This window comes from Crinia signifera, chromosome 9 (assembly GCF_055691185.1).
Source record: "Crinia signifera chromosome 9, ASM5569118v1, whole genome shotgun sequence".
Lineage (NCBI taxonomy): Eukaryota > Metazoa > Chordata > Amphibia > Anura > Myobatrachidae > Crinia > Crinia signifera.
In genome coordinates, this window is record NC_139225.1 from 89,322,981 (window position 1) to 89,395,069 (window position 72,089).

Genomic DNA, 72,089 nt, shown 5'->3' on the forward strand with positions numbered 1-72,089 from the left:
TCTCTTTTCATCCACGTATTGTAACACATGCATTCAGAATATTTATGCATGTATATCAGGAACATATTATCACACCTCTTACTTTTTTTTTAGGTGGGCCTTCTCCGTCGTTGAAAATGTGAGGTTGAAAAGCCGAGCAAACTACATCTCTGGGCTTGAGTGAGGTCACCTGTACTTCAAATCTTATGCTGAAGATAGAACCGCGTGAGTGCTAGTCTCAAGACAGGTAATTAATATTCTTATTAATTACTGATAATTTACAGGCTAGACATAAGTTCTAGACCTGTTGACCTCCTGATATACTGTACATGGATATTCACATAGTTTAACACATGCTCCTCTCTAATGCACAATGAGTAACACAAGCACCTCTGTACATACAAGTGCCTCTGTAATGCACAATATGTAACACAAGCCACTCTGTTCATACATGTGCCTCTGTAATGCACAATGTGTAACACAAGCGCCTCTGTTCTTGCAAGTGCCTCTGTAATGCACAGTGTGTAACACAAGCGCCTCTGTTCTTGCAGGTGGCTCTGTAATGCACAATATGTAACAAAAAAGCCTCTATACATGCACCTCTGGAATGCGCATTGATTAACACAAGCACCTCTGTACATACAAGTGCCTCTAATGCACAATGTGTAACACAAGCCACTCTGTTCATACATGTGCCTCTGTAATGCACAATGTGTAACACAAGCGTCTCTTTTCTTGCAAATGCCTCTGTAATGCACAATGTGTAACACAAGCGTCTTTGTTCTTGCAAGTGCCTCTGTAATGCACAGTGTGTAACACAAGCGCCTCTGTTCTTGCAGGTGGCTCTGTCATGCACAATATGTAACACAAACGCAACTGTACGTGCACATAACTTAACACATGCACCTCTGGAATGCACATTGATTAACACAAGCACCTCTGTACATACAAGTGCCTCTAATGCACAATGTGTAACACAAGCCACTCTGTTCAAACATGTGCCTCTGTAATGCACAATGTGTGACACAAGCGTCTCTGTTCTTGCAAATGCCTCTGTAATGCACAGTGTGTAACACAAGCGCCTCTGTTCTTGCAGGTGGCTCTTTAATGCACAATATGTAACACAAAAGCCTCTATACATGCAAATAACTTATCACATGCTCCTCTCTAATGCACAATGTGTAACAAAAGCACCTCTGTTTATACAAATACTTTTGCAATGCACAATGTATAACACAAACACTTCTTTACATACACACACTGTAACACAATTCTCTTTTCATCCATGTATTGTAACACATGCATTCAGAATATTTATGCATGTATATCAGGAACATATTATCACACCTCTTACTTTTTTTTTAGGTGGGCCTTCTCCGTCGTTGAAAATGTGAGGTTGAAAAGCCGAGCAAACTACATCTCTGGGCTTGAGTGAGGTCACCTGTACTTCAAATCTTATGCTGAAGATAGAACCGCGTGAGTGCTAGTCTCAAGACAGGTAATTAATATTCTTATTAATTACTGATAATTTACAGGCTAGACATAAGTTCTAGACCTGTGGACCTCCTGATATACTGTACATGGATATTCACATAGTTTAACACATGCTCCTCTCTAATGCACAATGAGTAACACAAGCACCTCTGTACATACAAGTGCCTCTGTAATGCACAATATGTAACACAAGCCACTCTGTTCATACATGTGCCTCTGTAATGCACAATGTGTAACACAAGCGCCTCTGTTCTTGCAAGTGCCTCTGTAATGCACAGTGTGTAACACAAGCGCCTCTGTTCTTGCAGGTGGCTCTGTAATGCACAATATGTAACAAAAAAGCCTCTATACATGCACCTCTGGAATGCGCATTGATTAACACAAGCACCTCTGTACATACAAGTGCCTCTAATGCACAATGTGTAACACAAGCCACTCTGTTCATACATGTGCCTCTGTAATGCACAATGTGTAACACAAGCGTCTCTTTTCTTGCAAATGCCTCTGTAATGCACAATGTGTAACACAAGCGTCTTTGTTCTTGCAAGTGCCTCTGTAATGCACAGTGTGTAACACAAGCGCCTCTGTTCTTGCAGGTGGCTCTGTCATGCACAATATGTAACAAAAACGCAACTGTACGTGCACATAATTTAACACATGCACCTCTGGAATGCACATTGATTAACACAAGCACCTCTGTACATACAAGTGCCTCTAATGCACAATGTGTAACACAAGCCACTCTGTTCAAACATGTGCCTCTGTAATGCACAATGTGTGACACAAGCGTCTCTGTTCTTGCAAATGCCTCTGTAATGCACAATGTGTAAAACAAGCGTCTTTGTTCTTGCAAGTGCCTCTGTAATGCACAGTGTGTAACACAAGCGCCTCTGTTCTTGCAGGTGGCTCTGTAATGCACAATATGTAACACAAAAGCCTCTATACATGCACATAACTTAACACATGCACCTCTGGAATGCGCATTGATTAACACAAGCACCTCTGTACATACAAGTGCCTCTAATGCACAATGTGTAACACAAGCCACTCTGTTCAAACATGTGCCTCTGTAATGCATAATGTGTGACACAAGTGTCTCTGTTCTTGCAAATGCCTCTGTAATGCACAATGTGTAAAACAAGCGTCTTTGTTCTTGCAAGTGCCTCTGTAAGGCACAGTGTGTAACACAAGCGCCTCTGTTCTTGCAGGTGGCTCTGTAATGCACAATATGTAACACAAAAGCCTCTATACATGCACATAACTTAACACATGCACCTCTGGAATGCGCATTGATTAACACAAGCACCTCTGTACATACAAGTGCCTCTAATGCACAATGTGTAACACAAGCCAAACTGTTCATACATGTGCCTCTGTAATGCACAATGTGTAACACAAGCGTCTCTTTTCTTGCAAATGCCTCTGTAATGCACAATGTGTAAAACAAGCGTCTTTGTTCTTGCAAGTGCCTCTGTAATGCACAGTGTGTAACACAAGCGCCTCTGTTCTTGCAGGTGGCTCTGTAATGCACAATATGTAACACAAAAGCCTCTATACATGCACATAACTTAACACATGCACCTCTGGAATGCGCATTGATTAACACAAGCACCTCTGTACATACAAGTGCCTCTTATGCACAATGTGTAACACAAGCCACTCTGTTCATACATGTGCCTCTGTAATGCACAATGTGTAACACAAGCGCCTCTGTTTTTGCAGGTGGCTCTGTAATGCACAATATGTAACACAAAAGCCTCTATACATGCACATAACTTAACACATGCACCTCTGGAATGCGCATTGATTAACACAAGCACCTCTGTACATACAAGTGCCTCTAATGCACAATGTGTAACACAAGCCACTCTGTTCAAACATGTGCCTCTGTAATGCACAATGTGTGACACAAGCGTCTTTGTTCTTGCAAGTGCCTCTGTAATGCACAGTGTGTAACACAAGCGCCTCTGTTCTTGCAGGTGGCTCTGTCATGCACAATATGTAACACAAAAGCCTCTATACATGCAAATAACTTAACACATGCACCTCTGGAATGCACATTGATTAACACAAGCACCTCTGTACATACAAGTGCCTCTTATGCACAATGTGTAACACAAGCCACTCTGTTCATACATGTGCCTCTGTAATGCACAATGTGTAACACAAACGCCTCTGTACATGCACATAACTTATCACATGCTCCTCTCTAATGCACAATGTGTAACAAAAGCACCTCTGTTTATACAAATACTTTTGCAATGCACAATGTATAACACAAACACTTCTTTACATACACACACTGTAACACAATTCTCTTTTCATCCACGTATTGTAGCACATGCATTCAGAATATTTATGCATGTATATCAGGAACATATTATCACACCTCTTTTTTTTTAGGTGGGCCTTCTCCGTCGTTGAAAATGTGAGGTTGAAAAGCCGAGCAAACTACATCTCTGGGCTTGAGTGAGGTCACCTGTACTTCAAATCTTATGCTGAAGATAGAACCGCGTGAGTGCTAGTCTCAAGACAGGTAATTAATATTCTTATTAATTACTGATAATTTACAGGCTAGACATAAGTTCTAGACCTGTTGACCTCCTGATATACTGTACATGGATATTCACATAGTTTAACACATGCTCCTCTCTAATGCACAATGAGTAACACAAGCACCTCTGTACATACAAGTGCCTCTGTAATGCACAATATGTAACACAAGCCACTCTGTTCATACATGTGCCTCTGTAATGCACAATGTGTAACACAAGCGCCTCTGTTCTTGCAAGTGCCTCTGTAATGCACAGTGTGTAACACAAGCGCCTCTGTTCTTGCAGGTGGCTCTGTAATGCACAATATGTAACACAAAAGCCTCTATACATGCACATAACTTAACAAATGCACCTCTGTAATGCACAATGAGTAACACAAGCCACTCTGTTCATACATGTGCCTCTGTAATGCACAATGTGTAACACAAGCGTCTTTGTTCTAGCAAGTGCCTCTGTAATGCACAGTGTGTAACACAAGCGCCTCTGTTCTTGCAGGTGGCTCTGTAATGCACAATATGTAACAAAAAAGCCTCTATACATGCACCTCTGGAATGCGCATTGATTAACACAAGCACCTCTGTACATACAAGTGCCTCTAATGCACAATGTGTAACACAAGCCACTCTGTTCATACATGTGCCTCTGTAATGCACAATGTGTAACACAAGCGTCTCTTTTCTTGCAAATGCCTCTGTAATGCACAATGTGTAACACAAGCGTCTTTGTTCTTGCAAGTGCCTCTGTAATGCACAGTGTGTAACACAAGCGCCTCTGTTCTTGCAGGTGGCTCTGTCATGCACAATATGTAACACAAACGCAACTGTACGTGCACATAACTTAACACATGCACCTCTGGAATGCACATTGATTAACACAAGCACCTCTGTACATACAAGTGCCTCTTATGCACAATGTGTAACACAAGCCACTCTGTTTATACATGTGCCTCTGTAATGCACAATGTGTAACACAAGCGCCTCTGTTCTTGCAAGTGCCTCTGTAATGCACAGTGTGTAACACAAGCGCCTCTGTTCTTGCAGGTGGCTCTGTAATGCACAATATGTAACACAAACGCCTCTGTACATGCACATAACTTATCACATGCTCCTCTCTAATGCACAATGTGTAACAAAAGCACCTCTGTTTATACAAATACTTTTGCAATGCACAATGTATAACACAAACACTTCTTTACATACACACACTGTAACACAATTCTCTTTTCATCCATGTATTGTAACACATGCATTCAGAATATTTATGCATGTATATCAGTAACATATTATCACACCTCTTACTTTTTTTTTAGGTGGGCCTTCTCCGTCGTTGAAAATGTGAGGTTGAAAAGCCGAGCAAACTACATCTCTGGGCTTGAGTGAGGTCACCTGTACTTCAAATCTTATGCTGAAGATAGAACCGCGTGAGTGCTAGTCTCAAGACAGGTAATTAATATTCTTATTAATTACTGATAATTTACAGGCTAGACATAAGTTCTAGACCTGTTGACCTCCTGATATACTGTACATGGATATTCACATAGTTTAACACATGCTCCTCTCTAATGCACAATGAGTAACACAAGCACCTCTGTACATACAAGTGCCTCTGTAATGCACAATATGTAACACAAGCCACTCTGTTCATACATGTGCCTCTGTAATGCACAATGTGTAACACAAGCGCCTCTGTTCTTGCAGGTGGCTCTGTAATGCACAATATGTAACACAAAAGCCTCTATACATGCACATAACTTAACACATGCACCTCTGGAATGCGCATTGATTAACACAAGCACCTCTGTACATACAAGTGCCTCTAATGCACAATGTGTAACACAAGCCACTCTGTTCAAACATGTGCCTCTGTAATGCACAATGTGTGACACAAGTGTCTCTGTTCTTGCAAATGCCTCTGTAATGCACAATGTGTAAAACAAGCGTCTTTGTTCTTGCAAGTGCCTCTGTAAGGCACAGTGTGTAACACAAGCGCCTCTGTTCTTGCAGGTGGCTCTGTAATGCACAATATGTAACACAAAAGCCTCTATACATGCACATAACTTAACACATGCACCTCTGGAATGCGCATTGATTAACACAAGCACCTCTGTACATACAAGTGCCTCTAATGCACAATGTGTAACACAAGCCAAACTGTTCATACATGTGCCTCTGTAATGCACAATGTGTAACACAAGCATCTCTTTTCTTGCAAATGCCTCTGTAATGCACAATGTGTAAAACAAGCGTCTTTGTTCTTGCAAGTGCCTCTGTAATGCACAGTGTGTAACACAAGCACCTCTGTTCTTGCAGGTGGCTCTGTAATGCACAATATGTAACACAAAAGCCTCTATACATGCACATAACTTAACACATGCACCTCTGGAATGCGCATTGATTAACACAAGCACCTCTGTACATACAAGTGCCTCTAATGCACAATGTGTAACACAAGCCACTCTGTTCAAACATGTGCCTCTGTAATGCACAATGTGTGACACAAGCGTCTCTGTTCTTGCAAATGCCTCTGTAATGCACAATGTGTAAAACAAGCGTCTCTGTTCTTGCAAGTGCCTCTGTAATGCACAGTGTGTAACACAAGCGCCTCTGTTCTTGCATGTGGCTCTGTAATGCACAATATGTAACACAAAAGCCTCTATACATGCACATAACTTAACACATGCACCTCTGGAATGCGCATTGATTAACACAAGCACCTCTGTACATACAAGTGCCTCTTATGCACAATGTGTAACACAAGCCACTCTGTTCATACATGTGCCTCTGTAATGCACAATGTGTAACACAAGCGCCTCTGTTTTTGCAGGTGGCTCTGTAATGCACAATATGTAACACAAAAGCCTCTATACATGCACATAACTTAACACATGCACCTCTGGAATGCGCATTGATTAACACAAGCACCTCTGTACATACAAGTGCCTCTAATGCACAATGTGTAACACAAGCCACTCTGTTCAAACATGTGCCTCTGTAATGCACAATGTGTGACACAAGCGTCTTTGTTCTTGCAAGTGCCTCTGTAATGCACAGTGTGTAACACAAGCGCCTCTGTTCTTGCAGGTGGCTCTGTCATGCACAATATGTAACACAAAAGCCTCTATACATGCAAATAACTTAACACATGCACCTCTGGAATGCACATTGATTAACACAAGCACCTCTGTACATACAAGTGCCTCTTATGCACAATGTGTAACACAAGCCACTCTGTTCATACATGTGCCTCTGTAATGCACAATGTGTAACACAAACGCCTCTGTACATGCACATAACTTATCACATGCTCCTCTCTAATGCACAATGTGTAACAAAAGCACCTCTGTTTATACAAATACTTTTGCAATGCACAATGTATAACACAAACACTTCTTTACATACACACACTGTAACACAATTCTCTTTTCATCCACGTATTGTAGCACATGCATTCAGAATATTTATGCATGTATATCAGGAACATATTATCACACCTCTATTTTTTTAGGTGGGCCTTCTCCGTCGTTGAAAATGTGAGGTTGAAAAGCCGAGCAAACTACATCTCTGGGCTTGAGTGAGGTCACCTGTACTTCAAATCTTATGCTGAAGATAGAACCGCGTGAGTGCTAGTCTCAAGACAGGTAATTAATATTCTTATTAATTACTGATAATTTACAGGCTAGACATAAGTTCTAGACCTGTTGACCTCCTGATATACTGTACATGGATATTCACATAGTTTAACACATGCTCCTCTCTAATGCACAATGAGTAACACAAGCACCTCTGTACATACAAGTGCCTCTGTAATGCACAATATGTAACACAAGCCACTCTGTTCATACATGTGCCTCTGTAATGCACAATGTGTAACACAAGCGCCTCTGTTCTTGCAAGTGCCTCTGTAATGCACAGTGTGTAACACAAGCGCCTCTGTTCTTGCAGGTGGCTCTGTAATGCACAATATGTAACACAAAAGCCTCTATACATGCACATAACTTAACACATGCACCTCTGTAATGCACAATGAGTAACACAAGCCACTCTGTTCATACATGTGCCTCTGTAATGCACAATGTGTAACACAAGCGTCTTTGTTCTAGCAAGTGCCTCTGTAATGCACAGTGTGTAACACAAGCGCCTCTGTTCTTGCAGGTGGCTCTGTAATGCACAATATGTAACAAAAAAGCCTCTATACATGCACCTCTGGAATGCGCATTGATTAACACAAGCACCTCTGTACATACAAGTGCCTCTAATGCACAATGTGTAACACAAGCCACTCTGTTCATACATGTGCCTCTGTAATGCACAATGTGTAACACAAGCGTCTCTTTTCTTGCAAATGCCTCTGTAATGCACAATGTGTAACACAAGCGTCTTTGTTCTTGCAAGTGCCTCTGTAATGCACAGTGTGTAACACAAGCGCCTCTGTTCTTGCAGGTGGCTCTGTCATGCACAATATGTAACACAAACGCAACTGTACGTGCACATAACTTAACACATGCACCTCTGGAATGCACATTGATTAACACAAGCACCTCTGTACATACAAGTGCCTCTAATGCACAATGTGTAACACAAGCCACTCTGTTCAAACATGTGCCTCTGTAATGCACAATGTGTGACACAAGCGTCTCTGTTCTTGCAAATGCCTCTGTAATGCACAGTGTGTAACACAAGCGCCTCTGTTCTTGCAGGTGGCTCTTTAATGCACAATATGTAACACAAAAGCCTCTATACATGCAAATAACTTAACACATGCACCTCTGGAATGCACATTGATTAACACAAGCACCTCTGTACATACAAGTGCCTCTTATGCACAATGTGTAACACAAGCCACTCTGTTCATACATGTGCCTCTGTAATGCACAATGTGTAACACAAGCGCCTCTGTTCTTGCAAGTGCCTCTGTAATGCACAGTGTGTAACACAAGCGCCTCTGTTCTTGCAGGTGGCTCTGTAATGCACAATATGTAACACAAACGCCTCTGTACATGCACATAACTTATCACATGCTCCTCTCTAATGCACAATGTGTAACAAAAGCACCTCTGTTTATACAAATACTTTTGCAATGCACAATGTATAACACAAACACTTCTTTACATACACACACTGTAACACAATTCTCTTTTCATCCATGTATTGTAACACATGCATTCAGAATATTTATGCATGTATATCAGGAACATATTATCACACCTCTTACTTTTTTTTTAGGTGGGCCTTCTCCGTCGTTGAAAATGTGAGGTTGAAAAGCCGAGCAAACTACATCTCTGGGCTTGAGTGAGGTCACCTGTACTTCAAATCTTATGCTGAAGATAGAACCGCGTGAGTGCTAGTCTCAAGACAGGTAATTAATATTCTTATTAATTACTGATAATTTACAGGCTAGACATAAGTTCTAGACCTGTTGACCTCCTGATATACTGTACATGGATATTCACATAGTTTAACACATGCTCCTCTCTAATGCACAATGAGTAACACAAGCACCTCTGTACATACAAGTGCCTCTGTAATGCACAATATGTAACACAAGCCACTCTGTTCATACATGTGCCTCTGTAATGCACAATGTGTAACACAAGCGCCTCTGTTCTTGCAAGTGCCTCTGTAATGCACAGTGTGTAACACAAGCGCCTCTGTTCTTGCAGGTGGCTCTGTAATGCACAATATGTAACAAAAAAGCCTCTATACATGCACCTCTGGAATACGCATTGATTAACACAAGCACCTCTGTACATACAAGTGCCTCTAATGCACAATGTGTAACACAAGCCACTCTGTTCATACATGTGCCTCTGTAATGCACAATGTGTAACACAAGCGTCTCTTTTCTTGCAAATGCCTCTGTAATGCACAATGTGTAACACAAGCGTCTTTGTTCTTGCAAGTGCCTCTGTAATGCACAGTGTGTAACACAAGCGCCTCTGTTCTTGCAGGTGGCTCTGTCATGCACAATATGTAACAAAAACGCAACTGTACGTGCACATAATTTAACACATGCACCTCTGGAATGCACATTGATTAACACAAGCACCTCTGTACATACAAGTGCCTCTAATGCACAATGTGTAACACAAGCCACTCTGTTCAAACATGTGCCTCTGTAATGCACAATGTGTGACACAAGCGTCTCTGTTCTTGCAAATGCCTCTGTAATGCACAATGTGTAAAACAAGCGTCTTTGTTCTTGCAAGTGCCTCTGTAATGCACAGTGTGTAACACAAGCGCCTCTGTTCTTGCAGGTGGCTCTGTAATGCACAATATGTAACACAAAAGCCTCTATACATGCACATAACTTAACACATGCACCTCTGGAATGCGCATTGATTAACACAAGCACCTCTGTACATACAAGTGCCTCTAATGCACAATGTGTAACACAAGCCACTCTGTTCAAACATGTGCCTCTGTAATGCACAATGTGTGACACAAGTGTCTCTGTTCTTGCAAATGCCTCTGTAATGCACAATGGGGGTTATTCTGGTTCACTCGCAAAGGCAAATTCCTTCTCAAATGGACAAAACCATGTGCACTGCAGGGGGGCAGATGTGACATGTGCAGAGAGAGTTATATTTGGGTGTGTTATCTTGTTTCTGTGCAGGGGAAATACTGACTGCTTTATTCTTACACTGCAATATAGATCTCACTTTGAAGTGAAACCCCACCCAAATCTAACTCTCTCTTCACAAGTTACATCTGCCCCACCTGCAGAGCACATGGTTTTGTCCATTTGAGAAGGAATTTCCCTTTGCGAGTGAACCAGAATAAGGGCCAATGTGTAAAACAAGCGTCTTTGTTCTTGCAAGTGCCTCTGTAAGGCACAGTGTGTAACACAAGCGCCTCTGTTCTTGCAGGTGGCTCTGTAATGCACAATATGTAACACAAAAGCCTCTATACATGCACATAACTTAACACATGCACCTCTGGAATGCGCATTGATTAACACAAGCACCTATGTACATACAAGTGCCTCTAATGCACAATGTGTAACACAAGCCAAACTGTTCATACATGTGCCTCTGCAATGCACAATGTGTAACACAAGCGTCTCTTTTCTTGCAAATGCCTCTGTAATGCACAATGTGTAAAACAAGCATCTTTGTTCTTGCAAGTGCCTCTGTAATGCACAGTGTGTAACACAAGCGCCTCTGTTCTTGCAGGTGGCTCTGTCATGCACAATATGTAACACAAAAGCCTCTATACATGCAAATAACTTAACACATGCACCTCTGGAATGCACATTGATTAACACAAGCAACTCTGTACATACAAGTGCCTCTAATGCACAATGTGTAACACAAGCCACTCTGTTCAAACATGTGCCTCTGTAATGCACAATGTGTGACACAAGCGTCTCTGTTCTTGCAAATGCCTCTGTAATGCACAGTGTGTAACACAAGCGCCTCTGTTCTTGCAGGTGGCTCTTTAATGCACAATATGTAACACAAAAGCCTCTATACATGCAAATAACTTAACACATGCACCTCTGGAATGCAAATTGATTAACACAAGCACCTCTGTACATACAAGTGCCTCTTATGCACAATGTGTAACACAAGCCACTCTGTTCATACATGTGCCTCTGTAATGCACAATGTGTAACACAAGCGCCTCTGTTCTTGCAAGTGCCTCTGTAATGCACAGTGTGTAACAAAAGCGCCTCTGTTCTTGCAGGTGGCTCTGTAATGCACAATATGTAACACAAACGCCTCTGTACATGCACATAACTTATCACATGCTCCTCTCTAATGCACAATGTGTAACAAAAGCACCTCTGTTTATACAAATACTTTTGCAATGCACAATGTATAACACAAACACTTTGTTACATACACACACTGTAACACAATTCTCTTTTCATCCACGTATTGTAACACATGCATTCAGAATATTTATGCATGTATATCAGGAACATATTATCACACCTCTTACTTTTTTTTTAGGTGGGCCTTCTCCGTCGTTGAAAATGTGAGGTTGAAAAGCCGAGCAAACTACATCTCTGGGCTTGAGTGAGGTCACCTGTACTTCAAATCTTATGCTGAAGATAGAACCGCGTGAGTGCTAGTCTCAAGACAGGTAATTAATATTCTTATTAATTACTGATAATTTACAGGCTAGACATAAGTTCTAGACCTGTTGACCTCCTGATATACTGTACATGGATATTCACATAGTTTAACACATGCTCCTCTCTAATGCACAATGAGTAACACAAGCACCTCTGTACATACAAGTGCCTCTGTAATGCACAATATGTAACACAAGCCACTCTGTTCATACATGTGCCTCTGTAATGCACAATGTGTAACACAAGCGCCTCTGTTCTTGCAAGTGCCTCTGTAATGCACAGTGTGTAACACAAGCGCCTCTGTTCTTGCAGGTGGCTCTGTAATGCACAATATGTAACAAAAAAGCCTCTATACATGCACCTCTGGAATGCGCATTGATTAACACAAGCACCTCTGTACATACAAGTGCCTCTAATGCACAATGTGTAACACAAGCCACTCTGTTCATACATGTGCCTCTGTAATGCACAATGTGTAACACAAGCGTCTCTTTTCTTGCAAATGCCTCTGTAATGCACAATGTGTAACACAAGCGTCTTTGTTCTTGCAAGTGCCTCTGTAATGCACAGTGTGTAACACAAGCGCCTCTGTTCTTGCAGGTGGCTCTGTCATGCACAATATGTAACACAAACGCAACTGTACGTGCACATAACTTAACACATGCACCTCTGGAATGCACATTGATTAACACAAGCACCTCTGTACATACAAGTGCCTCTAATGCACAATGTGTAACACAAGCCACTCTGTTCAAACATGTGCCTCTGTAATGCACAATGTGTGACACAAGCGTCTCTGTTCTTGCAAATGCCTCTGTAATGCACAGTGTGTAACACAAGCGCCTCTGTTCTTGCAGGTGGCTCTTTAATGCACAATATGTAACACAAAAGCCTCTATACATGCAAATAACTTATCACATGCTCCTCTCTAATGCACAATGTGTAACAAAAGCACCTCTGTTTATACAAATACTTTTGCAATGCACAATGTATAACACAAACACTTCTTTACATACACACACTGTAACACAATTCTCTTTTCATCCATGTATTGTAACACATGCATTCAGAATATTTATGCATGTATATCAGGAACATATTATCACACCTCTTACTTTTTTTTTAGGTGGGCCTTCTCCGTCGTTGAAAATGTGAGGTTGAAAAGCCGAGCAAACTACATCTCTGGGCTTGAGTGAGGTCACCTGTACTTCAAATCTTATGCTGAAGATAGAACCGCGTGAGTGCTAGTCTCAAGACAGGTAATTAATATTCTTATTAATTACTGATAATTTACAGGCTAGACATAAGTTCTAGACCTGTGGACCTCCTGATATACTGTACATGGATATTCACATAGTTTAACACATGCTCCTCTCTAATGCACAATGAGTAACACAAGCACCTCTGTACATACAAGTGCCTCTGTAATGCACAATATGTAACACAAGCCACTCTGTTCATACATGTGCCTCTGTAATGCACAATGTGTAACACAAGCGCCTCTGTTCTTGCAAGTGCCTCTGTAATGCACAGTGTGTAACACAAGCGCCTCTGTTCTTGCAGGTGGCTCTGTAATGCACAATATGTAACAAAAAAGCCTCTATACATGCACCTCTGGAATGCGCATTGATTAACACAAGCACCTCTGTACATACAAGTGCCTCTAATGCACAATGTGTAACACAAGCCACTCTGTTCATACATGTGCCTCTGTAATGCACAATGTGTAACACAAGCGTCTCTTTTCTTGCAAATGCCTCTGTAATGCACAATGTGTAACACAAGCGTCTTTGTTCTTGCAAGTGCCTCTGTAATGCACAGTGTGTAACACAAGCGCCTCTGTTCTTGCAGGTGGCTCTGTCATGCACAATATGTAACAAAAACGCAACTGTACGTGCACATAATTTAACACATGCACCTCTGGAATGCACATTGATTAACACAAGCACCTCTGTACATACAAGTGCCTCTAATGCACAATGTGTAACACAAGCCACTCTGTTCAAACATGTGCCTCTGTAATGCACAATGTGTGACACAAGCGTCTCTGTTCTTGCAAATGCCTCTGTAATGCACAATGTGTAAAACAAGCGTCTTTGTTCTTGCAAGTGCCTCTGTAATGCACAGTGTGTAACACAAGCGCCTCTGTTCTTGCAGGTGGCTCTGTAATGCACAATATGTAACACAAAAGCCTCTATACATGCACATAACTTAACACATGCACCTCTGGAATGCGCATTGATTAACACAAGCACCTTTGTACATACAAGTGCCTCTAATGCACAATGTGTAACACAAGCCACTCTGTTCAAACATGTGCCTCTGTAATGCACAATGTGTGACACAAGTGTCTCTGTTCTTGCAAATGCCTCTGTAATGCACAATGGGGGTTATTCTGGTTCACTCGCAAAGGCAAATTCCTTCTCAAATGGACAAAACCATGTGCACTGCAGGGGGGCAGATGTGACATGTGCAGAGAGAGTTATATTTGGGTGTGTTATCTTGTTTCTGTGCAGGGGAAATACTGACTGCTTTATTCTTACACTGCAATATAGATCTCACTTTGAAGTGAAACCCCACCCAAATCTAACTCTCTCTTCACAAGTTACATCTGCCCCACCTGCAGAGCACATGGTTTTGTCCATTTGAGAAGGAATTTCCCTTTGCGAGTGAACCAGAATAAGGGCCAATGTGTAAAACAAGCGTCTTTGTTCTTGCAAGTGCCTCTGTAAGGCACAGTGTGTAACACAAGCGCCTCTGTTCTTGCAGGTGGCTCTGTAATGCACAATATGTAACACAAAAGCCTCTATACATGCACATAACTTAACACATGCACCTCTGGAATGCGCATTGATTAACACAAGCACCTATGTACATACAAGTGCCTCTAATGCACAATGTGTAACACAAGCCAAACTGTTCATACATGTGCCTCTGTAATGCACAATGTGTAACACAAGCGTCTCTTTTCTTGCAAATGCCTCTGTAATGCACAATGTGTAACACAAGCATCTTTGTTCTTGCAAGTGCCTCTGTAATGCACAGTGTGTAACACAAGCGCCTCTGTTCTTGCAGGTGGCTCTGTCATGCACAATATGTAACACAAAAGCCTCTATACATGCAAATAACTTAACACATGCACCTCTGGAATGCACATTGATTAACACAAGCAACTCTGTACATACAAGTGCCTCTAATGCACAATGTGTAACACAAGCCACTCTGTTCAAACATGTGCCTCTGTAATGCACAATGTGTGACACAAGCGTCTCTGTTCTTGCAAATGCCTCTGTAATGCACAGTGTGTAACACAAGCGCCTCTGTTCTTGCAGGTGGCTCTTTAATGCACAATATGTAACACAAAAGCCTCTATACATGCAAATAACTTAACACATGCACCTCTGGAATGCAAATTGATTAACACAAGCACCTCTGTACATACAAGTGCCTCTTATGCACAATGTGTAACACAAGCCACTCTGTTCATACATGTGCCTCTGTAATGCACAATGTGTAACACAAGCGCCTCTGTTCTTGCAAGTGCCTCTGTAATGCACAGTGTGTAACAAAAGCGCCTCTGTTCTTGCAGGTGGCTCTGTAATGCACAATATGTAACACAAACGCCTCTGTACATGCACATAACTTATCACATGCTCCTCTCTAATGCACAATGTGTAACAAAAGCACCTCTGTTTATACAAATACTTTTGCAATGCACAATGTATAACACAAACACTTTGTTACATACACACACTGTAACACAATTCTCTTTTCATCCACGTATTGTAACACATGCATTCAGAATATTTATGCATGTATATCAGGAACATATTATCACACCTCTTACTTTTTTTTTAGGTGGGCCTTCTCCGTCGTTGAAAATGTGAGGTTGAAAAGCCGAGCAAACTACATCTCTGGGCTTGAGTGAGGTCACCTGTACTTCAAATCTTATGCTGAAGATAGAACCGCGTGAGTGCTAGTCTCAAGACAGGTAATTAATATTCTTATTAATTACTGATAATTTACAGGCTAGACATAAGTTCTAGACCTGTTGACCTCCTGATATACTGTACATGGATATTCACATAGTTTAACACATGCTCCTCTCTAATGCACAATGAGTAACACAAGCACCTCTGTACATACAAGTGCCTCTGTAATGCACAATATGTAACACAAGCCACTCTGTTCATACATGTGCCTCTGTAATGCACAATGTGTAACACAAGCGCCTCTGTTCTTGCAAGTGCCTCTGTAATGCACAGTGTGTAACACAAGCGCCTCTGTTCTTGCAGGTGGCTCTGTAATGCACAATATGTAACAAAAAAGCCTCTATACATGCACCTCTGGAATGCGCATTGATTAACACAAGCACCTTTGTACATACAAGTGCCTCTAATGCACAATGTGTAACACAAGCCACTCTGTTCATACATGTGCCTCTGTAATGCACAATGTGTAACACAAGCGTCTCTTTTCTTGCAAATGCCTCTGTAATGCACAATGTGTAACACAAGCGTCTTTGTTCTTGCAAGTGCCTCTGTAATGCACAGTGTGTAACACAAGCGCCTCTGTTCTTGCAGGTGGCTCTGTCATGCACAATATGTAACACAAACGCAACTGTACGTGCACATAACTTAACACATGCACCTCTGGAATGCACATTGATTAACACAAGCACCTCTGTACATACAAGTGCCTCTAATGCACAATGTGTAACACAAGCCACTCTGTTCAAACATGTGCCTCTGTAATGCACAATGTGTGACACAAGCGTCTCTGTTCTTGCAAATGCCTCTGTAATGCACAATGCGTAAAACAAGCGTCTTTGTTCTTGCAAGTGCCTCTGTAATGCACAGTGTGTAACACAAGCGCCTCTGTTCTTGCAGGTGGCTCTGTAATGCACAGTATGTAACACAAAAGCCTCTATACATGCACATAACTTAACACATGCACCTCTGGAATGCGCATTGATTAACACAAGCACCTCTGTACATACAAGTGCCTCTAATGCACAATGTGTAACACAAGCCACTCTGTTCAAACATGTGCCTCTGTAATGCACAATGTGTGACACAAGTGTCTCTGTTCTTGCAAATGCCTCTGTAATGCACAATGTGTAAAACAAGCGTCTTTGTTCTTGCAAGTGCCTCTGTAAGGCACAGTGTGTAACACAAGCGCCTCTGTTCTTGCAGGTGGCTCTGTAATGCACAATATGTAACACAAAAGCCTCTATACATGCACATAACTTAACACATGCACCTCTGGAATGTGCATTGATTAACACAAGCACCTCTGTACATACAAGTGCCTCTAATGCACAATGTGTAACACAAGCCAAACTGTTCATACATGTGCCTCTGTAATGCACAATGTGTAACACAAGCGTCTCTTTTCTTGCAAATGCCTCTGTAATGCACAATGTGTAACACAAGCATCTTTGTTCTTGCAAGTGCCTCTGTAATGCACAGTGTGTAACACAAGCGCCTCTGTTCTTGCAGGTGGCTCTGTCATGCACAATATGTAACACAAAAGCCTCTATACATGCAAATAACTTAACACATGCACCTCTGGAATGCACATTGATTAACACAAGCAACTCTGTACATACAAGTGCCTCTAATGCACAATGTGTAACACAAGCCACTCTGTTCAAACATGTGCCTCTGTAATGCACAATGTGTGACACAAGCGTCTCTGTTCTTGCAAATGCCTCTGTAATGCACAGTGTGTAACACAAGCGCCTCTGTTCTTGCAGGTGGCTCTTTAATGCACAATATGTAACACAAAAGCCTCTATACATGCAAATAACTTAACACATGCACCTCTGGAATGCAAATTGATTAACACAAGCACCTCTGTACATACAAGTGCCTCTTATGCACAATGTGTAACACAAGCCACTCTGTTCATACATGTGCCTCTGTAATGCACAATGTGTAACACAAGCGCCTCTGTTCTTGCAAGTGCCTCTGTAATGCACAGTGTGTAACAAAAGCGCCTCTGTTCTTGCAGGTGGCTCTGTAATGCACAATATGTAACACAAACGCCTCTGTACATGCACATAACTTATCACATGCTCCTCTCTAATGCACAATGTGTAACAAAAGCACCTCTGTTTATACAAATACTTTTGCAATGCACAATGTATAACACAAACACTTTGTTACATACACACACTGTAACACAATTCTCTTTTCATCCACGTATTGTAACACATGCATTCAGAATATTTATGCATGTATATCAGGAACATATTATCACACCTCTTACTTTTTTTTTAGGTGGGCCTTCTCCGTCGTTGAAAATGTGAGGTTGAAAAGCCGAGCAAACTACATCTCTGGGCTTGAGTGAGGTCACCTGTACTTCAAATCTTATGCTGAAGATAGAACCGCGTGAGTGCTAGTCTCAAGACAGGTAATTAATATTCTTATTAATTACTGATAATTTACAGGCTAGACATAAGTTCTAGACCTGTTGACCTCCTGATATACTGTACATGGATATTCACATAGTTTAACACATGCTCCTCTCTAATGCACAATGAGTAACACAAGCACCTCTGTACATACAAGTGCCTCTGTAATGCACAATATGTAACACAAGCCACTCTGTTCATACATGTGCCTCTGTAATGCACAATGTGTAACACAAGCGCCTCTGTTCTTGCAAGTGCCTCTGTAATGCACAGTGTGTAACACAAGCGCCTCTGTTCTTGCAGGTGGCTCTGTAATGCACAATATGTAACAAAAAAGCCTCTATACATGCACCTCTGGAATGCGCATTGATTAACACAAGCACCTTTGTACATACAAGTGCCTCTAATGCACAATGTGTAACACAAGCCACTCTGTTCATACATGTGCCTCTGTAATGCACAATGTGTAACACAAGCGTCTCTTTTCTTGCAAATGCCTCTGTAATGCACAATGTGTAACACAAGCGTCTTTGTTCTTGCAAGTGCCTCTGTAATGCACAGTGTGTAACACAAGCGCCTCTGTTCTTGCAGGTGGCTCTGTCATGCACAATATGTAACACAAACGCAACTGTACGTGCACATAACTTAACACATGCACCTCTGGAATGCACATTGATTAACACAAGCACCTCTGTACATACAAGTGCCTCTAATGCACAATGTGTAACACAAGCCACTCTGTTCAAACATGTGCCTCTGTAATGCACAATGTGTGACACAAGCGTCTCTGTTCTTGCAAATGCCTCTGTAATGCACAATGCGTAAAACAAGCGTCTTTGTTCTTGCAAGTGCCTCTGTAATGCACAGTGTGTAACACAAGCGCCTCTGTTCTTGCAGGTGGCTCTGTAATGCACAGTATGTAACACAAAAGCCTCTATACATGCACATAACTTAACACATGCACCTCTGGAATGCGCATTGATTAACACAAGCACCTCTGTACATACAAGTGCCTCTAATGCACAATGTGTAACACAAGCCACTCTGTTCAAACATGTGCCTCTGTAATGCACAATGTGTGACACAAGTGTCTCTGTTCTTGCAAATGCCTCTGTAATGCACAATGTGTAAAACAAGCGTCTTTGTTCTTGCAAGTGCCTCTGTAAGGCACAGTGTGTAACACAAGCGCCTCTGTTCTTGCAGGTGGCTCTGTAATGCACAATATGTAACACAAAAGCCTCTATACATGCACATAACTTAACACATGCACCTCTGGAATGTGCATTGATTAACACAAGCACCTCTGTACATACAAGTGCCTCTAATGCACAATGTGTAACACAAGCCAAACTGTTCATACATGTGCCTCTGTAATGCACAATGTGTAACACAAGCGTCTCTTTTCTTGCAAATGCCTCTGTAATGCACAATGTGTAACACAAGCGTCTTTGTTCTTGCAAGTGCCTCTGTAATGCACAGTGTGTAACACAAGCGCCTCTGTTCTTGCAGGTGGCTCTGTCATGCACAATATGTAACACAAAAGCCTCTATACATGCAAATAACTTAACACATGCACCTCTGGAATGCGCATTGATTAACACAAGCACCTCTGTACATACAAGTGCCTCTTATGCACAATGTGTAACACAAGCCACTCTGTTCATACATGTGCCTCTGTAATGCACAATGTGTAACACAAGCGCCTCTGTTCTTGCAGGTGGCTCTGTAATGCACAATATGTAACACAAACGCCTCTGTACATGCACATAACTTATCACATGCTCTTCTCTAATGCACAATGTGTAACAAAAGCACCTCTGTTTATACAAATACTTTTGCAATGCACAATGTATAACACAAACACTTTGTTACATACACACACTGTAACACAATTCTCTTTTCATCCACGTATTGTAACACATGCATTCAGAATATTTATGCATGTATATCAGGAACATATTATCACACCTCTTACTTTTTTTTTAGGTGGGCCTTCTCCGTCGTTGAAAATGTGAGGTTGAAAAGCCGAGCAAACTACATCTCTGGGCTTGAGTGAGGTCACCTGTACTTCAAATCTTATGCTGAAGATAGAACCGCGTGAGTGCTAGTCTCAAGACAGGTAATTAATATTCCAATTAATTACTGATAATTTACAGCCTAGACATAAGTTCTAGACCTGTTGACCTCCTGATATATTGTACATGGATATTCACATAGTTTAACACATGCTCCTTTCTAAGGCACAATGAGTAACACAAGCACCTCTGTACATACAAGTGCCTCTGTAATGCACAATATGTAACACAAGCCACTCTGTTCATACATGTGCCTCTGTAATGCACAATGTGTAACACAAGCGCCTCTGTTCTTGCAAGTGCCTCTGTAATGCACAGTGTGTAACACAAGCGCCTCTGTTCTTGCAGGTGGCTCTGTAATGCACAATATGTAACAAAAAAGCCTCTATACATTCACATAACTTAACACATGCACCTCTGGAATGCGCATTGATTAACACAAGCACCTCTGTACATACAAGTGCCTCTAATGCACAATGTGTAACACAAGCCACTCTGTTCATACATGTGCCTCTGTAATGCACAATGTGTAACACAAGCGTCTCTTTTCTTGCAAATGCCTCTGTAATGCACAATGTGTAACACAAGCGTCTTTGTTCCTGCAAGTGCCTCTGTAATGCACAGTGTGTAACACAAGCGCCTCTGTTCTTGCAGGTGGCTCTGTAATGCACAATATGTAACACAAAAGCCTCTATACATGCACATAACTTAACACATGCACCTCTGGAATGCGCATTGATTAACACAAGCACCTCTGTACATACAAGTGCCTCTAAATCACAATGTGTAACACAAGCCACTCTGTTCAAACATGTGCCTCTGTAATGCACAATGTGTGACACAAGCGTCTCTGTTCTTGCAAATGCCTCTGTAATGCACAATGTGTAAAACAAGCGTCTTTGTTCTTGCAAGTGCCTCTGTAATGCACAGTGTATAACACAAGCGCCTCTGTTCTTGCAGGTGGCTCTGTAATGCACAATATGTAACACAAAAGCCTCTATACATGCACATAACTTAACACATGCACCTCTGGAATGCGCATTGATTAACACAAGCACCTCTGTACATACAAGTGCCTCTAATGCACAATGTGAAACACAAGCCACTCTGTTCAAACATGTGCCTCTGTAATGCACAATGTGTGACACAAGTGTCTCTGTTCTTGCAAATGCCTCTGTAATGCACAATGTGTAAAACAAGCGTCTTTGTTCTTGCAAGTGCCTCTGTAAGGCACAGTGTGTAACACAAGCGCCTCTGTTCTTGCAGGTGGCTCTGTAATGCACAATATGTAACACAAAAGCGTCTATACATGCACATAACTTAACACATGCACCTCTGGAATGTGCATTGATTAACACAAGCACCTCTGTACATACAAGTGCCTCTAATGCACAATGTGTAACACAAGCCAAACTGTTCATACATGTGCCTCTGTAATGCACAATGTGTAACACAAGCGTCTCTTTTCTTGCAAATGCCTCTGTAATGCACAATGTGTAACACAAGCGTCTTTGTTCTTGCAAGTGCCTCTGTAATGCACAGTGTGTAACACAAGCGCCTCTGTTCTTGCAGGTGGCTCTGTCATGCACAATATGTAACACAAAAGCCTCTATACATGCAAATAACTTAACACATGCACCTCTGGAATGCACATTGATTAACACAAGCAACTCTGTACATACAAGTGCCTCTTATGCACAATGTGTAACACAAGCCACTCTGTTCATACATGTGCCTCTGTAATGCACAATGTGTAACACAAGCGCCTCTGTTCTTGCAGGTGGCTCTGTAATGCACAATATGTAACACAAACGCCTCTGTACATGCACATAACTTATCACATGCTCTTCTCTAATGCACAATGTGTAACAAAAGCACCTCTGTTTATACAAATACTTTTGCAATGCACAATGTATAACACAAACACTTTGTTACATACACACACTGTAACACAATTCTCTTTTCATCCACGTATTGTAACACATGCATTCAGAATATTTATGCATGTATATCAGGAACATATTATCACACCTCTTACTTTTTTTTTAGGTGGGCCTTCTCCGTCGTTGAAAATGTGAGGTTGAAAAGCCGAGCAACCTACATCTCTGGGCTTGAGTGAGGTCACCTGTACTTCAAATCTTATGCTGAAGATAGAACCGCGTGAGTGCTAGTCTCAAGACAGGTAATTAATATTCCAATTAATTACTGATAATTTACAGCCTAGACATAAGTTCTAGACCTGTTGACCTCCTGATATATTGTACATGGATATTCACATAGTTTAACACATGCTCCTTTCTAAGGCACAATGAGTAACACAAGCACCTCTGTACATACAAGTGCCTCTGTAATGCACAATATGTAACACAAGCCACTCTGTTCATACATGTGCCTCTGTAATGCACAATGTGTAACACAAGCGCCTCTGTTCTTGCAAGTGCCTCTGTAATGCACAGTGTGTAACACAAGCGCCTCTGTTCTTGCAGGTGGCTCTGTAATGCACAATATGTAACAAAAAAGCCTCTATACATTCACATAACTTAACACATGCACCTCTGGAATGCGCATTGATTAACACAAGCACCTCTGTACATACAAGTGCCTCTAATGCACAATGTGTAACACAAGCCACTCTGTTCATACATGTGCCTCTGTAATGCACAATGTGTAACACAAGCGTCTCTTTTCTTGCAAATGCCTCTGTAATGCACAATGTGTAACACAAGCGTCTTTGTTCCTGCAAGTGCCTCTGTAATGCACAGTGTGTAACACAAGCGCCTCTGTTCTTGCAGGTGGCTCTGTCATGCACAATATGTAACACAAACGCAACTGTACGTGCACATAACTTAACACATGCACCTCTGGAATGCACATTGATTAACACAAGCACCTCTGTACATACAAGTGCCTCTAATGCACAATGTGTAACACAAGCCACTCTGTTCAAACATGTGCCTCTGTAATGCACAATGTGTGACACAAGCGTCTCTGTTCTTGCAAATGCCTCTGTAATGCACAATGTGTAAAACAAGCGTCTTTGTTCTTGCAAGTGCCTCTGTAATGCACAGTGTGTAACACAAGCGCCTCTGTTCTTGCAGGTGGCTCTGTAATGCACAATATGTAACACAAAAGCCTCTATACATGCACATAACTTAACACATGCACCTCTGGAATGCGCATTGATTAACACAAGCACCTCTGTACATACAAGTGCCTCTAAATCACAATGTGTAACACAAGCCACTCTGTTCAAACATGTGCCTCTGTAATGCACAATGTGTGACACAAGCGTCTCTGTTCTTGCAAATGCCTCTGTAATGCACAATGTGTAAAACAAGCGTCTTTGTTCTTGCAAGTGCCTCTGTAATGCACAGTGTATAACACAAGCGCCTCTGTTCTTGCAGGTGGCTCTGTAATGCACAATATGTAACACAAAAGCCTCTATACATGCACATAACTTAACACATGCACCTCTGGAATGCGCATTGATTAACACAAGCACCTCTGTACATACAAGTGCCTCTAATGCACAATGTGAAACACAAGCCAAACTGTTCATACATGTGCCTCTGTAATGCACAATGTGTAACACAAGCGTCTCTTTTCTTGCAAATGCCTCTGTAATGCACAATGTGTAACACAAGCGTCTTTGTTCTTGCAAGTGCCTCTGTAATGCACAGTGTGTAACACAAGCCCCTCTGTTCTTGCAGGTGGCTCTGTAATGCACAATATGTAACACAAAAGCCTCTATACATGCACATAACTTAACACATGCACCTCTGGAATGCGCATTGATTAACACAAGCACCTCTGTACATACAAGTGCCTCTAATTCACAATGTGTAACACAAGCCACTCTGTTCAAACATGTGCCTCTGTAATGCACAATGGCCCTTATTCTGATCGGTGCGGCCCGATCAGAAATATGCGGTGATGTCCGTCTTGGCGAATCCCCGCCTTCCATACGGATCGCCACCTCCGTCCGTATGCGGAAATGTGGCGGTCCGCATGAATGTGGACGGGGATACGCCTCCTCCATGGTGGGAGCAGCCCCTGCATTCGATGGTCGCCGACCATCGAATGCAGGGCCGCACGCTCCACCAGGTCCCGCAACACAAGACCACACGGACACTTGTCCATGTGAAATCTTGTATGGGGGCGGGCAGCTGACATCCGGCGATGTCAGATGCCCGCCCCGTACCCACGCGTCACGGCCTCATTACCATGCATACGCCCCGCGTTTCATGCCCCGCGTTTGCATGGGAACGCCCATGAAACGCGGGGCGTATGCATAGGGTAATGAGGATAAGTAGCCCCTCACGCCCCTCTACGCCCCCTGTGCGGCGTATAAAGAATCCATGCGGCGAAATCGCCTGCACATGCGCAGAGTGACCTCTGCACATGCGCAGACGATAAACATCGGCGGGCCGTACGCAAGTGGGAATATCCGCACCGATCAGAATAAGGGCCTATGTGTGACACAAGCGCCTCTGTTCTTGCAGGTGGCTCTGTAATGCACAGTGTGTAACACAAGCGCCTCTGTTCTTGCAGGTGGCTCTGTAATGCACAATATGTAACACAAAAGCCTCTATACATGCACATAACTTAACACATGCACCTCTGGAATGCGCATTGATTAACACAAGCACCTCTGTACATACAAGTGCCTCTAATGCACAATGTGAAACACAAGCCAAACTGTTCATACATGTGCCTCTGTAATGCACAATGTGTAACACAAGCGTCTCTTTTCTTGCAAAAGCCTCTGTAATGCACAATGTGTAACACAAGCGTCTTTGTTCTTGCAAGTGCCTCTGTAATGCACAGTGTGTAACACAAGCGCCTCTGTTCTTGCAGGTGGCTCTGTCATGCACAATATGTAACACAAAAGCCTCTATACATGCAAATAACTTAACGCATGCACCTCTGGAATGCACATTGATTAACACAAGCACCTCTGTACATACAAGTGCCTCTAATGCACAATGTGTAACACAAGCCACTCTGTTCAAACATGTGCCTCTGTAATGCACAATGTGTGACACAAGCGTCTCTGTTCTTGCAAATGCCTCTGTAATGCACAGTGTGTAACACAAGCGCCTCTGTTCTTGCAGGTGGCTTTTTAATGCACAATATGTAACACAAAAGCCTCTATACATGCAAATAACTTAACACATGCACCTCTGGAATGCACATTGATTAACACAAGCACCTCTGTACATACAAGTGCCTCTTATGCACAATGTGTAACACAAGCCACTCTGTTCATACATGTGCCTCTGTAATGCACAATGTGTAACACAAGCGCCTCTGTTCTTGCAAGTGCCTCTGTAATGCACAGTGTGTAACACAAGCGCCTCTGTTCTTGCAGGTGGCTCTGTAATGCACAATATGTAACACAAACGCCTCTGTACATGCACATAACTTATCACATGCTCCTCTCTAATGCACAATGTGTAACAAAAGCACCTCTGTTTATACAAATACTTTTGCAATGCACAATGTATAACACAAACACTTCGTTACATACACACACTGTAACACAATTCTCTTTTCATCCACGTATTGTAACACATGCATTCAGAATATTTATGCATGTATATCAGGAACATATTATCACACCTCTTACTTTTTTTTTAGGTGGGCCTTCTCCGTCGTTGAAAATGTGAGGTTGAAAAGCCGAGCAAACTACATCTCTGGGCTGGAGTGAGGTCACCTGTACTTCAAATCTTATGCTGAAGATAGAACCGCGTGAGTGCTAGTCTCAAGACAGGTAATTAATATTCTTATTAATTACTGATAATTTACAGGCTAGACATAAGTTCTAGACCTGTTGACCTCCTGATATATTGTACATGGATATTCACATAGTTTAACACATGCTCCTCTCTAAGGCACAATGAGTAACACAAGCACCTCTGTACATACAAGTGCCTCTGTAATGCACAATATGTAACACAAGCCACTCTGTTCATACATGTGCCTCTGTAATGCACAATGTGTAACAAAAAAGCCTCTATACATGCACATAACTTAACACATGCACCTCTGGAATGCGCATTGATTAACACAAGCACCTCTGTACATACAAGTGCCTCTTATGCACAATGTGTAACACAAGCCACTCTGTTCATACATGTGCCTCTGTAATGCACAATGTGTAACACAAGCGTCTCTTTTCTTGCAAATGCCTCTGTAATGCACAATGTGTAACACAAGCGTCTTTGTTCAAACATGTGCCTCTGTAATGCACAATGTGTGACACAAGCGTCTCTGTTCTTGCAAATGCCTCTGTAATGCACAATGTGTAAAACAAGCGTCTTTGTTCTTGCAAGTGCCTCTGTAATGCACAGTGTGTAACACAAGCGCCTCTGTTCTTGCAGGTGGCTCTGTAATGCACAATATGTAACACAAAAGCCTCTATACATGCACATAACTTAACACATGCACCTCTGGAATGCGCATTGATTAACACAAGCACCTGTGTACATACAAGTGCCTCTAATTCACAATGTGTAACACAAGCCACTCTGTTCAAACATGTGCCTCTGTAATGCACAATGTGTGACACAAGCGTCTCTGTTCTTGCAAATGCCTCTGTAATGCACAATGTGTAAAACAAGCGTCTTTGTTCTTGCAAGTGCCTCTGTAATGCACAGTGTGTAACACAAGCGCCTCTGTTCTTGCAGGTGGCTCTGTAATGCACAATATGTAACACAAAAGCCTCTATACATGCACATAACTTAACACATGCACCTCTGGAATGCACATTGATTAACACAAGCACCTCTGTACATACAAGTGCCTCTAATGCACAATGTGTAACACAAGCCACTCTGTTCAAACATGTGCCTCTGTAATGCACAATGTGTGACACAAGCGTCTCTGTTCTTGCAAGTGCCTCTGTAATGCACAGTGTGTAACACAAGCGCCTCTGTTCTTGCAGGTGGCTCTGTAATGCACAATATGTAACACAAACGCCTCTGTACATGCACATAACTTATCACATGCTCCTCTCTAATGCACAATGTGTAACAAAAGCACCTCTGTTTATACAAATACTTTTGCAATGCACAATGTATAACACAAACACTTCTTTACATACACACACTGTAACAATTCTCTTTTCATCCATGTATTGTAACACATGCATTCAGAATATTTATGCATGTATATCAGGAACATATTATCACACCTCTTACTTTTTTTTTAGGTGGGCCTTCTCCGTCGTTGAAAATGTGAGGTTGAAAAGCCGAGCAAACTACATCTCTGGGCTTGAGTGAGGTCACCTGTACTTCAAATCTTATGCTGAAGATAGAACCGCGTGAGTGCTAGTCTCAAGACAGGTAATTAATATTCTTATTAATTACTGATAATTTACAGGCTAGACATAAGTTCTAGACCTGTTGACCTCCTGATATACTGTACATGGATATTCACATAGTTTAACACATGCTCCTCTCTAATGCACAATGAGTAACACAAGCACCTCTGTACATACAAGTGCCTCTGTAATGCACAATATGTAACACAAGCCACTCTGTTCATACATGTGCCTCTGTAATGCACAATGTGTAACACAAGCGTCTTTGTTCTAGCAAGTGCCTCTGTAATGCACAGTGTGTAATACAAGCGCCTCTGTTCTTGCAGGTGGCTCTGTAATGCACAATATGTAACAAAAAAGCCTCTATACATGCACCTCTGGAATGCGCATTGATTAACACAAGCACCTCTGTACATACAAGTGCCTCTAATGCACAATGTGTAACACAAGCCACTCTGTTCAAACATGTGCCTCTGTAATGCACAATGTGTGACACAAGTGTCTCTGTTCTTGCAAATGCCTCTGTAATGCACAATGTGTAAAACAAGCGTCTTTGTTCTTGCAAGTGCCTCTGTAAGGCACAGTGTGTAACACAAGCGCCTCTGTTCTTGCAGGTGGCTCTGTAATGCACAATATGTAACACAAAAGCCTCTATACATGCACATAACTTAACACATGCACCTCTGGAATGCACATTGATTAACACAAGCACCTCTGTACATACAAGTGCCTCTAATGCACAATGTGTAACACAAGCCACTCTGTTCAAACATGTGCCTCTGTAATGCACAATGTGTGACACAAGCGTCTCTGTTCTTGCAAATGCCTCTGTAATGCACAATGTGTAAAACAAGCGTCTTTGTTCTTGCAAGTGCCTCTGTAATGCACAGTGTGTAACACAAGCGCCTCTGTTCTTGCAGGTGGCTCTGTAATGCACAATATGTAACACAAAAGCCTCTATACAGATAGCGCCGGCCTTATGCTTGCTGGCGAATCGCCAGCAGCATGCTGCTGGCGATCCGCCAGCAACACGGCGCGCCATCTGACTGAGACGCGCGTGCGTCCCCCAAGCACGCGCGTCTCAGTATCCGGGCGGCGAGGCGGACGCAATACTGTCCGCCTCCCGCTCGAGGGGGGCTGGGGGGACCCGAGGAGGCTGTGGGGGGGTGCGGGCGCCCGGTGTGGGCACCGGGCGACCGTCGGAAGGGGACGGCAGCACCGTCGGAAGGGGACGCGCGCGCACCTTGTGCGCGCGCGTCCCCTTCCGACACACAGATGGCACGGGAGCAGGGAATGGCGATGGCGTCGCCATCGCCATCCCCTGCAAAGATGAGCCCGGCCCCATCTGTACATGCACATAACTTAGTCACAAATACAAGAGAACAATAACCGGCGCTGATTATAAACAATGACTTGTGAGTAGATTTCCTCTTTAGTCTCCACAAGTCCTACTGGAATCCCAATGGATTTCACTAGTTGGACCACACTGACCTGAGTGTGGGTCCCTATGTACACATAGCGTTTTCTTTGTCCAAAATTCCTTTAATCACCAATCCACACGTCACAAATAATTCCAACGACTGACCTGGGAAATGGTCCCTATATTCACATAAAGGTATCTTTGGACAAAGTATGTTCTTCAAATAGACTCCAGAATCAACCAGCAAAGCACATCAATGGCATAAGGAACCAAACTGACCTGTATATAGGTCCCTATGTTCACGTAGCGTGTTCTTTTAATCGCTCACTCCTTTCTTTGGACCAAATATACACGATAATCGGATTTTCTCCAAAACACGTTTTAATTTCCAAGTGGATAAAAGATATACAATAAAATGTAGTAAAAAATGGGAGCTATTCACAGGTATAGACCAAATAACACTATATTATTCCTCCTCACCCGGAATGAGTCGGAACAATCTGTGATGCCCTGATGGTAGGGTGGATATCGGCCTCTCCTGTGTCCAGCGTCCCTGTACACCAACGCGTTTCTGACGTCACCGTCCTTCCTCAGGGTGACGTCAGAAACGCGTTGGTGTACAGGGACGCTGGACACAGGAGAGGCCGATATCCACCCTACCATCAGGGCATCACAGATTGTTCCGACTCATTCCGGGTGAGGAGGAATAATATAGTGTTATTTGGTCTATACCTGTGAATAGCTCCCATTTTTTACTACATTTTATTGTATATCTTTTATCCACTTGGAAATTAAAACGTGTTTTGGAGAAAATCCGATTATCGTGTATATTTGGTCCAAAGAAAGGAGTGAGCGATTAAAAGAACACGCTACGTGAACATAGGGACCTATATACAGGTCAGTTTGGTTCCTTATGCCATTGATGTGCTTTGCTGGTTGATTCTGGAGTCTATTTGAAGAACATACTTTGTCCAAAGATACCTTTATGTGAATATAGGGACCATTTCCCAGGTCAGTCGTTGGAATTATTTGTGACGTGTGGATTGGTGATTAAAGGAATTTTGGACAAAGAAAACGCTATGTGTACATAGGGACCCACACTCAGGTCAGTGTGGTCCAACTAGTGAAATCCATTGGGATTCCAGTAGGACTTGTGGAGACTAAAGAGGAAATCTACTCACAAGTCATTGTTTATAATCAGCGCCGGTTATTGTTCTCTTGTATTTGTGACTACGTATGTTAGGGAGTGGTGCTCCTTGAACGAATAACCAGGCAGCGATTATAGGGAGCGCTGTGAGGCCGAAAAAGACCCGTTGTTCGATAATGCACATAACTTAACACATGCACCTCTGGAATGCGCATTGATTAACACAAGCACCTCTGTACATACAAGTGCCTCTAATGCACAATGTGTAACACAAGCCAAACTGTTCATACATGTGCCTCTGTAATGCAAAATGTGTAACACAAGCGTCTTTGTTCTTGCAAGTGCCTCTGTAATGCACAGTGTGTAACACAAGCGCCTCTGTTCTTGCAGGTGGCTCTGTCATGCACAATATGTAACACAAAAGCCTCTATACATGCAAATAACTTAACACATGCACCTCTGGAATGCACATTGATTAACACAAGCACCTCTGTACATACAAGTGCCTCTTATGCACAATGTGTAACACAAGCCACTCTGTTCATACATGTGCCTCTGTAATGCACAATGTGTAACACAAGCGCCTCTGTTCTTGCAAGTGCCTCTGTAATGCACAGTGTGTAACACAAGCGCCTCTGTTCTTGCAGGTGGCTCTGTAATGCACAATATGTAACACAAACGCCTCTGTACATGCACATAACTTATCACATGCTCTTCTCTAATGCACAATGTGTAACAAAAGCACCTCTGTTTATACAAATACTTTTGCAATGCACAATGTATAACACAAACACTTCGTTACATACACACACTGTAACACAATTCTCTTTTCATCCACGTATTGTAACACATGCATTCAGAATATTTATGCATGTATATCAGGAACATATTATCACACCTCTTACTTTTTTTTAGGTGGGCCTTCTCCGTCGTTGAAAATGTGAGGTTGAAAAGCCGAGCAAACTACATCTCTGGGCTTGAGTGAGGTCACCTGTACTTCAAATCTTATGCTGAAGATAGAACCGCGTGAGTGCTAGTCTCAAGACAGGTAATTAATATTCTTATTAATTACTGATAATTTACAGGCTAGACATAAGTTCTAGACCTGTTGACCTCCTGATATATTGTACATGGATATTCACATAGTTTAACACATGCTCCTCTCTAAGGCACAATGAGTAACACAAGCACCTCTGTACATACAAGTGCCTCTGTAATGCACAATATGTAACACAAGCCACTCTGTTCATACATGTGCCTCTGTAATGCACAATGTGTAACACAAGCACCTCTGTTTTTGCAAGTGCCTCTGTAATGCACAGTGTGTAACACAAGCGCCTCTGTTCTTGCATGTGGCTCTGTCATGCACAATATGTAACACAAAAGCCTCTATACATGCAAATAACTTAACACATGCACCTCTGGAATGCACATTGATTAACACAAGCACCTCTGTACATACAAGTGCCTCTTATGCACAATGTGTAACACAAGCCACTCTGTTCATACATGTGCCTCTGTAATGCATAATGTGTAACACAAGCGCCTCTGTTCTTGCAAGTGCCTCTGTAATGCACAGTGTGTAACACAAGCGCCTCTGTTCTTGCAGGTGGCTCTGTAATGCACAATATGTAACACAAACGCCTCTGTACATGCACATAACTTATCACATGCTCTTCTCTAATGCACAATGTGTAACAAAAGCACCTCTGTTTATACAAATACTTTTGCAATGCACAATGTATAACACAAACACTTCGTTACATACACACACTGTAACACAATTCTCTTTTCATCCACGTATTGTAACACATGCATTCAGAATATTTATGCATGTATATCAGGAACATATTATCACACCTCTTACTTTTTTTTAGGTGGGCCTTCTCCGTCGTTGAAAATGTGAGGTTGAAAAGCCGAGCAAACTACATCTCTGGGCTTGAGTGAGGTCACCTGTACTTCAAATCTTATGCTGAAGATAGAACCGCGTGAGTGCTAGTCTCAAGACAGGTAATTAATATTCTTATTAATTACTGATAATTTACAGGCTAGACATAAGTTCTAGACCTGTTGACCTCCTGATATATTGTACATGGATATTCACATAGTTTAACACATGCTCCTCTCTAAGGCACAATGAGTAACACAAGCACCTCTGTACATACAAGTGCCTCTGTAATGCACAATATGTAACACAAGCCACTCTGTTCATACATGTGCCTCTGTAATGCACAATGTGTAACACAAGCGCCTCTGTTCTTGCAAGTGCCTCTGTAATGCACAGTGTGTAACACAAGCGCCTCTGTTCTTGCAGGTGGCTCTGTAATGCACAATATGTAACAAAAAAGCCTCTATACATGCACATAACTTAACACATGCACCTCTGGAATGCGCATTGATTAACACAAGCACCTCTGTACATACAAGTGCCTCTAATGCACAATGTGTAACACAAGCCACTCTGTTCATACATGTGCCTCTGTAATGCACAATGTGTAACACAAGCGTCTCTTTTCTTGCAAATGCCTCTGTAATGCACAATGTGTAAAACAAGCGTCTTTGTTCTTGCAAGTGCCTCTGTAATGCACAGTGTGTAACACAAGCGCCTCTGTTCTTGCAGGTGGCTCTGTAATGCACAATATGTAACACAAAAGCCTCTATACATGCACATAACTTAACACATGCACCTCTGGAATGCGCATTGATTAACACAAGCACCTCTGTACATACAAGTGCCTCTAATTCACAATGTGTAACACAAGCCACTCTGTTCAAACATGTGCCTCTGTAATGCACAATGTGTGACACAAGCGTCTCTGTTCTTGCAAATGCCTCTGTAATGCACAATGTGTAAAACAAGCGTCTTTGTTCTTGCAAGTGCCTCTGTAATGCACAGTGTGTAACACAAGCGCCTCTGTTCTTGCAGGTGGCTCTGTAATGCACAATATGTAACACAAAAGCCTCTATACATGCACATAACTTAGTCACAAATACAAGAGAACAATAACCGGCGCTGATTATAAACAATGACTTGTGAGTAGATTTCCTCTTTAGTCTCCACAAGTCCTACTGGAATCCCAATGGATTTCACTAGTTGGACCACACTGACCTGAGTGTGGGTCCCTATGTACACATAGCGCTTTCTTTGTCCAAAATTCCTTTAATCACCAATCCACACGTCACAAATAATTCCAACGACTGACCTGGGAAATGGTCCCTATAGTCACATAAAGGTATCTTTGGACAAAGTATGTTCTTCAAATAGACTCCAGAATCAACCAGCAAAGCACATCAATGGCATAAGGAACGAAACTGACCTGTATATAGGTCCCTATGTTCACGTAGCGTGTTCTTTTAATCGCTCACTCCTTTCTTTGGACCAAATATACACGATAATCGGATTTTCTCCAAAACACGTTTTAATTTCCAAGTGGATAAAAGATATACAATAAAATGTAGTAAAAAATGGGAGCTATTCACAGGTATAGACCAAATAACACTATATTATTCCTCCTCACCCGGAATGAGTCGGAACAATCTGTGATGCCCTGATGGTAGGGTGGATATCGGCCTCTCCTGTGTCCAGCGTCCCTGTACACCAACGCGTTTCTGACGTCACCGTCCTTCCTCAGGGTGACGTCAGAAACGCGTTGGTGTACAGGGACGCTGGACACAGGAGAGGCCGATATCCACCCTACCATCAGGGCATCACAGATTGTTCCGACTCATTCCGGGTGAGGAGGAATAATATAGTGTTATTTGGTCTATACCTGTGAATAGCTCCCATTTTTTACTACATTTTATTGTATATCTTTTATCCACTTGGAAATTAAAACGTGTTTTGGAGAAAATCCGATTATCGTGTATATTTGGTCCAAAGAAAGGAGTGAGTGATTAAAAGAACACGCTACGTGAACATAGGGACCTATATACAGGTCAGTTTGGTTCCTTATGCCATTGATGTGCTTTGCTGGTTGATTCTGGAGTCTATTTGAAGAACATACTTTGTCCAAAGATACCTTTATGTGAATATAGGGACCATTTCCCAGGTCAGTCGTTGGAATTATTTGTGACGTGTGGATTGGTGATTAAAGGAATTTTGGACAAAGAAAACGCTATGTGTACATAGGGACCCACACTCAGGTCAGTGTGGTCCAACTAGTGAAATCCATTGGGATTCCAGTAGGACTTGTGGAGACTAAAGAGGAAATCTACTCACAAGTCATTGTTTATAATCAGCGCCGGTTATTGTTCTCTTGTATTTGTGACTACGTATGTTAGGGAGTGGTGCTCCTTGAACGAATAACCAGGCAGCGATTATAGGGAGCGCTGTGAGGCCGAAAAAGACCCGTTGTTCGATAATGCACATAACTTAACACATGCACCTCTGGAATGCGCATTGATTAACACAAGCACCTCTGTACATACAAGTGCCTCTAATGCACAATGTGTAACACAAGCCAAACTGTTCATACATGTGCCTCTGTAATGCACAATGTGTAACACAAGCGCCTCTGTTCTTGCAAGTGCCTCTGTAATGCACAGTGTGTAACACAAGCGCCTCTGTTCTTGCAGGTGGCTCTGTAATGCACAATATGTAACACAAACGCCTCTGTACATGCACATAACTTATCACATGCTCTTCTCTAATGCACAATGTGTAACAAAAGCACCTCTGTTTATACAAATACTTTTGCAATGCACAATGTATAACACAAACACTTCGTTACATACACACACTGTAACACAATTCTCTTTTCATCCACGTATTGTAACACATGCATTCAGAATATTTATGCATGTATATCAGGAACATATTATCACACCTCTTACTTTTTTTTAGGTGGGCCTTCTCCGTCGTTGAAAATGTGAGGTTGAAAAGCCGAGCAAACTACATCTCTGGGCTTGAGTGAGGTCACCTGTACTTCAAATCTTATGCTGAAGATAGAACCGCGTGAGTGCTAGTCTCAAGACAGGTAATTAATATTCTTATTAATTACTGATAATTTACAGGCTAGACATAAGTTCTAGACCTGTTGACCTCCTGATATATTGTACATGGATATTCACATAGTTTAACACATGCTCCTCTCTAAGGCACAATGAGTAACACAAGCACCTCTGTACATACAAGTGCCTCTGTAATGCACAATATGTAACACAAGCCACTCTGTTCATACATGTGCCTCTGTAATGCACAATGTGTAACACAAGCGCCTCTGTTCTTGCAAGTGCCTCTGTAATGCACAGTGTGTAACACAAGCGCCTCTGTTCTTGCAGGTGGCTCTGTAATGCACAATATGTAACAAAAAAGCCTCTATACATGCACATAACTTAACACATGCACCTCTGGAATGCGCATTGATTAACACAAGCACCTCTGTACATACAAGTGCCTCTAATGCACAATGTGTAACACAAGCCACTCTGTTCATACATGTGCCTCTGTAATGCACAATGTGTAACACAAGCGTCTCTTTTCTTGCAAATGCCTCTGTAATGCACAATGTGTAAAACAAGCGTCTTTGTTCTTGCAAGTGCCTCTGTAATGCACAGTGTGTAACACAAGCGCCTCTGTTCTTGCAGGTGGCTCTGTAATGCACAATATGTAACACAAAAGCCTCTATACATGCACATAACTTAACACATGCACCTCTGGAATGCGCATTGATTAACACAAGCACCTCTGTACATACAAGTGCCTCTAATTCACAATGTGTAACACAAGCCACTCTGTTCAAACATGTGCCTCTGTAATGCACAATGTGTGACACAAGCGTCTCTGTTCTTGCAAATGCCTCTGTAATGCACAATGTGTAAAACAAGCGTCTTTGTTCTTGCAAGTGCCTCTGTAATGCACAGTGTGTAACACAAGCGCCTCTGTTCTTGCAGGTGGCTCTGTAATGCACAATATGTAACACAAAAGCCTCTATACATGCACATAACTTAGTCACAAATACAAGAGAACAATAACCGGCGCTGATTATAAACAATGACTTGTGAGTAGATTTCCTCTTTAGTCTCCACAAGTCCTACTGGAATCCCAATGGATTTCACTAGTTGGACCACACTGACCTGAGTGTGGGTCCCTATGTACACATAGCGCTTTCTTTGTCCAAAATTCCTTTAATCACCAATCCACACGTCACAAATAATTCCAACGACTGACCTGGGAAATGGTCCCTATAGTCACATAAAGGTATCTTTGGACAAAGTATGTTCTTCAAATAGACTCCAGAATCAACCAGCAAAGCACATCAATGGCATAAGGAACGAAACTGACCTGTATATAGGTCCCTATGTTCACGTAGCGTGTTCTTTTAATCGCTCACTCCTTTCTTTGGACCAAATATACACGATAATCGGATTTTCTCCAAAACACGTTTTAATTTCCAAGTGGATAAAAGATATACAATAAAATGTAGTAAAAAATGGGAGCTATTCACAGGTATAGACCAAATAACACTATATTATTCCTCCTCACCCGGAATGAGTCGGAACAATCTGTGATGCCCTGATGGTAGGGTGGATATCGGCCTCTCCTGTGTCCAGCGTCCCTGTACACCAACGCGTTTCTGACGTCACCGTCCTTCCTCAGGGTGACGTCAGAAACGCGTTGGTGTACAGGGACGCTGGACACAGGAGAGGCCGATATCCACCCTACCATCAGGGCATCACAGATTGTTCCGACTCATTCCGGGTGAGGAGGAATAATATAGTGTTATTTGGTCTATACCTGTGAATAGCTCCCATTTTTTACTACATTTTATTGTATATCTTTTATCCACTTGGAAATTAAAACGTGTTTTGGAGAAAATCCGATTATCGTGTATATTTGGTCCAAAGAAAGGAGTGAGTGATTAAAAGAACACGCTACGTGAACATAGGGACCTATATACAGGTCAGTTTGGTTCCTTATGCCATTGATGTGCTTTGCTGGTTGATTCTGGAGTCTATTTGAAGAACATACTTTGTCCAAAGATACCTTTATGTGAATATAGGGACCATTTCCCAGGTCAGTCGTTGGAATTATTTGTGACGTGTGGATTGGTGATTAAAGGAATTTTGGACAAAGAAAACGCTATGTGTACATAGGGACCCACACTCAGGTCAGTGTGGTCCAACTAGTGAAATCCATTGGGATTCCAGTAGGACTTGTGGAGACTAAAGAGGAAATCTACTCACAAGTCATTGTTTATAATCAGCGCCGGTTATTGTTCTCTTGTATTTGTGACTACGTATGTTAGGGAGTGGTGCTCCTTGAACGAATAACCAGGCAGCGATTATAGGGAGCGCTGTGAGGCCGAAAAAGACCCGTTGTTCGATAATGCACATAACTTAACACATGCACCTCTGGAATGCGCATTGATTAACACAAGCACCTCTGTACATACAAGTGCCTCTAATGCACAATGTGTAACACAAGCCAAACTGTTCATACATGTGCCTCTGTAATGCACAATGTGTAACACAAGCGCCTCTGTTCTTGCAAGTGCCTCTGTAATGCACAGTGTGTAACACAAGCGCCTCTGTTCTTGCAGGTGGCTCTGTAATGCACAATATGTAACACAAACGCCTCTGTACATGCACATAACTTATCACATGCTCTTCTCTAATGCACAATGTGTAACAAAAGCACCTCTGTTTATACAAATACTTTTGCAATGCACAATGTATAACACAAACACTTCGTTACATACACACACTGTAACACAATTCTCTTTTCATCCACGTATTGTAACACATGCATTCAGAATATTTATGCATGTATATCAGGAACATATTATCACACCTCTTACTTTTTTTTAGGTGGGCCTTCTCCGTCGTTGAAAATGTGAGGTTGAAAAGCCGAGCAAACTACATCTCTGGGCTTGAGTGAGGTCACCTGTACTTCAAATCTTATGCTGAAGATAGAACCGCGTGAGTGCTAGTCTCAAGACAGGTAATTAATATTCTTATTAATTACTGATAATTTACAGGCTAGACATAAGTTCTAGACCTGTTGACCTCCTGATATATTGTACATGGATATTCACATAGTTTAACACATGCTCCTCTCTAAGGCACAATGAGTAACACAAGCACCTCTGTACATACAAGTGCCTCTGTAATGCACAATATGTAACACAAGCCACTCTGTTCATACATGTGCCTCTGTAATGCACAATGTGTAACACAAGCGCCTCTGTTCTTGCAAGTGCCTCTGTAATGCACAGTGTGTAACACAAGCGCCTCTGTTCTTGCAGGTGGCTCTGTAATGCACAATATGTAACAAAAAAGCCTCTATACATGCACATAACTTAACACATGCACCTCTGGAATGCGCATTGATTAACACAAGCACCTCTGTACATACAAGTGCCTCTAATGCACAATGTGTAACACAAGCCACTCTGTTCATACATGTGCCTCTGTAATGCACAATGTGTAACACAAGCGTCTCTTTTCTTGCAAATGCCTCTGTAATGCACAATGTGTAAAACAAGCGTCTTTGTTCTTGCAAGTGCCTCTGTAATGCACAGTGTGTAACACAAGCGCCTCTGTTCTTGCAGGTGGCTCTGTCATGCACAATATGTAACACAAACGCAACTGTACGTGCACATAACTTAACACATGCACCTCTGGAATGCACATTGATTAACACAAGCACCTCTGTACATACAAGTGCCTCTAATGCACAATGTGTAACACAAGCCACTCTGTTCAAACATGTGCCTCTGTAATGCACAATGTGTGACACAAGCGTCTCTGTTCTTGCAAATGCCTCTGTAATGCACAATGTGTAAAACAAGCGTCTTTGTTCTTGCAAGTGCCTCTGTAATGCACAGTGTGTAACACAAGCGCCTCTGTTCTTGCAGGTGGCTCTGTAATGCACAATATGTAACACAAAAGCCTCTATACATGCACATAACTTAACACATGCACCTCTGGAATGCGCATTGATTAACACAAGCACCTCTGTACATACAAGTGCCTCTAATTCACAATGTGTAACACAAGCCACTCTGTTCAAACATGTGCCTCTGTAATGCACAATGTGTGACACAAGCGTCTCTGTTCTTGCAAATGCCTCTGTAATGCACAATGTGTAAAACAAGCGTCTTTGTTCTTGCAAGTGCCTCTGTAATGCACAGTGTGTAACACAAGCGCCTCTGTTCTTGCAGGTGGCTCTGTAATGCACAATATGTAACACAAAAGCCTCTATACATGCACATAACTTAGTCACAAATACAAGAGAACAATAACCGGCGCTGATTATAAACAATGACTTGTGAGTAGATTTCCTCTTTAGTCTCCACAAGTCCTACTGGAATCCCAATGGATTTCACTAGTTGGACCACACTGACCTGAGTGTGGGTCCCTATGTACACATAGCGTTTTCTTTGTCCAAAATTCCTTTAATCACCAATCCACACGTCACAAATAATTCCAACGACTGACCTGGGAAATGGTCCCTATATTCACATAAAGGTATCTTTGGACAAAGTATGTTCTTCAAATAGACTCCAGAATCAACCAGCAAAGCACATCAATGGCATAAGGAACCAAACTGACCTGTATATAGGTCCCTATGTTCACGTAGCGTGTTCTTTTAATCGCTCACTCCTTTCTTTGGACCAAATATACACGATAATCGGATTTTCTCCAAAACACGTTTTAATTTCCAAGTGGATAAAAGATATACAATAAAATGTAGTAAAAAATGGGAGCTATTCACAGGTATAGACCAAATAACACTATATTATTCCTCCTCACCCGGAATGAGTCGGAACAATCTGTGATGCCCTGATGGTAGGGTGGATATCGGCCTCTCCTGTGTCCAGCGTCCCTGTACACCAACGCGTTTCTGACGTCACCGTCCTTCCTCAGGGTGACGTCAGAAACGCGTTGGTGTACAGGGACGCTGGACACAGGAGAGGCCGATATCCACCCTACCATCAGGGCATCACAGATTGTTCCGACTCATTCCGGGTGAGGAGGAATAATATAGTGTTATTTGGTCTATACCTGTGAATAGCTCCCATTTTTTACTACATTTTATTGTATATCTTTTATCCACTTGGAAATTAAAACGTGTTTTGGAGAAAATCCGATTATCGTGTATATTTGGTCCAAAGAAAGGAGTGAGCGATTAAAAGAACACGCTACGTGAACATAGGGACCTATATACAGGTCAGTTTGGTTCCTTATGCCATTGATGTGCTTTGCTGGTTGATTCTGGAGTCTATTTGAAGAACATACTTTGTCCAAAGATACCTTTATGTGAATATAGGGACCATTTCCCAGGTCAGTCGTTGGAATTATTTGTGACGTGTGGATTGGTGATTAAAGGAATTTTGGACAAAGAAAACGCTATGTGTACATAGGGACCCACACTCAGGTCAGTGTGGTCCAACTAGTGAAATCCATTGGGATTCCAGTAGGACTTGTGGAGACTAAAGAGGAAATCTACTCACAAGTCATTGTTTATAATCAGCGCCGGTTATTGTTCTCTTGTATTTGTGACTACGTATGTTAGGGAGTGGTGCTCCTTGAACGAATAACCAGGCAGCGATTATAGGGAGCGCTGTGAGGCCGAAAAAGACCCGTTGTTCGATAATGCACATAACTTAACACATGCACCTCTGGAATGCGCATTGATTAACACAAGCACCTCTGTACATACAAGTGCCTCTAATGCACAATGTGTAACACAAGCCAAACTGTTCATACATGTGCCTCTGTAATGCACAATGTGTAACACAAGCGTCTTTGTTCTTGCAAGTGCCTCTGTAATGCACAGTGTGTAACACAAGCGCCTCTGTTCTTGCAGGTGGCTCTGTCATGCACAATATGTAACACAAAAGCCTCTATACATGCAAATAACTTAACACATGCACCTCTGGAATGCACATTGATTAACACAAGCACCTCTGTACATACAAGTGCCTCTTATGCACAATGTGTAACACAAGCCACTCTGTTCATACATGTGCCTCTGTAATGCACAATGTGTAACACAAGCGCCTCTGTTCTTGCAAGTGCCTCTGTAATGCACAGTGTGTAACACAAGCGCCTCTGTTCTTGCAGGTGGCTCTGTAATGCACAATATGTAACACAAACGCCTCTGTACATGCACATAACTTATCACATGCTCTTCTCTAATGCACAATGTGTAACAAAAGCACCTCTGTTTATACAAATACTTTTGCAATGCACAATGTATAACACAAACACTTCGTTACATACACACACTGTAACACAATTCTCTTTTCATCCACGTATTGTAACACATGCATTCAGAATATTTATGCATGTATATCAGGAACATATTATCACACCTCTTACTTTTTTTTAGGTGGGCCTTCTCCGTCGTTGAAAATGTGAGGTTGAAAAGCCGAGCAAACTACATCTCTGGGCTTGAGTGAGGTCACCTGTACTTCAAATCTTATGCTGAAGATAGAACCGCGTGAGTGCTAGTCTCAAGACAGGTAATTAATATTCTTATTAATTACTGATAATTTACAGGCTAGACATAAGTTCTAGACCTGTTGACCTCCTGATATATTGTACATGGATATTCACATAGTTTAACACATGCTCCTCTCTAAGGCACAATGAGTAACACAAGCACCTCTGTACATACAAGTGCCTCTGTAATGCACAATATGTAACACAAGCCACTCTGTTCATACATGTGCCTCTGTAATGCACAATGTGTAACACAAGCGCCTCTGTTCTTGCAAGTGCCTCTGTAATGCACAGTGTGTAACACAAGCGCCTCTGTTCTTGCAGGTGGCTCTGTAATGCACAATATGTAACAAAAAAGCCTCTATACATGCACATAACTTAACACATGCACCTCTGGAATGCGCATTGATTAACACAAGCACCTCTGTACATACAAGTGCCTCTAATGCACAATGTGTAACACAAGCCACTCTGTTCATACATGTGCCTCTGTAATGCACAATGTGTAACACAAGCGTCTCTTTTCTTGCAAATGCCTCTGTAATGCACAATGTGTAACACAAGCGTCTTTGTTCCTGCAAGTGCCTCTGTAATGCACAGTGTGTAACACAAGCGCCTCTGTTCTTGCAGGTGGCTCTGTCATGCACAATATGTAACACAAACGCAACTGTACGTGCACATAACTTAACACATGCACCTCTGGAATGCACATTGATTAACACAAGCACCTCTGTACATACAAGTGCCTCTAATGCACAATGTGTAACACAAGCCACTCTGTTCAAACATGTGCCTCTGTAATGCACAATGTGTGACACAAGCGTCTCTGTTCTTGCAAATGCCTCTGTAATGCACAATGTGTAAAACAAGCGTCTTTGTTCTTGCAAGGGCCTCTGTAATGCACAGTGTGTAACACAAGCGCCTCTGTTCTTGCAGGTGGCTCTGTAATGCACAATATGTAACACAAAAGCCTCTATACATGCACATAACTTAACACATGCACCTCTGGAATGCGCATTGATTAACACAAGCACCTCTGTACATACAAGTGCCTCTAATTCACAATGTGTAACACAAGCCACTCTGTTCAAACATGTGCCTCTGTAATGCACAATGTGTGACACAAGCGTCTCTGTTCTTGCAAATGCCTCTGTAATGCACAATGTGTAACACAAGCGTCTTTGTTCCTGCAAGTGCCTCTGTAATGCACAGTGTGTAACACAAGCGCCTCTGTTCTTGCAGGTGGCTCTGTCATCCACAATATGTAACACAAACGCAACTGTACGTGCACATAACTTAACACATGCACCTCTGGAATGCACATTGATTAACACAAGCACCTCTGTACATACAAGTGCCTCTAATGCACAATGTGTAACACAAGCCACTCTGTTCAAACATGTGCCTCTGTAATGCACAATGTGTGACACAAGCGTCTCTGTTCTTGCAAATGCCTCTGTAATGCACAATGTGTAAAACAAGCGTCTTTGTTCTTGCAAGTGCCTCTGTAATGCACAGTGTGTAACACAAGCGCCTCTGTTCTTGCAGGTGGCTCTGTAATGCACAATATGTAACACAAAAGCCTCTATACATGCACATAACTTAGTCACAAATACAAGAGAACAATAACCGGCGCTGATTATAAACAATGACTTGTGAGTAGATTTCCTCTTTAGTCTCCACAAGTCCTACTGGAATCCCAATGGATTTCACTAGTTGGACCACACTGACCTGAGTGTGGGTCCCTATGTACACATAGCGTTTTCTTTGTCCAAAATTCCTTTAATCACCAATCCACACGTCACAAATAATTCCAACGACTGACCTGGGAAATGGTCCCTATATTCACATAAAGGTATCTTTGGACAAAGTATGTTCTTCAAATAGACTCCAGAATCAACCAGCAAAGCACATCAATGGCATAAGGAACCAAACTGACCTGTATATAGGTCCCTATGTTCACGTAGCGTGTTCTTTTAATCGCTCACTCCTTTCTTTGGACCAAATATACACGATAATCGGATTTTCTCCAAAACACGTTTTAATTTTCAAGTGGATAAAAGATATACAATAAAATGTAGTAAAAAATGGGAGCTATTCACAGGTATAGACCAAATAACACTATATTATTCCTCCTCACCCGGAATGAGTCGGAACAATCTGTGATGCCCTGATGGTAGTGTGGATATCGGCCTCTCCTGTGTCCAGCGTCCCTGTACACCAACGCGTTTCTGACGTCACCGTCCTTCCTCAGGGTGACGTCAGAAACGCGTTGGTGTACAGGGACGCTGGACACAGGAGAGGCCGATATCCACCCTACCATCAGGGCATCACAGATTGTTCCGACTCATTCCGGGTGAGGAGGAATAATATAGTGTTATTTGGTCTATACCTGTGAATAGCTCCCATTTTTTACTACATTTTATTGTATATCTTTTATCCACTTGGAAATTAAAACGTGTTTTGGAGAAAATCCGATTATCGTGTATATTTGGTCCAAAGAAAGGAGTGAGCGATTAAAAGAACACGCTACGTGAACATAGGGACCTATATACAGGTCAGTTTGGTTCCTTATGCCATTGATTTGCTTTGCTGGTTGATTCTGGAGTCTATTTGAAGAACATACTTTGTCCAAAGATACCTTTATGTGAATATAGGGACCATTTCCCAGGTCAGTCGTTGGAATAATTTGTGACGTGTGGATTGGTGATTAAAGGAATTTTGGACAAAGAAAACGCTATGTGTACATAGGGACCCACACTCAGGTCAGTGTGGTCCAACTAGTGAAATCCATTGGGATTCCAGTAGGACTTGTGGAGACTAAAGAGGAAATCTACTCACAAGTCATTGTTTATAATCAGCGCCGGTTATTGTTCTCTTGTATTTGTGACTACGTATGTTAGGGAGTGGTGCTCCTTGAACGAATAACCAGGCAGCGATTATAGGGAGCGCTGTGAGGCCGAAAAAGACCCGTTGTTCGATAATGCACATAACTTAACACATGCACCTCTGGAATGCGCATTGATTAACACAAGCACCTCTGTACATACAAGTGCCTCTTATGCACAATGTGTAACACAAGCCACTCTGTTCATACATGTGCCTCTGTAATGCACAATGTGTAACACAAGCGCCTCTGTTCTTGCAAGTGCCTCTGTAATGCACAGTGTGTAACACAAGCGCCTCTGTTCTTGCAGGTGGCTCTGTAATGCACAATATGTAACACAAACGCCTCTGTACATGCACATAACTTATCACATGCTCTTCTCTAATGCACAATGTGTAACAAAAGCACCTCTGTTTATACAAATACTTTTGCAATGCACAATGTATAACACAAACACTTCGTTACATACACACACTGTAACACAATTCTCTTTTCATCCACGTATTGTAACACATGCATTCAGAATATTTATGCATGTATATCAGGAACATATTATCACACCTCTTACTTTTTTTTAGGTGGGCCTTCTCCGTCGTTGAAAATGTGAGGTTGAAAAGCCGAGCAAACTACATCTCTGGGCTTGAGTGAGGTCACCTGTACTTCAAATCTTATGCTGAAGATAGAACCGCGTGAGTGCTAGTCTCAAGACAGGTAATTAATATTCTTATTAATTACTGATAATTTACAGGCTAGACATAAGTTCTAGACCTGTTGACCTCCTGATATATTGTACATGGATATTCACATAGTTTAACACATGCTCCTCTCTAAGGCACAATGAGTAACACAAGCACCTCTGTACATACAAGTGCCTCTGTAATGCACAATATGTAACACAAGCCACTCTGTTCATACATGTGCCTCTGTAATGCACAATGTGTAACACAAGCGCCTCTGTTCTTGCAAGTGCCTCTGTAATGCACAGTGTGTAACACAAGCGCCTCTGTTCTTGCAGGTGGCTCTGTAATGCACAATATGTAACAAAAAAGCCTCTATACATGCACATAACTTAACACATGCACCTCTGGAATGCGCATTGATTAACACAAGCACCTCTGTACATACAAGTGCCTCTAATTCACAATGTGTAACACAAGCCACTCTGTTCAAACATGTGCCTCTGTAATGCACAATGTGTGACACAAGCGTCTCTGTTCTTGCAAATGCCTCTGTAATGCACAATGTGTAAAACAAGCGTCTTTGTTCTTGCAAGTGCCTCTGTAATGCACAGTGTGTAACACAAGCGCCTCTGTTCTTGCAGGTGGCTCTGTAATGCACAATATGTAACACAAAAGCCTCTATACATGCACATAACTTAGTCACAAATACAAGAGAACAATAACCGGCGCTGATTATAAACAATGACTTGTGAGTAGATTTCCTCTTTAGTCTCCACAAGTCCTACTGGAATCCCAATGGATTTCACTAGTTGGACCACACTGACCTGAGTGTGGGTCCCTATGTACACATAGCGTTTTCTTTGTCCAAAATTCCTTTAATCACCAATCCACACGTCACAAATAATTCCAACGACTGACCTGGGAAATGGTCCCTATATTCACATAAAGGTATCTTTGGACAAAGTATGTTCTTCAAATAGACTCCAGAATCAACCAGCAAAGCACATCAATGGCATAAGGAACCAAACTGACCTGTATATAGGTCCCTATGTTCACGTAGCGTGTTCTTTTAATCGCTCACTCCTTTCTTTGGACCAAATATACACGATAATCGGATTTTCTCCAAAACACGTTTTAATTTCCAAGTGGATAAAAGATATACAATAAAATGTAGTAAAAAATGGGAGCTATTCACAGGTATAGACCAAATAACACTATATTATTCCTCCTCACCCGGAATGAGTCGGAACAATCTGTGATGCCCTGATGGTAGGGTGGATATCGGCCTCTCCTGTGTCCAGCGTCCCTGTACACCAACGCGTTTCTGACGTCACCGTCCTTCCTCAGGGTGACGTCAGAAACGCGTTGGTGTACAGGGACGCTGGACACAGGAGAGGCCGATATCCACCCTACCATCAGGGCATCACAGATTGTTCCGACTCATTCCGGGTGAGGAGGAATAATATAGTGTTATTTGGTCTATACCTGTGAATAGCTCCCATTTTTTACTACATTTTATTGTATATCTTTTATCCACTTGGAAATTAAAACGTGTTTTGGAGAAAATCCGATTATCGTGTATATTTGGTCCAAAGAAAGGAGTGAGCGATTAAAAGAACACGCTACGTGAACATAGGGACCTATATACAGGTCAGTTTGGTTCCTTATGCCTTTGATGTGCTTTGCTGGTTGATTCTGGAGTCTATTTGAAGAACATACTTTGTCCAAAGATACCTTTATGTGAATATAGGGACCATTTCCCAGGTCAGTCGTTGGAATTATTTGTGACGTGTGGATTGGTGATTAAAGGAATTTTGGACAAAGAAAACGCTATGTGTACATAGGGACCCACACTCAGGTCAGTGTGGTCAAACTAGTGAAATCCATTGGGATTCCAGTAGGACTTGTGGAGACTAAAGAGGAAATCTACTCACAAGTCATTGTTTATAATCAGCGCCGGTTATTGTTCTCTTGTATTTGTGACTACGTATGTTAGGGAGTGGTGCTCCTTGAACGAATAACCAGGCAGCGATTATAGGGAGCACTGTGAGGCCGAAAAAGACCCGTTGTTCGATAATGCACATAACTTAACACATGCACCTCTGGAATGCGCATTGATTAACACAAGCACCTCTGTACATACAAGTGCCTCTAATGCACAATGTGTAACACAAGCCAAACTGTTCATACATGTGCCTCTGTAATGCACAATGTGTAACACAAGCGTCTTTGTTCTTGCAAGTGCCTCTGTAATGCACAGTGTGTAACACAAGCGCCTCTGTTCTTGCAGGTGGCTCTGTCATGCACAATATGTAACACAAAAGCCTCTATACATGCAAATAACTTAACACATGCACCTCTGGAATGCACATTGATTAACACAAGCACCTCTGTACATACAAGTGCCTCTTATGCACAATGTGTAACACAAGCCACTCTGTTCATACATGTGCCTCTGTAATGCACAATGTGTAACACAAGCGCCTCTGTTCTTGCAAGTGCCTCTGTAATGCACAGTGTGTAACACAAGCGCCTCTGTTCTTGCAGGTGGCTCTGTAATGCACAATATGTAACACAAACGCCTCTGTACATGCACATAACTTATCACATGCTCTTCTCTAATGCACAATGTGTAACAAAAGCACCTCTGTTTATACAAATACTTTTGCAATGCACAATGTATAACACAAACACTTCGTTACATACACACACTGTAACACAATTCTCTTTTCATCCACGTATTGTAACACATGCATTCAGAATATTTATGCATGTATATCAGGAACATATTATCACACCTCTTACTTTTTTTTTAGGTGGGCCTTTTCCGTCGTTGAAAATGTGAGGTTGAAAAGCCGAGCAAACTACATCTCTGGGCTTGAGTGAGGTCACCTGTACTTCAAATCTTATGCTGAAGATAGAACCGCGTGAGTGCTAGTCTCAAGACAGGTAATTAATATTCTTATTAATTACTGATAATTTACAGGCTAGACATAAGTTCTAGACCTGTTGACCTCCTGATATATTGTACATGGATATTCACATAGTTTAACACATGCTCCTCTCTAAGGCACAATGAGTAACACAAGCACCTCTGTACATACAAGTGCCTCTGTAATGCACAATATGTAACACAAGCCACTCTGTTCATACATGTGCCTCTGTAATGCACAATGTGTAACACAAGCGCCTCTGTTCTTGCAAGTGCCTCTGTAATGCACAGTGTGTAACACAAGCGCCTCTGTTCTTGCAGGTGGCTCTGTAATGCACAATATGTAACAAAAAAGCCTCTATACATGCACATAACTTAACAAATGCACCTCTGGAATGCGCATTGATTAACACAAGCACCTCTGTACATACAAGTGCCTCTAATGCACAATGTGTAACACAAGCCACTCTGTTCATACATGTGCCTCTGTAATGCACAATGTGTAACACAAGCGTCTCTTTTCTTGCAAATGCCTCTGTAATGCACAATGTGTAAAACAAGCGTCTTTGTTCTTGCAAGTGCCTCTGTAATGCACAGTGTGTAACACAAGCGCCTCTGTTCTTGCAGGTGGCTCTGTCATGCACAATATGTAACACAAACGCAACTGTACGTGCACATAACTTAACACATGCACCTCTGGAATGCACATTGATTAACACAAGCACCTCTGTACATACAAGTGCCTCTAATGCACAATGTGTAACACAAGCCACTCTGTTCAAACATGTGCCTCTGTAATGCACAATGTGTGACACAAGCGTCTCTGTTCTTGCAAATGCCTCTGTAATGCACAATGTGTAAAACAAGCGTCTTTGTTCTTGCAAGTGCCTCTGTAATGCACAGTGTGTAACACAAGCGCCTCTGTTCTTGCAGGTGGCTCTGTAATGCACAATATGTAACACAAAAGCCTCTATACATGCACATAACTTAGTCACAAATACAAGAGAACAATAACCGGCGCTGATTATAAACAATGACTTGTGAGTAGATTTCCTCTTTAGTCTCCACAAGTCCTACTGGAATCCCAATGGATTTCACTAGTTGGACCACACTGACCTGAGTGTGGGTCCCTATGTACACATAGCGTTTTCTTTGTCCAAAATTCCTTTAATCACCAATCCACACGTCACAAATAATTCCAACGACTGACCTGGGAAATGGTCCCTATATTCACATAAAGGTATCTTTGGACAAAGTATGTTCTTCAAATAGACTCCAGAATCAACCAGCAAAGCACATCAATGGCATAAGGAACCAAACTGACCTGTATATAGGTCCCTATGTTCACGTAGCGTGTTCTTTTAATCGCTCACTCCTTTCTTTGGACCAAATATACACGATAATCGGATTTTCTCCAAAACACGTTTTAATTTCCAAGTGGATAAAAGATATACAATAAAATGTAGTAAAAAATGGGAGCTATTCACAGGTATAGACCAAATAACACTATATTATTCCTCCTCACCCGGAATGAGTCGGAACAATCTGTGATGCCCTGATGGTAGGGTGGATATCAGCCTCTCCTGTGTCCAGCGTCCCTGTACACCAACGCGTTTCTGACGTCACCGTCCTTCCTCAGGGTGACGTCAGAAACGCGTTGGTGTACAGGGACGCTGGACACAGGAGAGGCCGATATCCACCCTACCATCAGGGCATCACAGATTGTTCCGACTCATTCCGGGTGAGGAGGAATATTATAGTGTTATTTGGTCTATACCTGTGAATAGCTCCCATTTTTTACTACATTTTATTGTATATCTTTTATCCACTTGGAAATTAAAACGTGTTTTGGAGAAAATCCGATTATCGTGTATATTTGGTCCAAAGAAAGGAGTGAGCGATTAAAAGAACACGCTACGTGAACATAGGGACCTATATACAGGTCAGTTTGGTTCCTTATGCCATTGATGTGCTTTGCTGGTTGATTCTGGAGTCTATTTGAAGAACATACTTTGTCCAAAGATACCTTTATGTGAATATAGGGACCATTTCCCAGGTCAGTCGTTGGAATTATTTGTGACGTGTGGATTGGTGATTAAAGGAATTTTGGACAAAGAAAACGCTATGTGTACATAGGGACCCACACTCAGGTCAGTGTGGTCCAACTAGTGAAATCCATTGGGATTCCAGTAGGACTTGTGGAGACTAAAGAGGAAATCTACTCACAAGTCATTGTTTATAATCAGCGCCGGTTATTGTTCTCTTGTATTTGTGACTACGTATGTTAGGGAGTGGTGCTCCTTGAACGAATAACCAGGCAGCGATTATAGGGAGCGCTGTGAGGCCGAAAAAGACCCGTTGTTCGATAATGCACATAACTTAACACATGCACCTCTGGAATGCGCATTGATTAACACAAGCACCTCTGTACATACAAGTGCCTCTAATGCACAATGTGTAACACAAGCCAAACTGTTCATACATGTGCCTCTGTAATGCACAATGTGTAACACAAGCGTCTTTGTTCTTGCAAGTGCCTCTGTAATGCACAGTGTGTAACACAAGCGCCTCTGTTCTTGCAGGTGGCTCTGTCATGCACAATATGTAACACAAAAGCCTCTGTACATGCACATAACTTATCACATGCTCTTCTCTAATGCACAATGTGTAACAAAAGCACCTCTGTTTATACAAATACTTTTGCAATGCACAATGTATAACACAAACACTTCGTTACATACACACACTGTAACACAATTCTCTTTTCATCCACGTATTGTAACACATGCATTCAGAATATTTATGCATGTATATCAGGAACATATTATCACACCTCTTACTTTTTTTTAGGTGGGCCTTCTCCGTCGTTGAAAATGTGAGGTTGAAAAGCCGAGCAAACTACATCTCTGGGCTTGAGTGAGGTCACCTGTACTTCAAATCTTATGCTGAAGATAGAACCGCGTGAGTGCTAGTCTCAAGACAGGTAATTAATATTCTTATTAATTACTGATAATTTACAGGCTAGACATAAGTTCTAGACCTGTTGACCTCCTGATATATTGTACATGGATATTCACATAGTTTAACACATGCTCCTCTCTAAGGCACAATGAGTAACACAAGCACCTCTGTACATACAAGTGCCTCTGTAATGCACAATATGTAACACAAGCCACTCTGTTCATACATGTGCCTCTGTAATGCACAATGTGTAACACAAGCGCCTCTGTTCTTGCAAGTGCCTCTGTAATGCACAGTGTGTAACACAAGCGCCTCTGTTCTTGCAGGTGGCTCTGTAATGCACAATATGTAACAAAAAAGCCTCTATACATGCACATAACTTAACACATGCACCTCTGGAATGCGCATTGATTAACACAAGCACCTCTGTACATACAAGTGCCTCTAATGCACAATGTGTAACACAAGCCACTCTGTTCATACATGTGCCTCTGTAATGCACAATGTGTAACACAAGCGTCTCTTTTCTTGCAAATGCCTCTGTAATGCACAATGTGTAAAACAAGCGTCTTTGTTCTTGCAAGTGCCTCTGTAATGCACAGTGTGTAACACAAGCGCCTCTGTTCTTGCAGGTGGCTCTGTCATGCACAATATGTAACACAAACGCAACTGTACGTGCACATAACTTAACACATGCACCTCTGGAATGCACATTGATTAACACAAGCACCTCTGTACATACAAGTGCCTCTAATGCACAATGTGTAACACAAGCCACTCTGTTCAAACATGTGCCTCTGTAATGCACAATGTGTGACACAAGCGTCTCTGTTCTTGCAAATGCCTCTGTAATGCACAATGTGTAAAACAAGCGTCTTTGTTCTTGCAAGTGCCTCTGTAATGCACAGTGTGTAACACAAGCGCCTCTGTTCTTGCAGGTGGCTCTGTAATGCACAATATGTAACACAAAAGCCTCTATACATGCACATAACTTAACACATGCACCTCTGGAATGCGCATTGATTAACACAAGCACCTCTGTACATACAAGTGCCTCTAATTCACAATGTGTAACACAAGCCACTCTGTTCAAACATGTGCCTCTGTAATGCACAATGTGTGACACAAGCGTCTCTGTTCTTGCAAATGCCTCTGTAATGCACAATGTGTAAAACAAGCGTCTTTGTTCTTGCAAGTGCCTCTGTAATGCACAGTGTGTAACACAAGCGCCTCTGTTCTTGCAGGTGGCTCTGTAATGCACAATATGTAACACAAAAGCCTCTATACATGCACATAACTTAGTCACAAATACAAGAGAACAATAACCGGCGCTGATTATAAACAATGACTTGTGAGTAGATTTCCTCTTTAGTCTCCACAAGTCCTACTGGAATCCCAATGGATTTCACTAGTTGGACCACACTGACCTGAGTGTGGGTCCCTATGTACACATAGCGTTTTCTTTGTCCAAAATTCCTTTAATCACCAATCCACACGTCACAAATAATTCCAACGACTGACCTGGGAAATGGTCCCTATAGTCACATAAAGGTATCTTTGGACAAAGTATGTTCTTCAAATAGACTCCAGAATCAACCAGCAAAGCACATCAATGGCATAAGGAACCAAACTGACCTGTATATAGGTCCCTATGTTCACGTAGCGTGTTCTTTTAATCGCTCACTCCTTTCTTTGGACCAAATATACACGATAATCGGATTTTCTCCAAAACACGTTTTAATTTCCAAGTGGATAAAAGATATACAATAAAATGTAGTAAAAAATGGGAGCTATTCACAGGTATAGACCAAATAACACTATATTATTCCTCCTCACCCGGAATGAGTCGGAACAATCTGTGATGCCCTGATGGTAGGGTGGATATCGGCCTCTCCTGTGTCCAGCGTCCCTGTACACCAACGCGTTTCTGACGTCACCGTCCTTCCTCAGGGTGACGTCAGAAACGCGTTGGTGTACAGGGACGCTGGACACAGGAGAGGCCGATATCCACCCTACCATCAGGGCATCACAGATTGTTCCGACTCATTCCGGGTGAGGAGGAATAATATAGTGTTATTTGGTCTATACCTGTGAATAGCTCCCATTTTTTACTACATTTTATTGTATATCTTTTATCCACTTGGAAATTAAAACGTGTTTTGGAGAAAATCCGATTATCGTGTATATTTGGTCCAAAGAAAGGAGTGAGCGATTAAAAGAACACGCTACGTGAACATAGGGACCTATATACAGGTCAGTTTGGTTCCTTATGCCATTGATGTGCTTTGCTGGTTGATTCTGGAGTCTATTTGAAGAACATACTTTGTCCAAAGATACCTTTATGTGAATATAGGGACCATTTCCCAGGTCAGTCGTTGGAATTATTTGTGACGTGTGGATTGGTGATTAAAGGAATTTTGGACAAAGAAAACGCTATGTGTACATAGGGACCCACACTCAGGTCAGTGTGGTCCAACTAGTGAAATCCATTGGGATTCCAGTAGGACTTGTGGAGACTAAAGAGGAAATCTACTCACAAGTCATTGTTTATAATCAGCGCCGGTTATTGTTCTCTTGTATTTGTGACTACGTATGTTAGGGAGTGGTGCTCCTTGAACGAATAACCAGGCAGCGATTATAGGGAGCGCTGTGAGGCCGAAAAAGACCCGTTGTTCGATAATGCACATAACTTAACACATGCACCTCTGGAATGCGCATTGATTAACACAAGCACCTCTGTACATACAAGTGCCTCTAATGCACAATGTGTAACACAAGCCAAACTGTTCATACATGTGCCTCTGTAATGCACAATGTGTAACACAAGCGTCTTTGTTCTTGCAAGTGCCTCTGTAATGCACAGTGTGTAACACAAGCGCCTCTGTTCTTGCAGGTGGCTCTGTCATGCACAATATGTAACACAAAAGCCTCTGTACATGCACATAACTTATCACATGCTCTTCTCTAATGCACAATGTGTAACAAAAGCACCTCTGTTTATACAAATACTTTTGCAATGCACAATGTATAACACAAACACTTCGTTACATACACACACTGTAACACAATTCTCTTTTCATCCACGTATTGTAACACATGCATTCAGAATATTTATGCATGTATATCAGGAACATATTATCACACCTCTTACTTTTTTTTAGGTGGGCCTTCTCCGTCGTTGAAAATGTGAGGTTGAAAAGCCGAGCAAACTACATCTCTGGGCTTGAGTGAGGTCACCTGTACTTCAAATCTTATGCTGAAGATAGAACCGCGTGAGTGCTAGTCTCAAGACAGGTAATTAATATTCTTATTAATTACTGATAATTTACAGGCTAGACATAAGTTCTAGACCTGTTGACCTCCTGATATATTGTACATGGATATTCACATAGTTTAACACATGCTCCTCTCTAAGGCACAATGAGTAACACAAGCACCTCTGTACATACAAGTGCCTCTGTAATGCACAATATGTAACACAAGCCACTCTGTTCATACATGTGCCTCTGTAATGCACAATGTGTAACACAAGCGCCTCTGTTCTTGCAAGTGCCTCTGTAATGCACAGTGTGTAACACAAGCGCCTCTGTTCTTGCAGGTGGCTCTGTAATGCACAATATGTAACAAAAAAGCCTCTATACATGCACATAACTTAACACATGCACCTCTGGAATGCGCATTGATTAACACAAGCACCTCTGTACATACAAGTGCCTCTAATGCACAATGTGTAACACAAGCCACTCTGTTCATACATGTGCCTCTGTAATGCACAATGTGTAACACAAGCGTCTCTTTTCTTGCAAATGCCTCTGTAATGCACAATGTGTAAAACAAGCGTCTTTGTTCTTGCAAGTGCCTCTGTAATGCACAGTGTGTAACACAAGCGCCTCTGTTCTTGCAGGTGGCTCTGTCATGCACAATATGTAACACAAACGCAACTGTACGTGCACATAACTTAACACATGCACCTCTGGAATGCACATTGATTAACACAAGCACCTCTGTACATACAAGTGCCTCTAATGCACAATGTGTAACACAAGCCACTCTGTTCAAACATGTGCCTCTGTAATGCACAATGTGTGACACAAGCGTCTCTGTTCTTGCAAATGCCTCTGTAATGCACAATGTGTAAAACAAGCGTCTTTGTTCTTGCAAGTGCCTCTGTAATGCACAGTGTGTAACACAAGCGCCTCTGTTCTTGCAGGTGGCTCTGTAATGCACAATATGTAACACAAAAGCCTCTATACATGCACATAACTTAACACATGCACCTCTGGAATGCGCATTGATTAACACAAGCACCTCTGTACATACAAGTGCCTCTAATTCACAATGTGTAACACAAGCCACTCTGTTCAAACATGTGCCTCTGTAATGCACAATGTGTGACACAAGCGTCTCTGTTCTTGCAAATGCCTCTGTAATGCACAATGTGTAAAACAAGCGTCTTTGTTCTTGCAAGTGCCTCTGTAATGCACAGTGTGTAACACAAGCGCCTCTGTTCTTGCAGGTGGCTCTGTAATGCACAATATGTAACACAAAAGCCTCTATACATGCACATAACTTAGTCACAAATACAAGAGAACAATAACCGGCGCTGATTATAAACAATGACTTGTGAGTAGATTTCCTCTTTAGTCTCCACAAGTCCTACTGGAATCCCAATGGATTTCACTAGTTGGACCACACTGACCTGAGTGTGGGTCCCTATGTACACATAGCGTTTTCTTTGTCCAAAATTCCTTTAATCACCAATCCACACGTCACAAATAATTCCAACGACTGACCTGGGAAATGGTCCCTATAGTCACATAAAGGTATCTTTGGACAAAGTATGTTCTTCAAATAGACTCCAGAATCAACCAGCAAAGCACATCAATGGCATAAGGAACCAAACTGACCTGTATATAGGTCCCTATGTTCACGTAGCGTGTTCTTTTAATCGCTCACTCCTTTCTTTGGACCAAATATACACGATAATCGGATTTTCTCCAAAACACGTTTTAATTTCCAAGTGGATAAAAGATATACAATAAAATGTAGTAAAAAATGGGAGCTATTCACAGGTATAGACCAAATAACACTATATTATTCCTCCTCACCCGGAATGAGTCGGAACAATCTGTGATGCCCTGATGGTAGGGTGGATATCGGCCTCTCCTGTGTCCAGCGTCCCTGTACACCAACGCGTTTCTGACGTCACCGTCCTTCCTCAGGGTGACGTCAGAAACGCGTTGGTGTACAGGGACGCTGGACACAGGAGAGGCCGATATCCACCCTACCATCAGGGCATCACAGATTGTTCCGACTCATTCCGGGTGAGGAGGAATAATATAGTGTTATTTGGTCTATACCTGTGAATAGCTCCCATTTTTTACTACATTTTATTGTATATCTTTTATCCACTTGGAAATTAAAACGTGTTTTGGAGAAAATCCGATTATCGTGTATATTTGGTCCAAAGAAAGGAGTGAGCGATTAAAAGAACACGCTACGTGAACATAGGGACCTATATACAGGTCAGTTTGGTTCCTTATGCCTTTGATGTGCTTTGCTGGTTGATTCTGGAGTCTATTTGAAGAACATACTTTGTCCAAAGATACCTTTATGTGAATATAGGGACCATTTCCCAGGTCAGTCGTTGGAATTATTTGTGACGTGTGGATTGGTGATTAAAGGAATTTTGGACAAAGAAAACGCTATGTGTACATAGGGACCCACACTCAGGTCAGTGTGGTCAAACTAGTGAAATCCATTGGGATTCCAGTAGGACTTGTGGAGACTAAAGAGGAAATCTACTCACAAGTCATTGTTTATAATCAGCGCCGGTTATTGTTCTCTTGTATTTGTGACTACGTATGTTAGGGAGTGGTGCTCCTTGAACGAATAACCAGGCAGCGATTATAGGGAGCACTGTGAGGCCGAAAAAGACCCGTTGTTCGATAATGCACATAACTTAACACATGCACCTCTGGAATGCGCATTGATTAACACAAGCACCTCTGTACATACAAGTGCCTCTAATGCACAATGTGTAACACAAGCCAAACTGTTCATACATGTGCCTCTGTAATGCACAATGTGTAACACAAGCGTCTTTGTTCTTGCAAGTGCCTCTGTAATGCACAGTGTGTAACACAAGCGCCTCTGTTCTTGCAGGTGGCTCTGTCATGCACAATATGTAACACAAAAGCCTCTATACATGCAAATAACTTATCACATGCTCTTCTCTAATGCACAATGTGTAACAAAAGCACCTCTGTTTATACAAATACTTTTGCAATGCACAATGTATAACACAAACACTTCGTTACATACACACACTGTAACACAATTCTCTTTTCATCCACGTATTGTAACACATGCATTCAGAATATTTATGCATGTATATCAGGAACATATTATCACACCTCTTACTTTTTTTTTAGGTGGGCCTTTTCCGTCGTTGAAAATGTGAGGTTGAAAAGCCGAGCAAACTACATCTCTGGGCTTGAGTGAGGTCACCTGTACTTCAAATCTTATGCTGAAGATAGAACCGCGTGAGTGCTAGTCTCAAGACAGGTAATTAATATTCTTATTAATTACTGATAATTTACAGGCTAGACATAAGTTCTAGACCTGTTGACCTCCTGATATATTGTACATGGATATTCACATAGTTTAACACATGCTCCTCTCTAAGGCACAATGAGTAACACAAGCACCTCTGTACATACAAGTGCCTCTGTAATGCACAATATGTAACACAAGCCACTCTGTTCATACATGTGCCTCTGTAATGCACAATGTGTAACACAAGCGCCTCTGTTCTTGCAAGTGCCTCTGTAATGCACAGTGTGTAACACAAGCGCCTCTGTTCTTGCAGGTGGCTCTGTAATGCACAATATGTAACAAAAAAGCCTCTATACATGCACATAACTTAACAAATGCACCTCTGGAATGCGCATTGATTAACACAAGCACCTCTGTACATACAAGTGCCTCTAATGCACAATGTGTAACACAAGCCACTCTGTTCATACATGTGCCTCTGTAATGCACAATGTGTAACACAAGCGTCTCTTTTCTTGCAAATGCCTCTGTAATGCACAATGTGTAAAACAAGCGTCTTTGTTCTTGCAAGTGCCTCTGTAATGCACAGTGTGTAACACAAGCGCCTCTGTTCTTGCAGGTGGCTCTGTCATGCACAATATGTAACACAAACGCAACTGTACGTGCACATAACTTAGTCACAAATACAAGAGAACAATAACCGGCGCTGATTATAAACAATGACTTGTGAGTAGATTTCCTCTTTAGTCTCCACAAGTCCTACTGGAATCCCAATGGATTTCACTAGTTGGACCACACTGACCTGAGTGTGGGTCCCTATGTACACATAGCGTTTTCTTTGTCCAAAATTCCTTTAATCACCAATCCACACGTCACAAATAATTCCAACGACTGACCTGGGAAATGGTCCCTATATTCACATAAAGGTATCTTTGGACAAAGTATGTTCTTCAAATAGACTCCAGAATCAACCAGCAAAGCACATCAATGGCATAAGGAACCAAACTGACCTGTATATAGGTCCCTATGTTCACGTAGCGTGTTCTTTTAATCGCTCACTCCTTTCTTTGGACCAAATATACACGATAATCGGATTTTCTCCAAAACACGTTTTAATTTCCAAGTGGATAAAAGATATACAATAAAATGTAGTAAAAAATGGGAGCTATTCACAGGTATAGACCAAATAACACTATATTATTCCTCCTCACCCGGAATGAGTCGGAACAATCTGTGATGCCCTGATGGTAGGGTGGATATCGGCCTCTCCTGTGTCCAGCGTCCCTGTACACCAACGCGTTTCTGACGTCACCGTCCTTCCTCAGGGTGACGTCAGAAACGCGTTGGTGTACAGGGACGCTGGACACAGGAGAGGCCGATATCCACCCTACCATCAGGGCATCACAGATTGTTCCGACTCATTCCGGGTGAGGAGGAATAATATAGTGTTATTTGGTCTATACCTGTGAATAGCTCCCATTTTTTACTACATTTTATTGTATATCTTTTATCCACTTGGAAATTAAAACGTGTTTTGGAGAAAATCCGATTATCGTGTATATTTGGTCCAAAGAAAGGAGTGAGCGATTAAAAGAACACGCTACGTGAACATAGGGACCTATATACAGGTCAGTTTGGTTCCTTATGCCATTGATGTGCTTTGCTGGTTGATTCTGGAGTCTATTTGAAGAACATACTTTGTCCAAAGATACCTTTATGTGAATATAGGGACCATTTCCCAGGTCAGTCGTTGGAATTATTTGTGACGTGTGGATTGGTGATTAAAGGAATTTTGGACAAAGAAAACGCTATGTGTACATAGGGACCCACACTCAGGTCAGTGTGGTCCAACTAGTGAAATCCATTGGGATTCCAGTAGGACTTGTGGAGACTAAAGAGGAAATCTACTCACAAGTCATTGTTTATAATCAGCGCCGGTTATTGTTCTCTTGTATTTGTGACTACGTATGTTAGGGAGTGGTGCTCCTTGAACGAATAACCAGGCAGCGATTATAGGGAGCGCTGTGAGGCCGAAAAAGACCCGTTGTTCGATAATGCACATAACTTAACACATGCACCTCTGGAATGCGCATTGATTAACACAAGCACCTCTGTACATACAAGTGCCTCTAATGCACAATGTGTAACACAAGCCAAACTGTTCATACATGTGCCTCTGTAATGCACAATGTGTAACACAAGCGTCTTTGTTCTTGCAAGTGCCTCTGTAATGCACAGTGTGTAACACAAGCGCCTCTGTTCTTGCAGGTGGCTCTGTAATGCACAATATGTAACACAAACGCCTCTGTACATGCACATAACTTATCACATGCTCTTCTCTAATGCACAATGTGTAACAAAAGCACCTCTGTTTATACAAATACTTTTGCAATGCACAATGTATAACACAAACACTTCGTTACATACACACACTGTAACACAATTCTCTTTTCATCCACGTATTGTAACACATGCATTCAGAATATTTATGCATGTATATCAGGAACATATTATCACACCTCTTACTTTTTTTTAGGTGGGCCTTCTCCGTCGTTGAAAATGTGAGGTTGAAAAGCCGAGCAAACTACATCTCTGGGCTTGAGTGAGGTCACCTGTACTTCAAATCTTATGCTGAAGATAGAACCGCGTGAGTGCTAGTCTCAAGACAGGTAATTAATATTCTTATTAATTACTGATAATTTACAGGCTAGACATAAGTTCTAGACCTGTTGACCTCCTGATATATTGTACATGGATATTCACATAGTTTAACACATGCTCCTCTCTAAGGCACAATGAGTAACACAAGCACCTCTGTACATACAAGTGCCTCTGTAATGCACAATATGTAACACAAGCCACTCTGTTCATACATGTGCCTCTGTAATGCACAATGTGTAACACAAGCGCCTCTGTTCTTGCAAGTGCCTCTGTAATGCACAGTGTGTAACACAAGCGCCTCTGTTCTTGCAGGTGGCTCTGTAATGCACAATATGTAACAAAAAAGCCTCTATACATGCACATAACTTAACACATGCACCTCTGGAATGCGCATTGATTAACACAAGCACCTCTGTACATACAAGTGCCTCTAATGCACAATGTGTAACACAAGCCACTCTGTTCATACATGTGCCTCTGTAATGCACAATGTGTAACACAAGCGTCTCTTTTCTTGCAAATGCCTCTGTAATGCACAATGTGTAAAACAAGCGTCTTTGTTCTTGCAAGTGCCTCTGTAATGCACAGTGTGTAACACAAGCGCCTCTGTTCTTGCAGGTGGCTCTGTCATGCACAATATGTAACACAAACGCAACTGTACGTGCACATAACTTAACACATGCACCTCTGGAATGCACATTGATTAACACAAGCACCTCTGTACATACAAGTGCCTCTAATGCACAATGTGTAACACAAGCCACTCTGTTCAAACATGTGCCTCTGTAATGCACAATGTGTGACACAAGCGTCTCTGTTCTTGCAAATGCCTCTGTAATGCACAATGTGTAAAACAAGCGTCTTTGTTCTTGCAAGTGCCTCTGTAATGCACAGTGTGTAACACAAGCGCCTCTGTTCTTGCAGGTGGCTCTGTAATGCACAATATGTAACACAAAAGCCTCTATACATGCACATAACTTAACACATGCACCTCTGGAATGCGCATTGATTAACACAAGCACCTCTGTACATACAAGTGCCTCTAATTCACAATGTGTAACACAAGCCACTCTGTTCAAACATGTGCCTCTGTAATGCACAATGTGTGACACAAGCGTCTCTGTTCTTGCAAATGCCTCTGTAATGCACAATGTGTAAAACAAGCGTCTTTGTTCTTGCAAGTGCCTCTGTAATGCACAGTGTGTAACACAAGCGCCTCTGTTCTTGCAGGTGGCTCTGTAATGCACAATATGTAACACAAAAGCCTCTATACATGCACATAACTTAGTCACAAATACAAGAGAACAATAACCGGCGCTGATTATAAACAATGACTTGTGAGTAGATTTCCTCTTTAGTCTCCACAAGTCCTACTGGAATCCCAATGGATTTCACTAGTTGGACCACACTGACCTGAGTGTGGGTCCCTATGTACACATAGCGTTTTCTTTGTCCAAAATTCCTTTAATCACCAATCCACACGTCACAAATAATTCCAACGACTGACCTGGGAAATGGTCCCTATAGTCACATAAAGGTATCTTTGGACAAAGTATGTTCTTCAAATAGACTCCAGAATCAACCAGCAAAGCACATCAATGGCATAAGGAACCAAACTGACCTGTATATAGGTCCCTATGTTCACGTAGCGTGTTCTTTTAATCGCTCACTCCTTTCTTTGGACCAAATATACACGATAATCGGATTTTCTCCAAAACACGTTTTAATTTCCAAGTGGATAAAAGATATACAATAAAATGTAGTAAAAAATGGGAGCTATTCACAGGTATAGACCAAATAACACTATATTATTCCTCCTCACCCGGAATGAGTCGGAACAATCTGTGATGCCCTGATGGTAGGGTGGATATCGGCCTCTCCTGTGTCCAGCGTCCCTGTACACCAACGCGTTTCTGACGTCACCGTCCTTCCTCAGGGTGACGTCAGAAACGCGTTGGTGTACAGGGACGCTGGACACAGGAGAGGCCGATATCCACCCTACCATCAGGGCATCACAGATTGTTCCGACTCATTCCGGGTGAGGAGGAATAATATAGTGTTATTTGGTCTATACCTGTGAATAGCTCCCATTTTTTACTACATTTTATTGTATATCTTTTATCCACTTGGAAATTAAAACGTGTTTTGGAGAAAATCCGATTATCGTGTATATTTGGTCCAAAGAAAGGAGTGAGCGATTAAAAGAACACGCTACGTGAACATAGGGACCTATATACAGGTCAGTTTGGTTCCTTATGCCTTTGATGTGCTTTGCTGGTTGATTCTGGAGTCTATTTGAAGAACATACTTTGTCCAAAGATACCTTTATGTGAATATAGGGACCATTTCCCAGGTCAGTCGTTGGAATTATTTGTGACGTGTGGATTGGTGATTAAAGGAATTTTGGACAAAGAAAACGCTATGTGTACATAGGGACCCACACTCAGGTCAGTGTGGTCAAACTAGTGAAATCCATTGGGATTCCAGTAGGACTTGTGGAGACTAAAGAGGAAATCTACTCACAAGTCATTGTTTATAATCAGCGCCGGTTATTGTTCTCTTGTATTTGTGACTACGTATGTTAGGGAGTGGTGCTCCTTGAACGAATAACCAGGCAGCGATTATAGGGAGCACTGTGAGGCCGAAAAAGACCCGTTGTTCGATAATGCACATAACTTAACACATGCACCTCTGGAATGCGCATTGATTAACACAAGCACCTCTGTACATACAAGTGCCTCTAATGCACAATGTGTAACACAAGCCAAACTGTTCATACATGTGCCTCTGTAATGCACAATGTGTAACACAAGCGTCTTTGTTCTTGCAAGTGCCTCTGTAATGCACAGTGTGTAACACAAGCGCCTCTGTTCTTGCAGGTGGCTCTGTCATGCACAATATGTAACACAAAAGCCTCTATACATGCAAATAACTTATCACATGCTCTTCTCTAATGCACAATGTGTAACAAAAGCACCTCTGTTTATACAAATACTTTTGCAATGCACAATGTATAACACAAACACTTCGTTACATACACACACTGTAACACAATTCTCTTTTCATCCACGTATTGTAACACATGCATTCAGAATATTTATGCATGTATATCAGGAACATATTATCACACCTCTTACTTTTTTTTTAGGTGGGCCTTTTCCGTCGTTGAAAATGTGAGGTTGAAAAGCCGAGCAAACTACATCTCTGGGCTTGAGTGAGGTCACCTGTACTTCAAATCTTATGCTGAAGATAGAACCGCGTGAGTGCTAGTCTCAAGACAGGTAATTAATATTCTTATTAATTACTGATAATTTACAGGCTAGACATAAGTTCTAGACCTGTTGACCTCCTGATATATTGTACATGGATATTCACATAGTTTAACACATGCTCCTCTCTAAGGCACAATGAGTAACACAAGCACCTCTGTACATACAAGTGCCTCTGTAATGCACAATATGTAACACAAGCCACTCTGTTCATACATGTGCCTCTGTAATGCACAATGTGTAACACAAGCGCCTCTGTTCTTGCAAGTGCCTCTGTAATGCACAGTGTGTAACACAAGCGCCTCTGTTCTTGCAGGTGGCTCTGTAATGCACAATATGTAACAAAAAAGCCTCTATACATGCACATAACTTAACAAATGCACCTCTGGAATGCGCATTGATTAACACAAGCACCTCTGTACATACAAGTGCCTCTAATGCACAATGTGTAACACAAGCCACTCTGTTCATACATGTGCCTCTGTAATGCACAATGTGTAACACAAGCGTCTCTTTTCTTGCAAATGCCTCTGTAATGCACAATGTGTAAAACAAGCGTCTTTGTTCTTGCAAGTGCCTCTGTAATGCACAGTGTGTAACACAAGCGCCTCTGTTCTTGCAGGTGGCTCTGTCATGCACAATATGTAACACAAACGCAACTGTACGTGCACATAACTTAGTCACAAATACAAGAGAACAATAACCGGCGCTGATTATAAACAATGACTTGTGAGTAGATTTCCTCTTTAGTCTCCACAAGTCCTACTGGAATCCCAATGGATTTCACTAGTTGGACCACACTGACCTGAGTGTGGGTCCCTATGTACACATAGCGTTTTCTTTGTCCAAAATTCCTTTAATCACCAATCCACACGTCACAAATAATTCCAACGACTGACCTGGGAAATGGTCCCTATATTCACATAAAGGTATCTTTGGACAAAGTATGTTCTTCAAATAGACTCCAGAATCAACCAGCAAAGCACATCAATGGCATAAGGAACCAAACTGACCTGTATATAGGTCCCTATGTTCACGTAGCGTGTTCTTTTAATCGCTCACTCCTTTCTTTGGACCAAATATACACGATAATCGGATTTTCTCCAAAACACGTTTTAATTTCCAAGTGGATAAAAGATATACAATAAAATGTAGTAAAAAATGGGAGCTATTCACAGGTATAGACCAAATAACACTATATTATTCCTCCTCACCCGGAATGAGTCGGAACAATCTGTGATGCCCTGATGGTAGGGTGGATATCGGCCTCTCCTGTGTCCAGCGTCCCTGTACACCAACGCGTTTCTGACGTCACCGTCCTTCCTCAGGGTGACGTCAGAAACGCGTTGGTGTACAGGGACGCTGGACACAGGAGAGGCCGATATCCACCCTACCATCAGGGCATCACAGATTGTTCCGACTCATTCCGGGTGAGGAGGAATAATATAGTGTTATTTGGTCTATACCTGTGAATAGCTCCCATTTTTTACTACATTTTATTGTATATCTTTTATCCACTTGGAAATTAAAACGTGTTTTGGAGAAAATCCGATTATCGTGTATATTTGGTCCAAAGAAAGGAGTGAGCGATTAAAAGAACACGCTACGTGAACATAGGGACCTATATACAGGTCAGTTTGGTTCCTTATGCCATTGATGTGCTTTGCTGGTTGATTCTGGAGTCTATTTGAAGAACATACTTTGTCCAAAGATACCTTTATGTGAATATAGGGACCATTTCCCAGGTCAGTCGTTGGAATTATTTGTGACGTGTGGATTGGTGATTAAAGGAATTTTGGACAAAGAAAACGCTATGTGTACATAGGGACCCACACTCAGGTCAGTGTGGTCCAACTAGTGAAATCCATTGGGATTCCAGTAGGACTTGTGGAGACTAAAGAGGAAATCTACTCACAAGTCATTGTTTATAATCAGCGCCGGTTATTGTTCTCTTGTATTTGTGACTACGTATGTTAGGGAGTGGTGCTCCTTGAACGAATAACCAGGCAGCGATTATAGGGAGCGCTGTGAGGCCGAAAAAGACCCGTTGTTCGATAATGCACATAACTTAACACATGCACCTCTGGAATGCGCATTGATTAACACAAGCACCTCTGTACATACAAGTGCCTCTAATGCACAATGTGTAACACAAGCCAAACTGTTCATACATGTGCCTCTGTAATGCACAATGTGTAACACAAGCGTCTTTGTTCTTGCAAGTGCCTCTGTAATGCACAGTGTGTAACACAAGCGCCTCTGTTCTTGCAGGTGGCTCTGTAATGCACAATATGTAACACAAACGCCTCTGTACATGCACATAACTTATCACATGCTCTTCTCTAATGCACAATGTGTAACAAAAGCACCTCTGTTTATACAAATACTTTTGCAATGCACAATGTATAACACAAACACTTCGTTACATACACACACTGTAACACAATTCTCTTTTCATCCACGTATTGTAACACATGCATTCAGAATATTTATGCATGTATATCAGGAACATATTATCACACCTCTTACTTTTTTTTAGGTGGGCCTTCTCCGTCGTTGAAAATGTGAGGTTGAAAAGCCGAGCAAACTACATCTCTGGGCTTGAGTGAGGTCACCTGTACTTCAAATCTTATGCTGAAGATAGAACCGCGTGAGTGCTAGTCTCAAGACAGGTAATTAATATTCTTATTAATTACTGATAATTTACAGGCTAGACATAAGTTCTAGACCTGTTGACCTCCTGATATATTGTACATGGATATTCACATAGTTTAACACATGCTCCTCTCTAAGGCACAATGAGTAACACAAGCACCTCTGTACATACAAGTGCCTCTGTAATGCACAATATGTAACACAAGCCACTCTGTTCATACATGTGCCTCTGTAATGCACAATGTGTAACACAAGCGCCTCTGTTCTTGCAAGTGCCTCTGTAATGCACAGTGTGTAACACAAGCGCCTCTGTTCTTGCAGGTGGCTCTGTAATGCACAATATGTAACAAAAAAGCCTCTATACATGCACATAACTTAACACATGCACCTCTGGAATGCGCATTGATTAACACAAGCACCTCTGTACATACAAGTGCCTCTAATGCACAATGTGTAACACAAGCCACTCTGTTCATACATGTGCCTCTGTAATGCACAATGTGTAACACAAGCGTCTCTTTTCTTGCAAATGCCTCTGTAATGCACAATGTGTAAAACAAGCGTCTTTGTTCTTGCAAGTGCCTCTGTAATGCACAGTGTGTAACACAAGCGCCTCTGTTCTTGCAGGTGGCTCTGTCATGCACAATATGTAACACAAACGCAACTGTACGTGCACATAACTTAACACATGCACCTCTGGAATGCACATTGATTAACACAAGCACCTCTGTACATACAAGTGCCTCTAATGCACAATGTGTAACACAAGCCACTCTGTTCAAACATGTGCCTCTGTAATGCACAATGTGTGACACAAGCGTCTCTGTTCTTGCAAATGCCTCTGTAATGCACAATGTGTAAAACAAGCGTCTTTGTTCTTGCAAGTGCCTCTGTAATGCACAGTGTGTAACACAAGCGCCTCTGTTCTTGCAGGTGGCTCTGTAATGCACAATATGTAACACAAAAGCCTCTATACATGCACATAACTTAACACATGCACCTCTGGAATGCGCATTGATTAACACAAGCACCTCTGTACATACAAGTGCCTCTAATTCACAATGTGTAACACAAGCCACTCTGTTCAAACATGTGCCTCTGTAATGCACAATGTGTGACACAAGCGTCTCTGTTCTTGCAAATGCCTCTGTAATGCACAATGTGTAAAACAAGCGTCTTTGTTCTTGCAAGTGCCTCTGTAATGCACAGTGTGTAACACAAGCGCCTCTGTTCTTGCAGGTGGCTCTGTAATGCACAATATGTAACACAAAAGCCTCTATACATGCACATAACTTAGTCACAAATACAAGAGAACAATAACCGGCGCTGATTATAAACAATGACTTGTGAGTAGATTTCCTCTTTAGTCTCCACAAGTCCTACTGGAATCCCAATGGATTTCACTAGTTGGACCACACTGACCTGAGTGTGGGTCCCTATGTACACATAGCGTTTTCTTTGTCCAAAATTCCTTTAATCACCAATCCACACGTCACAAATAATTCCAACGACTGACCTGGGAAATGGTCCCTATAGTCACATAAAGGTATCTTTGGACAAAGTATGTTCTTCAAATAGACTCCAGAATCAACCAGCAAAGCACATCAATGGCATAAGGAACCAAACTGACCTGTATATAGGTCCCTATGTTCACGTAGCGTGTTCTTTTAATCGCTCACTCCTTTCTTTGGACCAAATATACACGATAATCGGATTTTCTCCAAAACACGTTTTAATTTCCAAGTGGATAAAAGATATACAATAAAATGTAGTAAAAAATGGGAGCTATTCACAGGTATAGACCAAATAACACTATATTATTCCTCCTCACCCGGAATGAGTCGGAACAATCTGTGATGCCCTGATGGTAGGGTGGATATCGGCCTCTCCTGTGTCCAGCGTCCCTGTACACCAACGCGTTTCTGACGTCACCGTCCTTCCTCAGGGTGACGTCAAAAACGCGTTGGTGTACAGGGACGCTGGACACAGGAGAGGCCGATATCCACCCTACCATCAGGGCATCACAGATTGTTCCGACTCATTCCGGGTGAGGAGGAATAATATAGTGTTATTTGGTCTATACCTGTGAATAGCTCCCATTTTTTACTACATTTTATTGTATATCTTTTATCCACTTGGAAATTAAAACGTGTTTTGGAGAAAATCCGATTATCGTGTATATTTGGTCCAAAGAAAGGAGTGAGTGATTAAAAGAACACGCTACGTGAACATAGGGACCTATATACAGGTCAGTTTGGTTCCTTATGCCATTGATGTGCTTTGCTGGTTGATTCTGGAGTCTATTTGAAGAACATACTTTGTCCAAAGATACCTTTATGTGAATATAGGGACCATTTCCCAGGTCAGTCGTTGGAATTATTTGTGACGTGTGGATTGGTGATTAAAGGAATTTTGGACAAAGAAAACGCTATGTGTACATAGGGACCCACACTCAGGTCAGTGTGGTCCAACTAGTGAAATCCATTGGGATTCCAGTAGGACTTGTGGAGACTAAAGAGGAAATCTACTCACAAGTCATTGTTTATAATCAGCGCCGGTTATTGTTCTCTTGTATTTGTGACTACGTATGTTAGGGAGTGGTGCTCCTTGAACGAATAACCAGGCAGCGATTATAGGGAGCGCTGTGAGGCCGAAAAAGACCCGTTGTTCGATAATGCACATAACTTAACACATGCACCTCTGGAATGCGCATTGATTAACACAAGCACCTCTGTACATACAAGTGCCTCTAATGCACAATGTGTAACACAAGCCAAACTGTTCATACATGTGCCTCTGTAATGCACAATGTGTAACACAAGCGCCTCTGTTCTTGCAAGTGCCTCTGTAATGCACAGTGTGTAACACAAGCGCCTCTGTTCTTGCAGGTGGCTCTGTAATGCACAATATGTAACACAAACGCCTCTGTACATGCACATAACTTATCACATGCTCTTCTCTAATGCACAATGTGTAACAAAAGCACCTCTGTTTATACAAATACTTTTGCAATGCACAATGTATAACACAAACACTTCGTTACATACACACACTGTAACACAATTCTCTTTTCATCCACGTATTGTAACACATGCATTCAGAATATTTATGCATGTATATCAGGAACATATTATCACACCTCTTACTTTTTTTTAGGTGGGCCTTCTCCGTCGTTGAAAATGTGAGGTTGAAAAGCCGAGCAAACTACATCTCTGGGCTTGAGTGAGGTCACCTGTACTTCAAATCTTATGCTGAAGATAGAACCGCGTGAGTGCTAGTCTCAAGACAGGTAATTAATATTCTTATTAATTACTGATAATTTACAGGCTAGACATAAGTTCTAGACCTGTTGACCTCCTGATATATTGTACATGGATATTCACATAGTTTAACACATGCTCCTCTCTAAGGCACAATGAGTAACACAAGCACCTCTGTACATACAAGTGCCTCTGTAATGCACAATATGTAACACAAGCCACTCTGTTCATACATGTGCCTCTGTAATGCACAATGTGTAACACAAGCGCCTCTGTTCTTGCAAGTGCCTCTGTAATGCACAGTGTGTAACACAAGCGCCTCTGTTCTTGCAGGTGGCTCTGTAATGCACAATATGTAACAAAAAAGCCTCTATACATGCACATAACTTAACACATGCACCTCTGGAATGCGCATTGATTAACACAAGCACCTCTGTACATACAAGTGCCTCTAATGCACAATGTGTAACACAAGCCACTCTGTTCATACATGTGCCTCTGTAATGCACAATGTGTAACACAAGCGTCTCTTTTCTTGCAAATGCCTCTAATGCACAATGTGTAAAACAAGCGTCTTTGTTCTTGCAAGTGCCTCTGTAATGCACAGTGTGTAACACAAGCGCCTCTGTTCTTGCAGGTGGCTCTGTCATGCACAATATGTAACACAAACGCAACTGTATGTGCACATAACTGGAATGGGATCATTCGTCAGACTGCATTTAGGTCTACAGTCATTAGGTCGACCCCACTAGGTCGACTGGCAGGAAGGTCGACCTGACTTAAGGTCGACATGGGCCAAGGTCGACATGACTTAAGGTCGAATTTGCATAAAGGTCGACATGAGGAAGGTCGACTGGTCATAAGGTCGACATGGGTTTTTCACTGTTTTTTTATCTGAATGTCGACACAGTCGACATGGACACAGTTGGCAATGAGAATCGGACCCTCGCATCGCTCGCTTCGCTCGCAATGCTTCGGGCACGGTGCCTCGCTGCGCTCGGCACACTATTTTATTCTCCCACCACGCCCTAGTGGATGGTAGGGCATGAAATACCGCCTGTCGGCACATGTCGGCTCAAAAAACAGTGAAAATCCCATGTCGACCTTATGACCAGTCGACCTTCCTCATGTCGACCTTTATGCAAATTCGACCTTAAGTCATGTCGACCTTGGCCCATGTCGACCTTAAGTCAGGTCGACCTTCCTGCCAGTCGACCTAGTGGGGTCGACCTAATGACTGTAGACCTAAATGCAGTCTGACGAATGACCGCATCCCACATAACTTAACACATGCACCTCTGGAATGCACATTGATTAACACAAGCACCTCTGTACATACAAGTGCCTCTAATGCACAATGTGTAACACAAGCCACTCTGTTCAAACATGTGCCTCTGTAATGCACAATGTGTGACACAAGCGTCTCTGTTCTTGCAAATGCCTCTGTAATGCACAATGTGTAAAACAAGCGTCTTTGTTCTTGCAAGTGCCTCTGTAATGCACAGTGTGTAACACAAGCGCCTCTGTTCTTGCAGGTGGCTCTGTAATGCACAATATGTAACACAAAAGCCTCTATACATGCACATAACTTAACACATGCACCTCTGGAATGCGCATTGATTAACACAAGCACCTCTGTACATACAAGTGCCTCTAATTCACAATGTGTAACACAAGCCACTCTGTTCAAACATGTGCCTCTGTAATGCACAATGTGTGACACAAGCGTCTCTGTTCTTGCAAATGCCTCTGTAATGCACAATGTGTAAAACAAGCGTCTTTGTTCTTGCAAGTGCCTCTGTAATGCACAGTGTGTAACACAAGCGCCTCTGTTGTTGCAGGTGGCTCTGTAATGCACAATATGTAACACAAAAGCCTCTATACATGCACATAACTTAGTCACAAATACAAGAGAACAATAACCGGCGCTGATTATAAACAATGACTTGTGAGTAGATTTCCTCTTTAGTCTCCACAAGTCCTACTGGAATCCCAATGGATTTCACTAGTTGGACCACACTGACCTGAGTGTGGGTCCCTATGTACACATAGCGTTTTCTTTGTCCAAAATTCCTTTAATCACCAATCCACACGTCACAAATAATTCCAACGACTGACCTGGGAAATGGTCCCTATATTCACATAAAGGTATCTTTGGACAAAGTATGTTCTTCAAATAGACTCCAGAATCAACCAGCAAAGCACATCAATGGCATAAGGAACCAAACTGACCTGTATATAGGTCCCTATGTTCACGTAGCGTGTTCTTTTAATCGCTCACTCC